General features: G+C 40.3%; 1 long non-coding RNA gene across 1 annotated transcript; it reads left to right on the top strand.

Moving 5' to 3' along the window:
* Positions 1 to 58,634: 58,634 nt before the first annotated feature.
* Positions 58,635 to 68,544, top strand: LOC137149349 (uncharacterized). The gene is made up of 3 exons (XR_010918754.1): positions 58,635 to 58,729; positions 62,344 to 62,434; positions 65,959 to 68,544. It is a non-coding gene; the product is annotated as an uncharacterized lncRNA (long non-coding RNA).
* Positions 68,545 to 72,089: the final 3,545 nt, after the last annotated feature.

Raw genomic sequence — 72,089 nt, 5'->3', positions numbered from 1 at the left:
GCCCTGGCCGCATAAGCGACAGCATGAGCTAGCCCCTCAAGTACCTACCCAGGGCTCTGGGTGGAGTTGTACAGCCTGCATCTTTCCTATTCTTGTCATTTGAGCCAGCTAGATCAGAGCTAGCTTTTGGGTATCTTTCCACCTGCAACAATCACACTTCTGATAGCAATGCAGACCTACCCTCTGTCCTTCTCTCCATCCCTCATTCTTAACACAGTCTCTTGATCTTTGTCCCCAGCTGTAGCCCTGCAGTGTTCAACATCTTCTCCCTGCTGTGACCATCAGTTTTTAAAAGTTAATGTCTGATTGTTGGGTTTTCATTATCTCCCCAGGGCGTTCTATATGTGGACAAGTCTTGATTATTCATTCTTACCAACACAGACCGACTTATATGACACCAATCCTCCCACCCCTTTTCCCTCTATTCAGAGGAGAGTGTAAGCGTTTCGGGCTCCGTGGGAGGCCACAGTGGCTTCCTACAGGGGAATAACTCGCTCTTGGCGAGAGATCAGTCTAGGCAATTCGCCCTCCGACAGGGCGAGTGAGCAAGGAGTCTATCGCTCCCACCCCTAGGCAGGTTGAGCAGAGGTGGATCGCTCAGGCCCTCAGGCAGGGCGAGCGAGCAAGGAGTCTATCGCTCCAACCCCTAGGCAGGGTGAGCAGGCGGATCGCTCAGGCCCTCAGGCAGGGCGAGCGAGCAAGGAGTCTATCGCTCCAATCCCTAGGCAGGGTGAGCAGAGGAGGCAACAGCTTTCGGCGGGGTCAGGAGAGCAATTCTCCTGGGGTGGCTAGGGCAAAGGGGAAGGGGAGGGGGACGCAGGCCCACCCGTCTCCACTGCGTCCCAGCCCAGGGCCCTAGCAGTGGCAGAAGCGGCTGCCACTGTGCCGGCGGGGCTCCCGCCGCAACACACCGGCAATACGGCGGACTCAGCCACAGGCCGTGGCTGTCCCTGGGCTATTTCCTCCCCCCTGACCCTAGTACCTGTTGCGTCCGTGTCCCAAGGGTAGTCCACCTGGGGTAGCGTTGTTAGTCCTTCCTCGTCGACCGGGGATAAGGCAGGAAACTCCTCTTCAGGGGGCAGCTCCTCCAGGTCGTTGTAGGAGGGGAGCGGGTCGGCCTCGGGCAGCTCCTCCAAGTCCTGCCCCGCTGCAGGGAGGGGCTCGGCGGCCGGCAGTTCCTCCAAATCCGGCCCAGCCTCCGGGGTTGTCCGCCACTCGGGCTGCTCTGGGGTCTCGGCCCAGTCTGGTGGTCCCAGAGCACGGCCCCGGGCTCGGGGTAACTCGGCCCAGTCGTCCTGGCCGGGTTGCCTTGTCCAGCTCCTCGAGGGCCCTATCCAATCCCCGGGCCCAGGTGGGGCCGGGGTTCGTCAGCGGCGGCTAGGCTCCGGCCTAGGCCTCTGTTGACGGGGCAGCACGTCTGCCTCTGCCGGCAGTCTGGGCCCTACTGAGCTCAGGGGCCAGGCTTTTGTATTTCCCCTTCCTGTTGGGGCTCCGCCCTGGGGCTGCCAATTGGCCTGGCCGGGTGGCCCTATCACGGCACGGGTTCCCTGTTGCCGGGCAGACTCTGGGGCAGGGTGGGAATTGGGCCAATCAGAGCTCTCGGGCCCTTCCCCAGGCTCTGGCTCCGTGGGAGGCCACAGTGGCTTCCTACAGAGAGATTAACAAAGGAGTCAAGAAATTGAGTCATACGTATTTTCATAAATTCTCACATTCTCCACATCACGGCAATATGCAACTCAGATTTTAAAATTTAAAAAGGCAATTAATTGATTTTATCTTTACATTTACATTTTTTATGGTTTATTATACCAATAATGACCTCTGAGTCTGGCATTTTCTGTCAGTGCATCATACACTAAGTTAAGAACCTCAGGCCATAAGAATCTAAGGGACTGTCCTTTTCCCCCTCTGACCTCCCATAATAACTACTTTTGTTTGGGATGCTGGAGTTGGATGTGTGTACAACCTTGAATTTCACAGGAACAGGACATTATGTTCTCATCACCTGACCAGCAGTTGTGGAATGCTCTTCCACCTAAAATTAAAATGACCATGGATCTTGTCTCTTTCCTAGTGATATGCAAGCCTGGTCTCCTTATAATAGCTTTCTCACAATCACATTTTTAAAGAGTTGCTTACTCTCACTTCCCTGAATATCAACTAATACAGTGTACTTAAATGAACATTTAAAATTTCCCTACAGCCAAATCTGAGGAGAGGGTGGAAGATGTTCTCATGGTATGATATGAGGAAAGGGAGGTTTATTAAAACTACCTTAACAGAAGTATTTCAAAAACTCAGAATTGTTACAAACTCGCTAAAGCAAAAAACACATTTTAAAATGTCAGAATCTGTGGTAATTTTTTGCAAACGTATCAATTGACAACCACCCTGGGAAGTTCAAAGTGCAAGAATCAAGGAGTGCAATTCTGTCCTCAAATATGTTAACTTGCACTGACTCCAGTATTTCTCTGAAAGTTTTGTCCATGCAGCCTTGATTTTTGAAAACATTATATGCAATATAGTTAGCCCATATTACCCCCATTCAGAATTTTTTTGCAACATCTGCTGAGTACCTCAGGTTATCCCTGTACTTAATTTAAGCAATCAGACTGCTGATATTGCTAATATTTTTGTTGCGTAATTATCAATTGGTTGGGGGGTTTTTTTGTTTGTTTTGAAAAAATAAAGGAGCAGCTAGACTAAGCTCTCTGCAGTTATCAGCGGCTGAGACATTCAAAACTTAAAACTGAGTCTTGTTGCAGGAAGACTGATATCCTTAACTATTTGTGTATTGCTGAAGTGTGTTCTATGCATTACTCAGTCTTTGTGACCCTGTTGCATGTTTTAGTTGATAAGTACAGGGGGAAGCATGCTAGAATGAATGACCTTACAGCTTCTCCTTTGTGAAGTGACTCTTGTCCTGCTATTATAGAATCTCATGCTAAGGAGCCAGAAGAAGTGTTCAGGGTGTAATGCTACAGTACCCTCTGAATTGGACAGAGAGAAATTAAGAGGGATCCTATTAATCAAGTTCCAAACCAACTCTTTCTCTCTTTTTGCTGGTCTGCTCTCTAGTCATCTTTTGGCTTATTTCTTGTATCCTCATCACGAATCAGTTATTCACACTTGAGTGGTAGTTCAAACACTTAAAGACTGCACTTATTCATATGTTCATGCTACAATCCCTGTAATATTAAGTAATGAGCACCTGTGTCAATTATATAGAGATAAGCACCTACAGATAGTACAAGCACTCACTTTATTCACCACTCAACTAAAGAACAGTCTTTGTTACTTTGTATGCTGCAAAGGTATTTTAAATACAAAGAGTACGCCTCTCTAATTAAAATATTAAAACTTAAAATGCAATGCCTAAAAGAATGACATGGCTGGCAAACTGAGCTATGATCTGAATGGATTGTTTCTAAGTTGGTTTCAACAAAAGCATTAGTTACAGAACAGTTTTTCAAATAATTGTGAAACACAAAAATTACTGGTACAAGAATTTAAATAGTTCATTTCTGGTGGAAGTATTTTGAAACCCCTTTCCTACACTATACTATTTAGTTTTGCCATAATGTCTTTATCTGACATTATCAGAAAGGAAAGATTAGATAAGGAGCAAAAGGAAACCAGTGGAAACTGATGTCTTCATACTACTGCTCTATGACTTTATGATGTATTAATTTTAGCACATGCAGGTGCAATCCATGGCATAATGACAACAGGAGCCAACAAACAGAGCTGAAAACATGGGAGTTGTATGTCTTTGTTTCGGGTTTTGTTTCTCTTCAGTTTGCAGGAGCTGGTACTGGGTGGTGTACTGTGATCAGCTGACCCTAATAAGGGGGCAAGGCTTTTTTAATTCGGGGGCCTATAACGGCAGCCACTCAATCAGTCAGCCACACAGGAGCCAACCAAGAGAGCTGAAAACAGGGGAGTTTGAGTGGGAGTTTGGGGAGGCAGCGTGTAGTGTTCTGTTATTGTTGTGGTTTGTTTTGTTTTTGTGTCTCTCACTGACAGGAAGTAGGAGGAAAGGCTATGACAAGGGACAGAGGAGCTAGACAGCAGTTCTGCAAAAAAGGACCTGGGGGTAACAGTGGATAAGAAGCTGGATATGAGTCAGCAGTGTGCCCTGGTTGCTAAGAAGGCTAATAGCATATTGGGCTGCATTAGTAGGAGCATTGCCAGCAGATCATGGGAAGTGATTATTCCCCTCTATTCGGCATCGGTGAGGCCGCATTTGGAGTATTGTGTCCAGTTTTGGGCCCCCCCACTACAAAAAGGATGTGGACAAGTTGGAGAGAGTCCAGCGGAGGGCAACAAAAATGATTAGGGGGCTGGAGCACAAGACTTATGAGGAGAGGCTGAGGGAACTAGGCTTGTTTAGTCTGCAGAAGAGAAGAATGAGGGGAGATTTGATAGCAGCCTTTAACTACCTGAAAGGATGGAGCTAGGCTGTTCTCAGTGGTGGCAGATGATAGAACAAGGAGCAACGGTCTCAAATTGCAGTGGGAGAGGTCTAGGTTGGACATTAGGAAAAAGTTTTTCACTAGGAGGGTGGTGAAGCACTGGAATGGGTTACCTAGGGAGGTGGAGGAATCTCCATCTTTAGAGGTTTTTAAGATGCAGCTTGACAAAACCCTCACTGGGATTATTTAGCTGAGGTTAGTCCTGCTTTGAGCAGGGGGTTGGACTAGATGACCTCCTGAGGTCCCTTCCAACTCTATGATTCTATGACAGATACAGAGGAGGCTATAGTAGTCACTGAAGCAGTGGAAGAGACTAGGAAGATGACTGGATGTGGAAGCTGTGGGATGTATATGATCCTGGAGAGGGTACCTCAAAAGAGCTTTGTTTGTATGAAGCCTGAGAGAGCTGATGGAAGAGAAGATCCGGGGCTTGGAGATGCAAGTGGAAACTCTGGTTGATTTTAGAAGGGGGTTTGAGCAGATGATGGAGCAAAGGAATGAGGAGGCTGAAGGGAGAAACCCAGACCTGCAGATCGAAGCAGGACCAACGAACTCTGAGGGGAGAATGCTAGGTGATGAAAGTGGCCAATGAAAGCATATGACTGTGAGAACCTGGCAGAGGAAAAGACGGGCTAGTGAAGGAGAAAGAGCTCAGAAACAGGTTTGCGCAGTTGGAAAATGAAGAAGGGGCAAAGCAGTTGGTTACTGAAGGTGGGAGGGCAAAAGAAGAAGAGAAGAGCAGCTAGTCCTATACAAAGAGTGGATGAGCTAATGGAGATGCCACCAAATAAGAGCCCCAGGAAGAGGAGAATAGTAGACAAGGAGACTTGCAAAGGAGAATAGTAGACAAGATGACTTGCAGCCAGAAAGAATAGGGGATAGGCTGGAGAATCGCACTGTCACCAGGAAAAGGCAGGTCTATGTGACTGGGCACTCCCTGCTGGAAAGAACAGACAGGTCTGTAACCAGAGCAGATCCAGAGAACAGAAGGGTGTGCTGTCTGCCAGGTGCTAAGATACAGGTTGGGGACCTGAGGCTGAAGAGGATCATAACAGAAGTGGGAAAGAATCCACTGATTGTCCTTCATGTGGGTACAAATGATATAGTTAGATTCTTGCTGGAACATATCCAAAGAGACTATGCCAGGCTGGGGAAGACTCTTAAAGAAATTGAGGCGATCTTCAGTGGGCTTCTTCCTGTCCCTAGAAGAGGACAAAGGCATGACAGGATTTTTATGATCAACAGATGGCCAGGCAGTGATGCTATAAGGAGGGCTTTGGGATATATGGTCACTGGGAGGCATTCATGGACAAAGGACTGTTCTCTTGGGATGGACTTCACCTGAGTAGAGCAGGAAATGCACTTCTAGGATGGAGGCTGGCACAACTGATTAAGAGAGCTTTTAACTAGGGAGTTGAGGGAGATGGTTGGGAGATGCACAGGTAATCTCTATGCCTGATTTTAGCATTGAGAGGGAGGAAAATGAAGTAAGAAAGGACACAGAAGTGGGGAGGATAATGGACATTAAGAGGAAGGGTAGTGTATATACCAGTATAATAGGCGATACTGGCAGTAGAATGACAGTGCTAAATCAGGTAAGGTATGTGAACAAAGCCATACAGCAAAAATTAAGATGTTTGTATACCAATGCGAGGAGCCTGGGTTACAAAATGGAGGAACTAGAGCTACTGGTAGTGGAAGTGAAACCAGATATTATAGGGATAACAGAAACATGGTGGAATAATAGTCACGACTGGTGTACAGGTATTGAAGGTTATGTGCTGTTAAGACAGAAATAAAAGCAAAGGTGGTAGAGTAACATTGTACATCAATGATGAGGTAGACTAAAGAAATTAGTGATGGAATTGATAAGACAGAGTCTATCTGGGTAAAAATCACATTGGGGAAGAAAACTACTAGAGTTTCCCCTGGGATAGTGCTTGGGATATGTTACAGACCACCGGGATCTGATTTGGACATGGATAGAAATCTCTTTATGGCTTTTAATGAAGAAGTAAATACTACCAGGAACTGTGTGATTATGGGAGACTAACTTCCCAGATATGGAGGACAAGTGCTAGTAGTAATAATAGAGCCCAGATTTTCCTGGATGTGATAGCTGATAGTTACTGAACCAAGAAGAGGGGATGCCATTTTACATTTGGTATTGGTGAGTAGTGAGGACCTCATAGGATAACTGGTTGTAGGGGACAACCTTGGTTCGAGCGACCATGAGCTAATTCAGTTCATACTAATTGGAAGGATAAACAAAAATATATCTGTGACTAGGGTCTTTGACTTCAAAAGAGCTAAATTTAAAAAAAAAATAAGGGAATTAGTTGGGGAAGTGGACTGGAATGAAGAACTCATGGATCTAAAAGGTGGAGGAGGCTTGGAATTACTTCAAGTCAAAGTTGCAGGAACTATCTGAAGCCTGCATCCCAAGCAAGGAGAAAAATTTCATAAGAAAGAGTTGTAGACCAAGCTGGATGAGTAAGCATTTCAGACAAGTGATTAAGTAAAAAGCCTACAAGGAATGGAAGATGGGAGAGATCAGCAAGGAAAGCTACCTCTTAGGGGTCAGAACATGTAGATATAAAGTGAGAGGCCAAAAACCAAGCAAAGTTGGACCTTGCAAAGGAAATTAAAACCAATAGTAAAAGGTTCTATAGCCATATAAATAGGAAAAAAACAAAGAAAGAAGAAATGGGACTGCTAAGCACTGAGGATGGGGTGGAGGTTAAGGATAATCTAGGCATGACGGAATATCTAAACAAATACTTTGCCTCTGTTTTTAATGAGGCTAATGATGAGCTTGGGAATAATGGTAGGGTGGCTAATTGGAATGAAGATGAGGTATAAATTACCACATCCGAGGTAGAAGCCAAACTTGAACAACTTAATGGGACTAAATGGGGCTGGGGGAGGGAAGAGATCATCTCCATCCAAGAATATTAAAGGAACTAGCACATGAAATGCAAGCCCATTAGCAAGGACTTTTAATGAATCTGTAAATTCAGGGACTGTACCATATGACTGGAGAATTGCTAACATAGTTCCTATTTTTAAGAAAGGGAAAAAAGTGATCCAGCTAACTACAGGTCTGTTAGTTTGACCTTAGTAGCATGCAGTGTCTTGCAACAAATTTTGAAAGAGATAGTAGTTAAGGACATGGAGTTTAAATAGTAATTGGGATCAAATACAATATGGCTTTACAAAAGGGAAATCATGCCAGACCAACCTGATCCCCTTTTTTGAGACGATAACAGATTTTTTTAGACAAGAGGAAAGCAGTGGATCTAATTTACTTAGATTTCAGTAACACATTTGATAAGGTTCCACATGGGGAATTATAGTTAAATTGAAAAAAAAAAGGCAATTAATAGTAAAATTGGAATGTGGATAAGGAACTGGTTAAAGTGGAGACTATAATGGGTCATACTGAAAGGTGAACTGTCAGTCTGGAGGGAGGTTACTAGTGGAGTTCCTCAGGGAATGGTCTCTGGACCAATCTTATTTAACCTTTTTATCACTGACCTTGACACAAGAAGTGGGAATGTGCTAATAAAGTTTGCGGATGACACAAAGTTGGGAGGTATTGCCAATACAGAGAAGGATCAGGATATCATACAGGAAGATCTGGACGACCTTGTAAACTGGAGTAATAGAAATAGAATGAAATTTAATAGTGGAAAGTGCAAGGTCAGGCATTTAGGGACTAAAGAGTTTTTTCTATAAGCTGGGGATGCATCAGTTGGATATGACAGGAGGAGAAGGACCTGGGCCTATTGGTTGATCATAAGATGACTAGAGCCGCCAATGTGATGTGTCCGTGAAAAAAGCTACCACGGTCCAAGGATACATCAGACAAGATATTTCCAATAGAGGTAGGGAAGTGTTAGCACTGTTATACAAGATTCTGGTGAGACCTCATCTGGAATATTGTATGCAGTTCTGGTCCCCCACATTTAAGAAAGATGAATTCAAACTGGAACAGATGCAGAGAAGGGCTACTAGAATCATCCATGGAATGGAAAACCTGCCCTATGAGAGGGGACTCCAAGAGCGTGGCTTGTTTAGCTTAACCAAAAAAGGGTTGAGGGGAGATATGATTTCTTTCTATAAATACATCAGAGGGATAAATACCAGGGACTGAGAGGAGTTATTTAAGTTCAGCACCAATGTGGACACAAGAACAAATGGATATAAACTGGTCATCAGGAAGTTTAGACTTGAAATTAGATGAAGGTTTCTAACTATCCCCTTCCAAGGGGAGCCGTTGGGGCAAGAAATCTATATGACTTCAAGACTGAGCTTGATAAATTTATGGGAGGGGATGGTATGATGGGATAGCCTAGTTTGGCAATTGACTTATCTATGACTACTGACGGTAGATATGACAATGGCCTGTGATGGGATGTTTGATGGGGTAGGTTCTGAGTTACTACAAATAATTCTTTCTTGCGTGTCTGGCTGGTGAGACTTGCCCACATGCTCAGGGTTTAACTGATCACTATATCTGCGGTCAGGAAGGAATTTTCCCCCAGGGCAGATTGGCAAAGACACTGGGTTTTTTTTGCCTGACTCTGTAGCATGGGGCACGGCTCACTTGCTGGTGGATTCTCTGTACCTTAAAGTCTTTAAATCATGATGTGATAACTTCAATAACTCAGTCATAGGTTAAGGGTCTATTACAGGAATGGGTGGGTGAGGTTCTGTGGCCTGCATTGTGCAGGAGGTCAGACTAGATTATCATATTGGCCCCTTCTTACCTTAGAGTCTATGAACAGACATGATTCTTTGAATTATTTTATCTGTTTATTGGTGGAGAAGACACAGAAGTAGCTCTTGTTCTGCTCCCATTGTTCCTGTTACATGGCTTCCTCCACAGAAAAATCAGATACATTGCTGTAAGTCTTTCCAGAATGACTTCCTGTTCCAGGGAACCTTCCCACATGGCAGAGGCAATAGCCTACAGTAAGTGTACACACAGTGCGCAGTGTGCAAGGGTGCCCCAAGAAATTTTTTCTATGGTATGCACCATCAATCCCTAGGAAGCCATCTCCAGCGCCTTGTTCACCAAGTCTTTGCCATGCTCAGTCCCTGCTTGGCAGCCCAACGCGCTCAGGTACAATGTCACTCTGCAACCATGAGATGGGACATGGGCTGCTGGAAGCAGGGCAAAGTCTGACAGGCCCCTGGGAGGGGAGCCCTAGTGTAGGAGCAGGCGCCATGGCAGCTGAGGGGAGCAGCAGTGCTGGCTTCCTTATTGTCCACTCAGGATTGGCCCCACATGCCCTTCCTGAGTGGTGCTACACCCCCCAGGCACCAGATGGAAATGCCACTCATTCAATTTTGGCTCTGTGACCCCTGTGTCATGACAGAGGCTCAGCAGGCCAAACTTAAGTGGGCAGTGGGGCGGCCAATGCTGCTCCCCCTTACTGCTGCCAATGGTATGCACTGTGTTTAATGTACGCATGGCTGCTGGAGCCACTTTGTGTGCGGCTGTGGACATGCACTCACACACGCTCATGCCAGTGCCACACAGTGCCCAATCAACTAGCATAGTAACTCTGAATAAAGTAGTGTGTGCTTATTATTCATTTCAGTTGTGGTGGAGCCTCACTCATGGACCAGGACCCTATTGTGCTAGGCAGTGTAAAAACACAGAGCAAATAGATGGTCTGTTAATGGTTTGATATAATCAAATGGTTAGGAAACAGCATTTTGGCACTGCAATGATTTTATTTACCAGTTAAAACTACATTAAATTGTTAGATAAGGAATTAGACTTATGGACTTTAAGCTCAGAAGGGACCATTATGATCACCTTGTCTGACTTCCTGCACATTATAGGTCACAGGACCTCACTCCTATAATAGACCTATAATCTCTGGCTGAATTAGTTTTGTAGTAGAAGTTGGAAATCATTCAAAGTTCAAGAATGATTTTCTTACATAAAATGATAGCCAGTTATTGCTGGTGGATCCGCAGGTGACTAATGAGACCAATCCGTGATCCACAGATCTTGTAATAGTTGGGGCAGACATTTCCCAGTGGAAGGGGAAGATCTGGATTGTTGAGTCAGTCTGTGTTGCATTCTTTCCTCCTTTCCCATTTCTCCGTTTCCTGTTGTCTTTGTTGGATCTTGAAATACTGGGATCCTTGCCACAAGGGCCTTTTCTATTTTTGTCGGTCGAGGGCTTGGGTTTCTCATAAGTTTGTCAATATTGCACTTCTATATATTGGCTTTGAGGTTGTCTTTGATTTATTTTTCTCACCCCTCGTCTGTTGTCCATGGATCACTTGAGAACATGACCTGCTTCTGGGGTTGATTGTCTGGCATTCGAAGAATATGACCAGCCCAACAGAGTTGGTGGTGGATGAGCATAGATTCAGTGCTGGAATAGTGTGCTGGATGTGGCTGAATTACTGAAGTCCTCAAATCATGATTTAAAGGCTTCAAGTTACAGAAAATCCACCATTTATACTAGTTTAAACTGTGCCCCATGCTGAAGAGCAAGGCGGACCTCTGTGCCCCCGTGTCTTTGCTTAGCTGACCTGTGGGAAATTTGTTCCTGATCCCAAATATGGTGATCAGTTAGACCCTGAGAATGTGAGCAAGATCTACCAGCCAGAAACCTGTGAAAGAATTTTCCGTAGTAACTCACAGTTATCCCCATCTAGTGTCCCATCACTGGCCATTGGAGATATTTGCTGCTTACAGTTACAGATTGGCTACATATCATTGTATGCAGACCTATCATATCATGCACTCCATAAAACTTACCAAGCTTAGTCTTGAAGCCACTTAAGTTTTTTGATCCCACTATATCTGGGAAGTTAGTCTCCCATGATCACACAATTCCCCGTAGTATTTATTTCATTACAAACATTAAAAAGATCTCTATTCATTCTCAAATCATCTCCTGAGGGTCTGTAGCATAGCCCAGCTCTATCCCAGAGGAATTTTTAGTAGTTTCTTTTCCCAAAGTGATTTTGATCAAAACAGTCTTATTATTCCATCACTTCTAATTTTTTATGGTCTATCTTATCGTCAATATACAAGGCTACTCCACCACCTATGCCTTTCTTTCTTTGTTTCTTAAACAGCACATAAGCTTCAATACCCATACTGCATTCATGACTACTATTCCACCATGTTTCTGTTTCCCTATAATATCTGGTTTCACTTCCTGCACCAGTAGTTCTAGTTCCACCATTTTGTTACCCAGACCTCTTAGTTGTTTCTGCTTGGCTTCACCCACATTCCTCACTCAATTGGGTATAATCACTATTGCCAGTGTTGCCTACCTGACTGTTTGCTTCATTGGTTTTGGTGCTGTCTTTCCTCATAATGTACATTTTTCCTACCCACTGCTCTTCCTTTCCCCATTGCTGTATCTCTTTCTTGATTTTCCTCCCTGTCAATATTAGAATCAGGTATGGAGATTACATGAGCATCTCCAAATTGCCTCCCAAGTTCCTAGTTAAAAGATCTTTTAATCAATTATGCCAACCTCCATCCCAGAAGTCTATTTCCCTCTCTACTCAGGTCGTGTCCATCCCATGAGAACAGTCCTTTGTCCATGCATGCCTCCTAGTGGTCAAACATCCCAAAGCCCTCCTTATAGCACCATTGCCTGAGCCATTTGTTGATCATCATAATGTTATCTTACCTTTGTTCTCCTCCTTTAGGGACAGGTAGAATTGCTGTCTCTTTTAAGCTTTCTCAAAACTTTGGAGTTACTCTTAAAAAGAAAATAATGGAAACCCTATTGTTTAAGTTCCCTATTAATACTACTACACACTGAAAAAGTAATGTTTTGTTTCTTCTCATCCTTTATTTGCAGCACTGCATGCCCCAAAAGAGCTCCTTAAAAAGCTGTGGATGGCTAACTTTGCTTTAATGTAATTATTTTTATTGTGCAAAAAGATGAAGTCTCCATAAATATAACTGGGGCTGAGAGCTACTGAAAAATGTAACCACTGATTTATATTTAATAGCTATGCAAAGTTTTTAACAGTGTGCATTATAGTTGATTTTAGCTTACATTATTAAATAATCCAATTTGCTGACTTCTCACTTTAATAGACATGTTTATAATAAATCTTCACAAAATTGCAATATAAAAAAGCAAATTAAATTAACATTTTAAAAAAGGAAGAACAAGGAAATAATAAACTTAAAGAAAAATGTTGATGACTAGGAACAAATATGCTCTGTATTCTTTCTTCCTTTTTTTTGATGTTTACATAAAAACATGTTCATTATCACTTTTGACTTCATTTATTCTTGCTAAAGTCACTACATTACAGTTAGATCATTGATTTCAATGGTATTTCGCCCATGAGTCTAAATGGGGATCTTTCAAGTGCCTTTTTGTTTGAGTCCTGTGTGTTTAATGAAGATGTATTCTCCTGTAACATTTTGGATTTCCAAAAGTAACAACTTTTTAGAAGGAGAAAACAGTGCTGTCATGTGAATTGCAGAACACACACTCCTTTCTTGTGTAAATAATTTAAAGATAGAGTTGGTCAGAGCCTAGTCAGAGGGAATTTTCAAAAATAAAAAATTATGGTTCTCCTAATGGAACAAAAAATTGCAATTTTAAAACTTCCTATGGAAAAGGAAGAGTTTGTTTGTTTTGAGAAATCAAAACATTCTGTTTTACCATTTTCTAAACAAAATTGATGAAATTCCCAGAGCTGCACAGAGTTCCAGCTATACACCTGTCAGACTACCAAGAACCCAGTGGCTTGGAAGCCCTAACAGCTCTGTTTCCTGCCAGCACTGCCAGACCCCCTACCACACAACAGGGAGACTGAAAGCCCAGTCTGGAGGCGGAGCTTCCAGAGTCCTGGCTCTGCAGCAGCCTGCAAGATTGGCAAGCTGGTGGGAAACCGGGCAGGTTTCCCTTGAAACATTTCGCAGAAACCATTTTGATTGTAATGAACTGGCAATTTTTGACAGAAAAACCTTTTGTGGAAACATTTACATCCTGTTACGTTTAAAGCATACACTTTTAAATGTGAAAGGTAAACAGTGGTTTAATAGTACACTTCCCCTCTTCTAACCCAGAAATATTAAACAAAACAGACTATCATCTACAATCTTTTTTTTCTCACAAACACTCATATTAGGGACCAAGCTACTATTGGCATGTCTCAAACTATAACCATAGTACGTACGGCCTGATCTAAGACTCTTTCTATTGACTTCAGTGGACTTTCTGTCAAGCCAACAGCGTTGGAGACTGCAGGATTAAAAATAGAACTAGAAAGACCAATGTTAAGATCACTTCACATTGCAGCAAGATGAAAATTGATATAATTGGGGGGAGCATATATTTAATTATACGATATGTCTTTCACAGCCTTTGCATAATTTAAAAGCAAAATATAATTTGAAGTTAATGTATTTAATGATTAAGGGAATATGAATGTGTTGGGCATAACACAAATGTACACTTTCTGCACTTACTGAAAACAAAACCTTTTCAAAATTCTAAAGCAGAAACTATACCATATAGCTATTATTATTAAGAAGCACAATAAGGATATATATATATTTCCACTGTAGAAACAACTCAGAATCAATATGTAGGTATTAAATACTCAAGGCAAATAGAGTCTGTAGCTGACTTGATTAGATAGAAGTGGTGTAATATCTCAAATGGACATAGTTTAAAAGATTCATGGTTAGAGCAAGGGGGAAAAAGTTGTATGAGCTCCCTTACTCTTAAAAGGACCCCATCAACTTGAAATCAAGTCAGTTGTTAAAAATGAGTTAAATTGCTGTAGTTTCTACACTTGATCCTGAGTCCCCTTGACAATTCTTCAATTCTTTTACAATTTTGTTTTTTCTACTTTTCTAAATGTTTCTCTCCCCAGTGGAGCTCTGTGAAAGACAACCAACAGGTCAAACTGCCTAATAAGGGATCACTCAAACACTAGGATCAACTACATGGCCTCTTATTGAAGTTGATGAAACCCTGTATGGTCACAACAGTCTCTACTAGTAAAGCAGGCTCGGAGCCTAATTGGCTTCTCACAGAGATGTAAAACGCACAAAATAACCAAACTGAAAAGACAAATATTTTTCTTTGATTTCTTTCAGTTATTAGAGTAAACGTGGGTGTTACTTTTAACCATAGCAGATAAAATAATGTCAGACAAGTGCATCCTTCAAAGGGATGGCATCATTTTAAAGTTTTTTCATCCCATATATGCCTCCTTTCTCTGTGGCATGTGCCAAGAACAAAAGAGATTTTTTTAAAATGCCCAGCTTTGGAGGCACATCCAGACTAAAGAGAGTTTTGAAATGTGTGCTTACTACAGAATTTTACTTAAAAATGTTAAAGCAAATGAGAATTAAAGTGGCAGAAATTATGGTGCATAAAATTAAAAGTGTAGGTGTTATGTCTTCGCTCTCTACACATCATTAAGAATCTGAGGAAATCATATGGACACAACTGGATTCCAAATAACGGGGTTTACTAACCAAACACAACATATAGGGCCTAACTATCTATATACACTGCTGCTCTGTTAGGATCTGGTGGCTTCTACAATGGAAGATAGGGAAGCCCAGGAGAGGGCTGTCAAACTGATTAATGGGACATTACCCAATTCCTATAATCTACAGCAAGTGGAAGGTTATTGAGTTTGAACCAATTTTGATGAATCGAATGGAGAGGATGAAAACAAACTGGAGAGGGCAGAGAGCTGGTCTGAATCTCTTTTAAGTGTCATACAGACCTGGTACAGGTAACGTGAATGTCATCTTATGTGAAAAGTGTAGCAATACCTCAAGTGATTTATCTCAAGCCTGGTTTTATTTACAAAAGCAAGCAGCTAAAGCCCCATTACATAAAGCTGCTATGAGTGACAGGAGAGGATAAAAATATGTCCAGCTCTCTCCAATAAGTTCTGCTAAACTCTTTTTTGCATAGAAAAGAAAGTCTCATGGGGACTTTTAATGGGTCTTCCATGAATCACTAGACAATGAGGAAAACAGTGGCTGTGTAAGAGATTGGTGTAGACCTGGGGTGTCAGACTTAGAGGGAGGTCACACTGCTTCGCTATGGGCAGGCAAAGAGTCAGTAGCCCTGGCTCTTCAGACAGGGCAGCAGGCACAACAAGAAGTCTATAGCAGGCAAAATAAACTGTCTGTAGGCCCAGGCCATCAGGCCAGGCGGGGCAGGCAAGAAGAGCAATGGGCTACAGCCTATTGAGGTTTAGCAGGCCCAGGGGTAGTCACCCCAGAGTTGGGGTGGCCAGGGAGGAGGGGATGCAGGCCCACCCAACTTCACTGAATCCCAACCCAGGGCCCTTACAGCGGCAGGGCATCCTGCTGCTGGATCAGCGGACCTCCAGCCAAAATGTGCTGAATATTGCCTGGGTTTGAACAGAGCTGGACCATGGTCAGCTGTCCTTGGGCTTCTTCCTCCCCTTGTGCCCGTGTACCTGTGGCCCAGGACATAGTCTACTTCCTCGGGGTAAATTGCCAGGGCCAGTCCCAGTAGGCCCTCATGGACACTAGCGTCTGGCAGCTCTTCCAAGTTGTTGGCAGCAGGCCGCTCTTCCCAGTCATGGGGGCCTGGTAGCTCTGGCAGGACCTCTAGGCTCCAGTCAATGGGTAGCTCGGGTAGCCGTTTAACAGGGTCGGGGTTAAGTCCCATCCTTCGGGGAGAGACATCTTTCTCCTCCAGGAGCTTCCCCTGAATGAGCTACAGAGCCTGGCATTTATACTTCCTGTCCTGCACCTGTGATTCTGGTTTGCAAGTGGGGTGGTACCCAGGCCTGCCCATCACGTGGCATGCGTCAGCCCCTCAGTGTCAGTCTTGGAAGGAGACCACACCACTTTGCTACAGACTACTTCTAGAGAAAATGACAATGTAACCTTATTCTCAGCCTTAAGGAAAGTTCAAATGGGTGTTTCTACATTACATTGGAGGCTTTAAAGTACTTACGTCTAAAGTGGATTCCATTCTGATCCACACAGGCAAAAATATTAATAGAGCAGAACATCAAATTAGTGAAATAAAGGCAGATCCAATTCTGTGAAGTCAATGATAATCTTTTCAGTAACTTTAGTGGGAATTGAATCAGGCCCATAAAAGATTAAGTGTGTCAAGGAATGAAATGCAGCATTGAAGGAAAGTAACTGATTATCTATTAGCTAAGACAAAGAAAGTGGAAAATTGTAGTTGTTCCAACATCAGGATAACAAAAAAAGGCAGCAAATTAGTGAATTTAATTAAAATGCATATACTATGTCCTATACACTAAACCATATGATCTGGATATCCCTGAGCCATTAGAGTAAAATACTATGTTTACAAGACTAATACTTTATTCTAACATACAGCAGAAATATAGATATACTGTTATCTCTGTGAAAGAAAATATTTCTCTAATCAGAACTAAGGATGAATTCTTTCAGGATGTGTAGCGAGTGGTCCAAATTCTAAGATGAATGTATACGATATTATCTTGCCCCAGCTAAATTTACCTTCATTGATGAGGTCATATTACATATCTTCATTCTTCTCTAGAGATGAAAGAATGCATGCACTCATTTTCTGAACAGCTTTGGGATGCAGATCAATCTACTTCTCTAAGGAACTTCATTAATAATCAAAAGTATAGGTGGATCCTTGAAGGATTAGGACCAACTGGTGATTTTGGGCTAGGATTAGGATTGAGGTCAGTTGATGGCCTTGATATAGGTTTGGTTTGAGGTATATTGGTTGGTCCCAGCCATGGGTTAGAGTTGGGGCTGATTCATAGCCTCAGATTGGGGTAAGGATTTGGTCTGTTTGGTAGGCTGGACTATGGTTAAAGTCTTCTGCTACATTAGGGTTAGGGTATGTTCATGACCCCAGACAAGGGTTAATGCTGGAACCCATTGGAGGCCCAAAGATATAGTTACATTTGTGTTGATAGGAGGACCATATATATGGTTAGATTTAAGGATGGATTGTTCAAGGACTTCATTAAGTTTTGGGTTACTTGGTGGCCCATGTCCAGGTTATGGTTTGGACACCTACGTGGTTGCATTGTAGTATTATGTTTGTTCCAGCTGGTGCCCTGCAGTTAATTTTAGTCATTTGGGCCATTCCAAGCTTGGTTTGGGGTTTGGACAATGGCCCCCAGGCCAGGATAAATGTTGTGAATGTCAGGAGGGCCTAAAGTAGGCTATTGTTGGGATGGGCAGGTCTCCTTGGGCTAAGGTTAGAAATGGAGCCAGGTAGGGGCCCTTAGCTAGCATTAGGGTTGAGGTAACCAGGGTGCCATGGGATATAGATATGGTTGGGTCCAACAGGGGGTCCACTTCTAGAACTATGGATGTGACAAGCAGGGTTCTCTCATATACAATTAAAGTTCTGTACTGCAGGATGCTCCAGGCTAAGAAAAGGGTAGGGTTACAGATTGGGTTGTTGGAGCTCTTTGAGCTAGAGTTAGAGGTGGGGCCTATAGAGGTTCCTGTATTAGGTTTATGATTGGGCCCAACAGTGGGCCATGTCTAGGGTTAGGGCTGGCATACTGTTAGGTAGGGGCTCTGCAGTGGACCCCAGGCTAAGGTTAGGGTTAGGACTAGAAGGAGCCAAGGGATAGAGTGGGGGTGGCCAGGAATTCACGGACAAATGTTAGAGTGGGCCAGGCAGGAGCCCCCAGATGTGGGTGAAGGCTGGGGCAAACAGAGCTCCCCATGTTAGGAATAGGGTTAGGGATGTATCCAGAGAGCTCCCCAGAGTAGGTTAGAGATGAGAGTGGTAGGGCTTTCCAGTCTAGGATTGGCTCAAAGAGGATAAGGCTTCCCTGGCTAGAAGCAGGGCTACAGAGTGTAGGACTTCCTGAGTTAGGGTAGGAATAACAGAGATAATGCTCCCCATGCTAGTGTTAGGGCATAAGTCAGATAGGGCTCTCCAAGGTAGAGTTAGGATTCCCCAGGTAGGACTCCATGGGTTTAATTTAAGAATAGTGAGAATAGGGCTTGCTGGGTCAGTGTAAGTGTTGGGGCCAGTAGGTCTCCCAGAGGTAAAGTTAGGGAAGCACCCCAGCTAGGGTTAGGACAACATAGGATAGGGCACTAAAGCTAGGATTAGGTTCTGGGGCTGAAAGGTCTCCCCTGGTTAGGGATAAGGCAACAGAGGATAGTGTTCCTTCAGCTAAGGTTAGGGCAAGGTCTGGTTGGGCTTTCCAAGCTAGGATCGGGGCTCAAATGGGTAAGGGTTCCTGAGTTTGGGTTGGCGAAAGAAAGGATAGAGCTCCTCAAGCTAGGGTTTGGTCTGAAGCAAGTAGGGCTTCCCAGGCAGGAAGAGCTCCTTACAATGAGGTTATATTTGAGGCAAGTAGGGATCCTTAGCTAGGTGTAGAGCTGGTGTCAGTAGGACTCCATGGAATAGAGTTGTGCCTAGGTCCAAAAGTATTCTCCAGGCTGGGGTTGGGACAACATAGGGTAGGACTTCTTGGGTCATGGCAGGGGCCATGAGGCTAGGGTTAGGATTGAGACAATTAGGATTACTTCAACTAAGATTAGGGCTATTGAGGATAGAGCTCACCAGGCTAGAGTAGGGCTGGAGCTCATACAAATCCCTGGGCTAGGGTTAGGGCTCTAAAGGGAAGGACTTCCTGGGCAAGAGTTGAAATTAGGTCAGTAGATCTCCATGACGGCAGTAGGTCTCCCCATGTTCTGGTTAGGGCTATAGCAAGTAATGCTTTCCAGGCCAGAGTTGGGGCTCATAAGTGGTCTAGGGTAAGTGCTTGGGCTGTTTGGGGATTCCAGGCTAGGATGCAGGATCCTTGAACTAGGGTTAGGTGTACAGAGAGCAGGACACTCATAGTTAGGGTTAGAGCTACAGCAGGAGGGCTTCCTGGGCTAGCTGGTGTCAACAGGAATCCATGGAGGCAGGTAATGGTTATAGAGCATAGTGCTCCCTGATCTAGGATTTGGGCTGGGGTCTTCTGTGTTAGTTTCTATGGAATCAGTGGGGCAAGAAATTCAAAGGTGTTAACATGACCTTGTCACTGTACAACATTAAGCATAGTGCAAGTACAAAGACTTCCATCTGCTTAGGCCTAGAGCAACAGCCACCCTTAGAAATCTTAACTTTTTATTACAGATACAAAAAAGGACAAGAAGTAAAAATTTTGAAATGTAAAGTTTTAAGTAAGGCTTTCAATTTAACAAAATCCCATATTTCCTTGCCTTTTAGCTATAGAGAACTTTTATAAGGAACTGCCCCATTTGACAGTCTTTTAGGTGGCATTAAAGATGTTAATAACTGAATTGTCCTTTGGGGGAAAAAGAGAAGAATGTAGTTGAAATGGACCAGAGCTGCTGTTACTAAAATCCAGTGGCACATGAGACTCTTTTCATGAAAAGCCAACATTTATTAGTCAAGAATACAGTTGGAAATTCAGTATTTAAAGGTCCTTAGGTTAGTATGGAAAAGCAAAGCCTAACTGGGCCCTGGCCTACGCTTACCTGGCAATTCGGCGACAGAGTAGCTTGCGTAACTCCCGTCGACTGCTGTGCTTCCCTTCTGCACAGCGTCTTCACTGCACTGCGCCAATGGGAACCATACCCTGAGAGCCCATCTTAACAATATCACCTGCCCTTCTTTTTCCAAAGCCTCCTGAATTTTATGTCTCACCATCACTCTGCCCTGGCAGAAAGGAGTCTGTCATATTACAGTATGATCACAGCTTGTTTTTGTCTCAAGTTACAATCAAACTGGCATTTGCATGTGAGCAGGCAAACAGAACAAGTTAATGACTAGTCTTCTATCGTATCTCCAAACCAAATTAATTTTTATGTGGATATTTCTTGGCAGGTCATTCATACCATCCCAGATATGCCCATGTAACACCAACACCCTCTCTCTTATTCCCCCTGGCCCAGAGAAGAAGTTAACGTCTTCACAGCTAATGGGTAGCAGTACAGTGTCATGCATATTTTTCATGGAAATATAAACATTTTCCATTTTCTCTACAGTGGGCCCCCAGATCCTCTGGGAATGTGGAAGTCTTGGCATATGCCCCAGGACCACAGACCTTGGAAGCTCAGGGTCTTCAGGCCCAGTACAGTCCACATGGCAAGTCTGCTCTGGAGCCATGGGCCCCAGAAACCCAGGCTCCCTATCAACCTGTCAGGGAATCAGGCACATTTCCAATGGAAATATCTTGAGGTTGACAAATAAGCATTTTCCAAATAAACCCTGTTATAATTCTGAAAAATCCTGACCAGCTCTCATCTGTCCTTCACTATTATTGTGGGAGACCCAGCCTCTCCTTTACTCCTCTGCACCATGAAGACCTACTTTGATACAAAAGCATCTGGCACAAGAAGGCTTAACTACACACTGAGCAGGTGCAATGTACCTTCAGCTGATTGAAAGTATGATGCTGCTGCCTACAAAACCACTTGGACTACTGTGTGCATATAATACCATTCATATTATTGGAATATGCTATGCACTGCTCAGCATATGAGGGGATAAGAGTAGTGTACTTTAGGAAGGAGTGTGATGCTGCTTTACAGGCCTGCTGTAAGCAACATCATCTCGGTGCTGCTCTGTAAATAAGGGAGGCCTTGTGTTTCCACATCCTTGGGTTGGAGGCCAGATGATTTAAAGCAACCACAACATTATGGAATGTGTTCATTTGAAAATTCAGATAAGAGGCAAAAAAAAAAAAAATCCTAGTTAGTGATTTTGCTAGCTTAGTGCCAGTTGCATGCATTATAAATCTGAGTCTTCACTAAAATGATTATTTCCCAGTGACAGCTTCCCTTGTTATTTTTGTGAATCGTACACAGTAAAAGACTGTAGATCAAAAAATTGCTTATTACAGGTTTCCAGCACAGGAAGTTCAGCTGCCAAACACTACAGTGAAAGTGCAAAAGGACCCAGTGGGTTCAGTTCTCAAACAGTGAAACCTCAAAATCAAGACACAAAATACTCCAAACTAAACTGAAAATATGAAGTGCACACAAACAGATAATATTAAAGCGAAGTCTCCCATGGAATGGAATAGCACATTATCAACATACCTGTTCTCCTATCTGGATGGAGTACATTAGGTGCTGTCAGCTATGTGTACTTCCATTATGAATGGACTGGCTGAGCCTCCAGGTTGAGTTACCAATCAGCTGAATCACATGTTAGCAATGGGATTGGAGAGGCTGGTGTCAGGACTGGATTCAGGGTAGGTGCCTCCTGGGATCAGTCCGTGAGCATTCCAAAGAGTCTTTCACACAGTTTCCTCATTGACCATTCAGACCGGAGATACTCTGCAGCCACCTTCTCCTCCTGCTTCAGTATCTTTTCTGCTGCAGCTTGGCTTTGCCACTGTAATTCATAGAGACTGTCTGACCTGCTGGCAAACCTTTTAGCAAATCCTACAGCAGGTAATCCCAGCTCCTTTTCCTATTGCTGTGAAGATTCATCAGCCTGTGGCTCACAATTAGCAGCCTCTTTGGGGTAAGTGCTCTTCCTCCTGTAGGTTTGATGACCATACTGTGCTGTGATACAGTATGTTATTTTTGTGTTCTTAGGAGGAAAGTTTCTTCCCTTTCACTTTGTGCATTTTAGCAAAGCAGAAATTGCAACTTTTCTCTCCCTTTGCATTCCAGCCCATCATTGCACTTCTGTGCTTACCGTGAACCAGGGTCCTTCTTCCCAGCAAAAAAATGGCAAGTGATTTCTTCTTATTTTACCAAATTCTTTCTCTTTTAGAAGGCAAGCTTGGCATTTTTGCCCAGCCTTGGAAGTCCTTGGAGGGTATGGGAGAAAAGGACATGGAAGCATAACGTTAGTGGTAGTCTTAAAATTAGTCCAGGCTATGGTAGCATTGGCTGATGTGACTGGAAACAGAAATGCGTGTTTCAGGCCTCTGGCAGAAACCCATCACTTTATGTCATGGAAATATTTCCTCATATGTTGACTGATGGGCAGATTAATGACTGGCAGGTACTAATGAGTAACAGAGGTTGGCTTAGGAAGGTTGCTGTGCCTAGACAGTTTGGAATTTCTGTTGAATGAAAAATTTTGCTGCATCATTTTCAAGACCAGACCAAATTTCACACTTACATAAACAAAATGCTTAGCTAGAATGCAGCAGCATAGAACCACTATGGATGGTCCTTTGCAGCACCAGACCGGTAACATCAAGAGACAATGGTAGTTCTCTGGGCTTTATAGTATTGTAAGAGTAATATTTTAAAAGTTTGGTAGCCTTGATAAAACGTTACAATGCTAGTTTCAGTATGAAAAGTACCACACAGATTGCCTCCCTTTAGTAATCACTCAGCTCAGTAACTGCTCCTTTTCTTCTTGTTTTTTTCTTTCAACCACCCCTATTGCACCTTTCTGCTGCCTCTTACATTGGAGTCATCTGGTTGTTCTCAAGTGAGGCTCATCTTGTAATCAGGGCTGATCTAGTCTAAGACTCTCCATCCCACAGGCAAGTCACTCTCTTACAGCTATCATCATATCGAAACTCTTCACTTAACATATACCACAACAGTAACAGAGGTTTGGCATAACAGGTAAGCCTGCCCCACCCCATCCTCTGCCCCCCAATGCTTATTTTGTAATAAGTTCCATAGTAATAATAGAGAATGTCAGTGTGCATTAGAGATGGTTGAAAAAAATCCAGTAAAACCTTTTTCTCCCATTGGAATTTGCCAATTCATAGAAATTGAAACACTTCATAGACACATTCTATTCTGACAAATTTCTTCCAACAGAACCCTGCCTGACTCCTCAACAGCCCGCCTGGCAGACTGCTGGGGAGTCCAATGTTTCCTGGTTCATTGGCAGCCTGACTGGTGAGCCTGAGAACCCCTGTTTCCAGAATTGTGGTTCCTCAGCAGCCTAGATATCTAGAGCTTCAAGTTGCCCTTGCTCTTGGGTAGCCCATGATTTGGACTTCCGCAAAGTCTGCAGCCCTAGGGTATCCTGTTAGCTAATCTTTTTTCAGCTCCCAGCCAATACAGTTACTCCTAGAGTTCAAGCTGTGTCACAACGCTGAATGTTCAGGTTTCAAACCCTGTTGATGATGTATGATGTACCATAGTCTCAGTTGTATTGAATAAAATGTGTTTTTTCCTTTACAAAAACACCTAGGAAACTACATTAAAAATCTACATTATTGCAAAGAACATTATTGCAAAGGTTGCAAAGTCAAACATTTGAAAGTTAGGAAATATGAGAATTTAGATTGCCCACATAACCTTAATTCTGTCTCCTTGTAGATGTGCATTATGATACATTAAATTACATAATCACCTTTTCCCTCCCTCTCCCCCAAATTTAATATTTATATAGGACTCTGAACAACTGTCATTTAGATAATAATTTTTATTAGCTACTGACTTGGACAAAAACTGAATTAGAGAGATTGATAGATTATATATAATATAAAATGTGGAATTTTCAAAGGAACCGGAAGGAGTAAGGCTGGCTGGAAAACAACAATTCCATTTCATGAAATATTTTGAGGTTTTGAGATTTATTTTCATGCTGTATTGGAGCAAACCTGAGACTTTTCAAAAAAAAAATTGAGAGAAAAAGAGAGAACATCCGGAGTACATTTTGTGAAACATTTTAATTTCAACAAAATGACATTTTTCAACAGAAAAAAGTTCAGTCATATTTTTGACTAGTTCTGTAAAGAAGGTAAGTACCCAAATCCCTTCTGAAATTTCCGATCTAAGAATGTTACATTAAGTGTGGGCTTTCAAAAGTGCTGATGACCAACACTCAAATCCCATTATAGATAAAAAGTGAACACCAAATAGTAAACAAAATATGTTTTGGACATGAATACATACTACACAGAGAACAGATCTGAGGCACAAAGATTATTACAGAGATACCAGCCAAAACCTGAACCATTTATATGAATCCTGAACCCTCACACTGAACTCAGATATAAACAATTCTTGTTAGGATTCTGATTCTGCAAAACATACTCCATACGGGTGAAGTTTTGTAAAGCCACACCCATTTTTGTCACTGCCACTGGTGCTGGGTGCAAGATATGCAAGCTACATAACATAGCTTGCGTATTTCCTATCTATGTACTTACATTGACGTACTGTGGCATCTTCATGGCACTGCATTAACGGGAGATGTCCTCCCATCGACAAAGCCTTACTCCTTTTGTGGAGGTGGATTATCAGCCTCGACTGGAGAAGCCATCTGGAATTGATTAAAGTGGGTCCATACGACTTGCTCAATCAATCCCACTGCATCAATCACCGCGGAGCCCTCAGTGTAGACATACCCTCAGTTTAGAGTAGAACTTAGCCAAACCTAGAAGTGTTCATTCAAGCACCTTTGAGATCAGAATTGGTATAATTTTTTAATATGTCTGAGATATAACATTAAATCATAGGGAACTATGTTACTTGAGGGGGAGGTTGTAGAAACGGTGTTTTCTGATTGTGGATCTGTACTTTCAGCCCCCACACACATCTTCAAACTTCAGGTATCTGGGTCAAATGAACCATTCTGAAATCACCCCTCGTTTTGGTTTTGAAAAAACAAATGGTGATTGAGAAGGTTTTGCAAAATCACCTACACTTTTGCCTGTCTCAGCTATCTGATTGAAACATTTATTATTTAATTCATTATCTGGCTATATAGTCCTGTAATTGATATACTTAGCTAAACTGAATCTGTATTTGGGAATGGTATTAACTTTAATAGCATTACTGAATAGAGGTTCTTTTTTCCCTTCATCTATACAGTGTTATTATTTTATTACTACATGCGTACATAGAGTCCCCCAAAATGATCAGGTCATCAATGTGCTAAATAACACATAGAGTCAGACACTGCCATAGAGTTTTCAGTTTAAATATACATAACAAATGAAAGGCAGAAGATAAGGAGAAATCTTATTCTCTCCGTATGGGGAACTGAGGTTCAGAGAGATTAAATTATTTGCTCAAAATCACACAGGAAAGCCAGGAACTGAACCCTGATTTTCTAAATCCATCTAGCTCCTTCACCCATGTGAAACTTAACTATTTCAATCCCAATCCATGTGTATTTTTGTCATATTATTGTAAACAAGGAAAATGTTTGAAGAATATATCTCTAGTGTTGTAAGGCAGATGTTTATGTGAATAATTGTGTCTTGACATATTTCCAATATTATGTAAATACCACAGAGGAAAGAACAGATGGGTATAGGATTTACAACAGACAGAAAGCACAACTTGCAACTTGTAATTTGTATCAAAACAATTAAACATTTTGAATAGATGGTTTGAATTAATTTTCACTGTAAAACATTTAGTACAGTAGGTGCAGCTAACAATAGCATCACAGTGATTTATGAGCCTCACGTGGAAAAGTAATGTTCGTCTTGTACAAAGTAATTTAGATTGCAGTACTACATGTGCATGTAAGAATAACAGTAGACTCACTCAGGAAAACCAAGTAAAAATGATCTATTAATTCCTTGAGACAGCCAATGGTGGACATTGCATCATTTAATTAAACTTAATCCAAATAAAATGGAAATCATCTTAATTGGTTCTAAGAACTTGCTGAGCGAGGTTTATACCCTAGCAATTTCATTTGATTATTTTCTTTTAAACCAGTCTCTGTTTGTACCAAGGCTGAGTTATAGTTTCATCTATTTATCTATAGAGTTGTACCTCTTTTCCGTATCGAGAATTTATTTCTACCATTCTAAGAGCTAAATCCCCAATCCCTGGAATAACTAGAGAAAACCAGAAATGCAGAACACCCAATGTAGTTCTGTTTTTCAGAGATGAGTCTGTGCAAGAGCTCTTACTGGAAGCCTCCTTGTCCTTTGTTTGGTGTGGAGCTGACTGAGCTCTGCATTAAGGCTCCTGGAGGAAGAATTCAGAGGGAGGGGAAGACCAGAAAAGGAGGGGGGAGAGTTTGTCCCCCTCTCTATAATTTTACCCCAGACAAAGGGGCAAAACACAGAGACTGTAGAAGGCCAGAGTATGCATTAACAGCTACAGAGATATAGGGATGCTCTAGGTCAGGGCTCTGCTGCCAAGCTGAGGAAGGGAATTCTGACACACCTCAAGCTTCTTGAATAGTTCCCAGCTCACAGACCATTTATTAAGCCTTTGCTCTGGGAAAAGGATTTGGCTTCTATTAAATAGTCTAATTCCTTTGTTTAGCAAAAGGGACTTGAAACAGGGATACAATTTTCTGTTTTCTCAAGGCTTGATTTTTGTAATTCTGTCTCAATGACATATTGTCTTGATGACAATATGTCCAAGATGCAGGTCATGCAGAATGCATCTGTTCCCATTCTTAGAGATCATCAGATGTTCAAAAAAGCACTCCTGGTTTTACAGTCTTTACACTGGGTACATGTAAAATTCCAAATCAATTTCAAGGTTTTATTGCCTACTTTTAAGACACTCAGCAGTGGTTGTGGCCCAGTATATCTGTCAGATCTTTTAAATCCATATGTTCCTAGTTGTTCTTGAGGTCAGAACTAGTAGCGTTATTCAGTCTGTCCGAGACATAAACTTAAGCTATTGGGTGCTATATCTTTTAGAAACTAAGCTTTGTGATTGTGGAACTGCACTTCCAATTTGTTGTTTGAACTGCTCAATTTGTCTCCGTATTTAAAGCTATAGAAATCTATATTTGATGCTGCTTTTGGCTGAAAAAAATGATGATATTGTTAGTGTAGAACACCCTGTGACCTTTGGATGCAGATGATTTATAAAACGTGTTTTGCTGTTTGTCCCCTGGCTATTTGGGCATGAAGGACACGGGCTGGAAAAGGGTCCCAGTGATTAACCTCACTGAAATTTTTCAGAAGCATATGTATTGCTTCCAAAATCTAATGCCACCGAGTTTTACAAAGGTTAACAGTACACATTATGTCCCATCTCCCCTGCCTTTTAAGATAACTCACCACTTAAAGTGAAAATTGTTTTGCTTGTGAGGATAGATAGAAAGCCTTGTCTTGATAGGCTGTACATTGCTGTGGAAATGTAAATGCACATACGAAGCTTTCAGACAGATTTAGATTTGCTTGAAGGCCATTCCTGAAATCTGCCCATATTTCTTGATATGTACATTGCAGAAGTTCTTTTCCACTATTAGAGTGTCTCGGGGATATAAAATCAGTTTGTTAGATGTTTTAAAGTATAGAACATTAGCCTGCAGCATACGTAAACATTGTAGAGTTATGGCCATAGTTGCAATAAAACTAAACATCAAAACAAAACTTATATAAAAGTTAATAAGCTTAGCCCAAAAGATAGTTTCTAGCATTTGGTGAAATTACATTACCAGAAGTAATCTTCACTATAAAGCTATTTTTCGGTGGAAAAGTAAGGAGGATAGAGAATTTCCCAAACACAGGATTTTCTAATCACTCCACAATGGAATACTGGAGTATTGGAATATCTTATATATTTGGCTAGTAACAGGATTGCAGTAAAAATTTTACAGTAAAATTATGTTACTATAGAACATTAACATGGTATCAGAACCTTACTTTGGGTGAATGAGCACTATGAGAGGGATATAGATTCATTACAGGAAATAGGTCAGCCCTTAGGTTGAATGACTGGTATCCACCCCAGACACTCAAAGAAGAGCTGGTTCACTGGGTTTCATCAGAAAATGCCGATGCATTGAAACCAAAATGATTTGTGAAAACAGTTCCTTTTCAGGGTTCCACCAAAACAAAAGCAGGTGTCCTGCCAGATCATCTGGCTGGCTGCTTCCAGGGTCTGCCAATGTCTGCAGCTCTGGGGCAGCCCAGCTATGCTGACTACATCAGTCAGGGGCATCAGGGCTCACTGCATCAGAGGAAGGAGCTTTGGAACCCTGGCTCTGGCAGGGGCTTTCATGCTTTAGGCTCCTGGTGCTGCAGCAGGGACCTTGGAAGACCTGAAAGCCCCACCCCAAGGCAGGGTTCCCAGGTTTCTGGTCTCCTGACTCCACTGGAGTCTGGCAGCCCTTTCTATGCCAGGGGAGTTCCCTTAATCCCAGAGACTCCCCTGACATCCCAGGCAACCCTGTACTACACAGGACTCCCTGGGCTATCCCTTACTCACTGAGCCTATCCTCAATAGGTCTACTGATGGACCTATCCTCCATGTATGTGTCTAATTCTTTTTTGAACCAAGATATACTTTTGGCCTTCACAACATCCCTGGCAATGAGATCCACAGGTTGACAGTGTGTTGTGTGAATAAATACTTCCTTATGTTTGTTTTAAACCTGCTATCTATTAATTTGTGTTGTGTGAAGGAGTACATGACACTTCCTTATTCACTTTCTCCACACCATTCATGATTTTATAGACCTCTATCATACCCCCCCTTAGTCATCTCTTTTCAAATCTGAGCAATCCCAGTCCTTTTAATCTCTCCTCATATTGAAGCTGTTCCACACTCATGATTATTTTTGTTTTCCTTCTCTGTATGTTTTCCAGTTTTAATATATCTTTTTTTGAGATGGGATGACCAGACCTGCAGGCTGTATTCAAGGTGTGGGCGTACCATGCATTTATATAGTAGCGTTATGATATTTTCTGTATTATTATTTGTCCCTCGTCTAATGGTTCCTAATGTTCTGTTAGCTTTTTTGCCTGCTGCTGCACATTGAGCAGATATTGTCAGAGAACTATTCACCGTAAATGCAAGATCTCTTTCTTGAGTGTTAACAGCTACTTTCCACTTATCAACATTGAATTTCATTTGCTATTTTGCTGCCTAGTCACCTAGTCTATAACTGTTTGAGGTCAGCTTTGGATTTAACTATCTTGAGTAATTTTGTATCATCTGCAAACTTTTCCACCTCACTGTTTACTCCTTTTTCCTGATAGTTTATGAATATGTTGTACAGCACTGGTTCCAATACAGATCCTTGGGGGACCCTACTATTTACACTCCTCTATTTACCTCTCTTCACTATGAAAACTGATGATTTCCTCCTACTCTTTGTTTCTTGTCTTTTAACTAGTTACTGGTCTATAAGAGCATCTTCCCTCTTATCCCTGTTGCTGGCTTTGCTTAAGAGCCTTTGACGTGGGATCTTGTCAACAGCTTTCTGAAAATCCAAGTGCACTATCTCAACTTCATCACCCTTGTCCATGTGCTTGTTGATGCCCTCAAAGCATTATAATAGGTTAGTGAGGTATAACTTCCCATTACAGAAGCTGTGTTGCCTCTTCCCCAACATATCATGTTCATCTATGTGTCTGATAAGTCTATTCTTTACTATAGTTTCAACCAGTTTGCCTGGTATTGAAATTAGGCTTACTGACCTTTAATTGCCAGGATCATCTCTGGAGTCTTTGTTTAAAAATCAGCATTACATTAGCCATCCTCCAGTCATGTGGTACAGAGCTTGATTTAAGTGATTGTTTGAGTTTCTTCAGAACTTTTGGGTGAATACCATCTGGAGCTGGTGACTTATTACCATTTAATTTATCAATTTGTTGCAAAATCTCCTTTACTGACACTTCAATCAGTGACAGTTTCTCAGATTTGTCACCTAAAAAGAATGACTCAGATGTGGGATTCTCCCTCACTTCCTCTGCAGTGAAGACGGATGCAAAGAATTAATTTAGCTTCTCCACAATGGTCTTGTCTTCTTTCAGTGGTCCTTTAGCACCTTAGCTGTCCTGTGGCTCCACTGGCTTTCTGCTTCTAATGTTTTGGTTTTATTCTGTTAATTTCTATGTCTTTTTCTAGTTGGTCCTCAAACTCTTCTTTGGCCTGCCTAAGTATATTTTTACACTTGATTTGCCAGAGTTTATGTTCCTTTCTATTTTCCTCAGCAGGATTTGATTTCCAATTTTTAAAGGATGCCTTTTTGCCTCTAACCATTTCTTTTACTCTGTTGTTTAGCCATCGTGGCATTTTTTGGCCCTCTTCCTGTTTTTGTTTTTAATGTGTGGGTATGCATTTAGTCTGAGCCTCTATTAGGGTGATTTAAAATAGTTTCCATGCAGCTTGCAGGCATTTCACTCCTATGACTCATCCTTTTAATTTCCATTTAACTAGCTTCCTCATTTTTTGTATAGCTTCCCTTTTTGAGTTAAATGCTACTGTGGTGGGGTTTTTTGGTATCCCCCCCAAAGATGTTAAATTTTATTACATCATGGTCACTATTACTGAGTGGTTCAGCTACATCGACCTTTTGGACTAGATCCTATGTGCCATTTAGGATTGAGCCAAGAATTGCCTTTTCCCTTGTGGGTTCCAGGACTAGCTGCTCTAAGAAGCAATTATTAATGAGTTTTCTGTTTTGTAACCCCTCTAATCATTGAGCATTTCATAATCACTGTCACCTCCTTGGCCAGGTGATTGGTAGTATATTCCTACTGCTGTACTCTTATTATTCAAGCTTGGAACGTCTATCCATAGAGATTCTATGGTACAGTTTAATTCATTAAACCTTTTATTTTTATGCTTTCTTTCACATATAGTGTCACTCCCCTACCAGTGCAACGTACTTTGTCATTCCTATATATTTTGTGCCTTGATATTACCATGTCCCATTGATTATCATCATCCCATCAAGTGTCTGTGATGACTATTATATTAATATCTTCATTTAATACTAGGCACTCAAGTTCACCCATTTTTGTATTTGGGCGTATAGCATTTGTATACAAGCACTTAGAAAAATTTGTCAATATTTAGTTGTCTGCCATTATGTGATGTAATTGAATAGGACACTTTTTCATTTGACTTTTTTTCATTTCCTACCTGTACTTTATCAACTTGCATCCTTTCTCTTTACTAGAATATAGAGCATCCCCTTTAATAAATCCTCCCATAAGGGATGCCTCTGTCCAAACTGTGTGCTCCTGCTGGCTTTCCCCCAACCTTTAGTTTAAAAACTCTTCTATGACCTTTTTAATTTTGCATGCAGCAGTCAGGTTCTGTTTTGGTTTAGGTGGAGCCCATCCTTCCTGTACAGAGTCCTCCTTTACCAAAAGTTTCCCAAGTTCCTAATAAACCTAAATACCACCTCCCATCACCATCATTTCATCCACACATTGAGACCCTGCAGTTCTGCCTCTCCAAATGGCCCTGTGCATGAAACTGGAAGCATTTCAGAGAATGCTACCATGGAGGTCCTAGACTTGAATCTCTTACCTAGAGATCTAAACTTGGCCTCCATGATCTCTCTCCTACCTTTCCCTATGTCATTATTACCTACATGGTGTCCTCCCCTGGTGGGATATCCTCAGTACGAGATGATACCATGACATCATCTAGAAGGAGGATCCCAACTATGGGATCATTTACTTCTGCTACAGCCTGATGTTCTCCTTCCCCAAGACTTTCATCCTCCTCAACAGCATAGAGGCTATCAGACTGGGGGTTAGACAGCTTTGCTTTGTCCCAGAAAGTCTCCTCTATGCACTTTTCTGTCTCCCTTAGCTCCTCCAGTTCAGTCACTCTAGTTTCAAGATCCTATATTCAGTGTCTGAGGGCCATAGGTTGCTTGCACCAAATTCACACACATGCCACCTGCCCACAGAGCAGGTAATCATTCAGTACAATAAACTGCATTGTGCCTACTCTGCTGCTGGACTTCTGCCTGCATTCTTTTCACTCTGGCAGGCTGGGTTGTTTTTTTCCCCAGATAGGAATTATTGGCCTAAATTTAGAGTATGTTTGTTAGGTGTATCTGCCCCTCACAACTCCCTCACAAAACTCTATGTGTTAGCTCCTCTGATAGCTTAGAAGCTGACTTTTTAAACCCCTGTTCTCCATGAGTTAGCCCCACCGCCTTGTCAAAGGTTACTAAAGGGATTAGGGATCAAAAGCTAGACAGCTAAAGCCTCATTAATAAGATCTCAGCCTAGCCTTGCAGGCCACTTGGCTAAGCACACAGCCCCAAAACAGACCACACTATAAACTTCAATCAAGCAGTCACACAACAAATTAACTAACAGACATCTAATTCACCTCATGGGTCACATAGTCACTCCTTCTTCATCTGGAGAACTTCCTTGCAAAACTCTCCTATTTGCTAGTCCTGTTCACTAGCTCCCCCATGTCAACACAAAGCACTCTATCTCCTCTCATACTTGGCCTCCCCCTACAATTATGTATGTGCCTGGGGTGTAGGGATTTTGCAGGTGGTGTAAACTGAGCTAGCATTACAAAACTTGTGGATTGCCCTTATAGCAGAAGAATGCCCCTAACTGGGCAGATGGACAGCTGCTATGTACATCCTGAGAAGTGCAAAAGCAGCTAAGCACGATTGCCCAGAATCTAGCTCTTTATATATCAATACACCATGCACTCATATAGGTCATGGAAATTGCTTGGAAAAATACTAGGGAATAGGGACAGCTATTGCAGAAATGGAACACAACAATATCATGGATAAAATCCTTGCCCTATTGAAGTGAATAGCAAAATCACCATTGGTTTCAGTGGGTTTGGGAGTTCACCTTATGTGCTTAAAACTTCTGACTGAACTAAGTATTTTTGGTTTCATGTTTTGTTTCATGCTGTGTCAGTGCTGCTCTTTTAAGGCTGATTGGGTTTTGGGGAGAGGATAGGTGGAGCAATTGCAGAAGAAATTGATATACCTGACTCAGCCAAACAGAAATGAAAGCCTGCAGGACAAAGCAGGCCTGGCACCAAGGAGAGAGGGAGACTTGGCTGGAATCCTGGAGGAAAATGACAAATGGGCTATGGAAATGTCTGAAAGAATGGGTTGTTATAAGGACCAGTTGAGGTGTAGTAAAAGTTATTTAGGTGGAAATCCTTGAAATCAATTGAAGTCAGGGCTATGACAATAGAAAATAATTGATTTTCTCTTGAAGGCCAAATCCTGCAAGCTACTGAGCACCTGAACTGCCATTGAAGTTAGTTAACATTAATATTGTATATAAATTGGACAGACTTCAGTGGAAGTTGAGTGCACCTTTCAGGATACAGACCTTCCTCTGTAATTAAGAAGACACCAGATGAGATCTAATGTAAAGCAGATGATGTGATTTTATTTGTTAACTTAAATATTGTCTGGATGCTGAGCTAGCTGACAAATTGGAGTGTGGGAGACAGAAATATGATTAGTAACAATGGCACTGATTAAGCAAATCACTCATATACAAGGAAGCACTTAAGCACATTGGCTTTAATGGGACTTAAGCATGTACTTAACTTCAAACCTGGGTTTAAATGCTTTGCTGAATGGGGCCAATAGGACAGTGTGAGACTAGCTTAGAAAACATATGAAGGCCAAGCAAAGAGCGAGATTCTGTCACTCTAATTTTGTTTTCAGTTACTCTGGAGTAACTTCATTGATTTAGTCACTGAAATGAACTGAGTTACTTCAGATTTCCACTGGTGTAATAGAGGGAATAAATGTTGTGGATTTCTATTACAAAACAATCCTTGCCTGCATATCAATACATATTAGCTAAATGGAACCATTAGGTCTATTTAAGTTAAACCTAAAGCTCTTTTACTTTTATTTGCAAATTAAAAGAAAACTTCTTTGCAATCACTGATTTTCTGTGGGGATCTTTTTTTTCCAATAAATCTGTATTATCTTCATGGAACTGCAGTGGGCCATATGTCATGAATGTATTTAACCCTGTACAATTTAAAAACAAGATATAAGCCTCCTAAAGCATTTTGTTTGTTTGTGTTTGTGTGTAAATAAACAACTTAACCAAGTGATTTAATACTTTTAAAAGAGAAACACTTTCCATTGCATTTGAGCTCTGCACCTCCATAACTTCAAAATGTAGTATTTTACTGAATCCATACCCAATGGTAACTCTTTTGGAATTACTCTCTGAATGGGATTTTTGATGAATGGACATTTTAGTGCCTTTGCAACCTAATTTATCACTGAAATTGGAGGATTTAGAAGTTTCCAAATATCTAGACAGTAATGAATTCTCTCTGGTTACTTTAGTTTCTAAGTTGAGAGGTACATTTAGTATTTGACTTACTGACAATTAGGTTGAATCAAAAGGACTGATCAGACATATAATTTTTAGCAATTTTATTGGTTGATTCAAAATAATGCTCATCTCTTGAACTCTGTGAAGCATAACTTCTTCCTCTGGGAGACTAAAGACTTTGTAGAACATAAAATTTCTAGAAACCCTTCTTTCTTCTGACATCCTATAGTTTTCTTATATCTTTGTCCTGGAGTTCAAAAAGCTAATGTTTTGATTATTATTTCTCTCTACCATTTCTCAATCTCAATCATAGCAAAACTATTCTATGGAGATTAGAATAACCTAAAGGTTCTTGAGCAACTTCATCTATGTTACACAATGGAGATAAATTTGCCTGCTCTGACATTAATTGGAAATTGGATTTGACAAGCCAATTGTACAAGCAACTAGAAGCTGTGTGGGGTGTTATAATCCAAAAAAATTGTTTATATTAAGATGAGAAACTTAAATGTCTCTGACAGATATTCTTCATCTAAACACACTGATGCACTCTTTGCCAGTGGACCACTGGTATCAGCCATCTCATCATACACTGGGCAGGTCTCAGAACTCAAGACATTTCTCTCATTTTAAATCCCAGTTTCTTCTGAGTGAGAATATTTTCCTGCTAACCAAGGAAATACTGAAAAAAATTATCAATGTTTGGTGAGAAAGCATCCAATTTCATTCCTCCATATGGTCTCCTACAGCTTTCTTACGGAGTCTAGGAGGATAATTCTAAGTGCATTGATCAGCATAACAATTTTACAGGAGACCTTTCCTTTCCATTATTCAGGGATTGATCTCCAGATATGTTTCATATTCTTTCTTGGATCACAGACCAGTTTCCTTTAATAATAGTTCACTAATTCAGTGGCTTTTCTCCATGTGTCTGTGTCTCTCTCTGTCTCCCTCTCTCAAAATATGATTATGGAAAGTCTCAGTCTGTTCCCCATGCAAATTCCTTGCGAGGATAAAGCATATATTTGATCAATAATTTGGGTGAATGAATTCAAGTGTTGATAGTTATTAAGGAGTTTACTTTATTCATGGATATCAGATTTGTGCCACTTTTTTATTCTTTTCTCCTTGAATTCATTCAAGAGTTAGGATTTTCATTTTAGCTTCCCTGAGATCTCCATGCTGCAGATTTTTAGGGGGAGGGGAGCAGGCAGGGGACGCAACAGAGTGGAGGAAAAGTTGTTGTTCTTCATTGCTGTGGTTTCTGCACAGAAATCTGGCTGTTGCTTTCTCCCAGGTCTCCTATATTTTTGCTATGAAGCAGCCACAGGGACCCACCAATGGCAGTACAGCTCCAAAAAGAGATCCAATGCCAGCAGGAGGAGAACAAGTGGAGTTAGAATCTCTTGCCGCAGGGCTGCCTCTTTCTGAGTGATTGAGAGAATTTTTCCCCTCTGCCTTTGTTTTAGTTATGATTATTGCAAACAATGTTCTCCGGTTCTCTGTTTTTCCTAACACTCTGATAGTTTTGGGAGGAGAAAAAATCACTGAAGTGATCATAGACCAGATCTATTAGCTCTCTTGCTTGTGTGTGGAGAAGTTGTGAATTTTAACAGAATTATTTTCTAGCAAGTTCACACTTGCAACAGCAAGCCCAGTGAAAAAATAAAATGAGATCTAATGAAATATAGTACAATTTGCATGTGACCTGCTAGCTAACTCTAATATTAATTCCCCTTTTCAGAAATTGCAGCATTTCTCCTGGGCCATGTTCACAGCTTGATTTCTGAGTCTTGCAAAACTTTATCTTTGTGTGGACTCAAGAACCAAAGTAAGAGCCGGATTGTACCTTCAATAGACATATGGAAAGAGGACTTTCTATATGCCGATCTGTCCCAAAAACACTGGAAAGGCAATCATCCTCCTCCATATATAGGCCTCTAGAAGTTGGTCTGTGGGAGAGGGCTGGCAGTGGCTAGGCAGAAGGTGGGATGCATTTTGGGACAAATTTGGGAATCTGTCTGTGTTTAAATTTCATTTTTGTTTTGTGAAATGCCTGTTGTAGTTCAACTTCTGTTTTGAATGTAACCTTTCTTATGGTCTGGAACATTCAGTTTGGTAGCAGGAACTTATTTCCACACTAGGAGTCATCTCTACAAAGCTGTGACCTTCAAGAGCTGTCAATATTGGATGGCTCTCTTCTTCTTCAGTGGAACAATGGGTTGCTACTGGCAAGGCCATTGACTGTAAATAATTCTCTGCCCAGAAGCCAGTGCAGTGGGGTTAGAGCCTGAAATTATCAGTGGAAGAGCAGGGGCAAAACTGGTATCAGAGGAGTTTTTAAGGAAAGCGCTCTCCAAGCGAAGGAAACCTCTTCACCACCAGAACCAGAAGAGTGGAGAGAGCAGAGGCATGAGGGACTTGGCTTTCCCCTCAGGACTCTGGCGAAGCCAGAACTGACAAAGAGGAGGTGAGATCAGACTGAGAAGGTTGTGTTCAGGAGGTGGTTATTTTCTATAGATTTGTAACTCTTGTGTGGGTTTTAAGATTAACGTCTGTGCATGTATAAGAAATACTTTTGCTCAGCCTCCACATTGTCCCTGGAGGGTATAACTAGAAAACCAGAGCTCTCACAGGTGAACTCTGGGGAGGAAATGTGTCTAAGCAACTGGAGGCTCAGCACAGCTAAGACACTGCTTATGGGGGTTAGGCAGCTGCATATGGGGGTCCATCTGCTGAAGAAGAGGGTCAGGCATGGGTTCTGCAACTAGGCATGTGCCTGAGAGACCCAGAGCTAGGAACAGTGAGCTTAGAAGCATGTGGTATCTAGTGGTTGGATCCACTCACAGTAGACCAGTTTCCACCCAGAGAGTGGGACTGAACAAGGCTGTGACATATATCATTCTGTATGGAGCCCTGCAGAGATTTCTCAGAAATATAATACAGGCTGAGGTTGTATTACATTTCTGTCCCCACACTGTCCCAGAGGTGCAGACAGCCCTTCCTTATCTCAGATTCAGCATGATCCACAAAATTTGTGAATTGGCCACATGGCTTATTCAACAGGGCACCCCCCCCCCCACCCCCACCCACACACTCACATCCACTGGTGACAGAATAATAGGGAGAGAGAAATAGATGATAAGAACCTTTCAAAGATTCCTTCCCACTCATCCACCTCTTACACTTTTTCCAACAGGAATGGTTGATTAGGCCCTGATTCACTGGCATCAAAAGAAAAAATGAAAACAGAGAAAATACCTTTTCCACAGTATTTTGTTGTGAAGCTTGTTCCTGAGTCCCTTAGTCAGGCAAAACTCCTACTGACTTAGCAGATCTATCAGGATCAAGTACTCAGGGACAGATTCTGATACACAAAGATCTGCATGGATGGTCTCCTGGGCCCCCAGAGATCCAGCTGCAGGATCTGACCCATAGTTAGAAAAGAAATCATACTGGTCTGAAAAATAAAAGTATCCAGCACACCCTACAACAGAGAGGCTATAGTTTATCAGCAAAATAAATAGGAAACCCAGATTAAATCTGAAAATAGAAGAAGGAAGGAGAAGATGAGTCCCCACCACCTCTTTTGTTCAGTTCAAATGATTATCTCCTTAGAACTATGGTGGGTGAAGAGAGCTGGGAGAACTTGTGGATACGTCATATTTGTTTTGTGAGTTAATGGTTGCTGGTGGTTTATTGATGAATACTTTTCAGGGCTGTTGTGTACAACAAGGTGTCGCCAGTGGTGTTTGTTCTCAGCTTGAATGTGGTACTTCCTATACTTTCCAAATTTCCTTTCTAATTATTCCACTTAGTCTTCTCCTAAAATTCCCTATGTGCTGTGAGACTGTTCCTCTCCTGTTTGGTGCCAAGTTGAATCAGAGTCACATACATGTTTCTGAGGCACAATTCAGTCTTTTATAGTTCTTCCTATTGTGTGATTTTTCTGAGGTTCACTGAATTTTCCCCTCCACTGTAATTTGTATTACTTTGTACTTTATGGCCTCAAAAAAAAATGCCTTATTCTTTGATAATGGTTTTAAACATTATTTACAATAAACTACTGTGATACTTTGGGCTGTCACTAGAGAATACTGCAAAATTTGCTACCATTCAATTTCATTGACTGTGCCCTCATTCTTTTATTAATAGAAACCATAAATAGAATCTGGTCTACTTTCTCCATAGCATTTTCTATTTTGCATACCTTTATCACGTTTCATTTTATTACTCTTCCCTATAAGTAAGATAAATCCATTATTTTCAGTCTTTCCTCATACATTTTGTCTCACCATGTCTCTAAACAGTATTGTTGTCCAACTCTCTACCCCCTCCATTTCTACTATAAATAATCTTGGATGAAGTGACAAGTAATGAAGAGAGTATTCCAGTGAAGACGGTCCTTGACCTATATAATGGCATTATAATATTTCTAGCTGAGATGGTAAAAAATCAAACACTTTATAAAACAGAATATTGTAAACCAAAAATATCTTTGAAATCAAATAGTCTTCCTCTTAATTTGAATCAGATCCAAATTTTCATTTTAATTAGTTTGTAAAAAGTAAAGTTCAAAATTTTGGGTTTTTGGTTCTCCTATCCCCATCTCCACTTTTTTCCTCTTTCCTTTTGGGCCACTGAATACAATGGAATTAAGGATGTCTGTGGGTGTTGTGTTATTCCGGGGAGAGGAATGGGGCTGTGGCTGCATGAGGGTTCCTCTTTTTCCTTTTGCTACTCTGTGACTTTTCCAAAGTTTCCTTAATAGTCTGATGTGAGGAACTGTGTCAAAATCTTTTTGAAGGTCAAAACACATTATATCAGCCAGTTCTCATTTATTTACTATTCGGTTACCAAACTCAGAGAGTTCTAGTAGTAAAGAGACACCATTCCTTTTTGTGTGTGTGTGTGTTTTCACAAAAAGTATTGAATTTGTGCCAAGTTTTAGGTTGGGAAGTGGTAGGGTTTTTTTGCTTTTTTTTTTTTATACATAAATTGGTTCCAAAATGTTAGTTTTATGTATGACCCTGTGGGCATTAAAAGGCTGAACCTGAAGGGGAGTAGAAAACAACCCAGCTGGTCTTTGGTCTATGTTCTGTTATTATATGTGGTCTTTCTGGAACCTTTAGCATCCCTGTTGAGTCATGAAAATATCCCTCAGCTGCTTTTCAGCCAGTAGTCTATTTGAAAGTCAGGTACATCATAACCTCCAACAACTGTTTCAGTCACAATGTTATTTTAGGTTGAATGTATTGCTTATAAATTAATTGCACATCCCTTTTGAGCATCTCTTCGCTTTCACTGAATTTCTCAGCCTGTATTTTTCTGTTTGCCAGTAGCATATCTTGGGAAGCAATTTTACTGTTCTTAGAACTGTACTGTTCTAAGCACTTGTCCACTGTTGTCTTGACAGATACTCTGAGTGATCATGTATACTAATTGCCATTTCTTTTAAATAAAAAGATCATGGACAGGTATTGCAAAGGTAAAAAGAAACAAATACATACTGTAAATAACGTCACCCTCTGTATAAGATAGTTGTACTATAAAAAAAGTTGCCCTATAGTCAGGTGAACTGTTGCAAAAAAGTTTTAAATGGACATAGGAACAAATTTTAAAGGTATTTAGGCACTTAATACCAAGGTGAATAATATCCAAATTAAAAAAATATCCAATTCAAATCAATGGCAGTTAGGAGCCTAGATACTTTTGAAAAGCCCATTCAAAATACCTTGAAAAATCTGGCCCAAAAAGACTAGGAGTGAAATCCTGGCCCTCATGAAGTCAGTGGATGTTTTGCCATTGATTTCTTGCAGCCAAGATTTCACCCTTGAAAACTGAATGAGTTTAAAGTAGAGATTGCTGCAGGTTTAGAAAACTAGAGTTGTTCCTAACTTTTTGAGGTTTTAAAAATAAAAATAACTATTTTAAAACAGTCCACCCAGAGAGAGAACACCATAGAATCATAGAAGATTAGAGCTGGTCCTAATTAGGCCAGGACCAACCCCAAGTAAATTATCCCAGCCAGGACTTTGTCAAGCCAGGCCTTAAAAACCTCTAAGGATGGAGATTCCACCATCTCCCTAAGTAACCCATTCCAGTGCTTCACCACCCTCCTGGTGAAAAACATTTTCCTAATGTCCAACCTGGACCTCTCCCTCTGCAACTTGAGACCATAGCTCCTTGTTCTGCCATCTACTACCAATGAGAACAGCCTAGTTCTATCCTCCCTGGAATCCCCTTTCAGGTAGTTGAAGGCTGCTATCAAATCCCTCCTCATTCTTCTCTTCTGCAGACTAAATAAGCCCAATTCCCTCATCCTCTCCTCATAAGTCATGTGCCCCCGCTCCCTAATAATTTTTGTTGCACTCTGCTGGCTCTCTCCAGTTTGCCCACATCTTTTCTGTAGTGGGGGCCCAAAACTGGACAAAATATTCCAGATGTGGCGTCACCAGTGCCAAATAGACGGAAATAATCACTTCCCTTGATCTGCTGGCGATGCTCTTACTAATGTAGCCCAAAATGTCATTAGCCTTCTTGGCAACAAGGGCACACTGTTGAATCACATCCAGCTTCTTGTTCATTGTAACCCCCACGTCCTTTTCTGCAGAACTGCTTCTTAGCAAGTCAGTCCCCAGTGTGTAGCTGTGCCTGGGATTCTTCCATCCTAAGTGCAGGACTCTGCACTTGTCCTTGTTGAACCTCACAAGATTTCTTTTGGCCCTGTCCGCCAATTTGTCTAGATCACTCTGTAGCCTATCCCTAATCTCCAGCATATTTACCACTCCTCCCAGGTTAGAGTTATCTGTGAACTTGCTGAGGGTGCAATCCACCCCATCATCCAGATCATTAATGAAGATGTTGAACAAAACCAGGCCCAGGACTGACCTCTGGAGCACTCCTCTTGATACTGGCTGCCAACTAGACAGCCATTGGAGCCTTTGATCGCTATCCAGTAAGCCCGATGATCTAGCCAGCTTTACATCCACCTTGTAGTCCATTTATCCAATCCATACTTCTGCTGATAAGAATTCGGTGGGAGTCCATAACAAAAGCTTTGCTAAAGTCAAGGTATATCATGCTCACCACTTTCCCCACATCCACAGAGCCAGTCATCTCACCATAGAATGCAATCAGGCAACGGCAAGTCACGCCTGACCAACCTATGTGTTTACCTTGATTCATTGTATTACACCATGCACCCGTGCCAATGTGTAAAGTACACACAATCCACCTTACTGCAAAGAAACTTTGAATAGCTACAGACACCTTCAGATTAAATTAAGAGAAGTTTGTGAAAGTAATGCTAGCTCAGCTGCTTTTTGGGCCCTGCTAATCCTACAGCAAGGCTTCCCTCAGTTTCTATTGAAAAAGAGTCAGTTTCTAGTCCTTTCCCTTTTGAAGATAACCTTGGAAATGTAAACTGATTATTGCTATGGGAAGTTTGTCTCTGATTTTTCCTGAAACTCCATGTTTTATGGTCTCAAACCCACCCCCAGGTCTTTGTGGCTAATGAAACCCACAGCCAATTTGGATTTTTGGAGCTTAGACTATGCTGCTACTTTCGGGCTTGAGCCAGAGCACTGTGAAATTAATGTAAAGGTTTCCAAAGGACTTTGAATCAGGACCCCCAAAGATCAGCCTGTGTGGCTGGAACAGACGTAGCATGGTCCAGTAGACTAAGCATGGCTGTGGAGGAAACAGCATTCTGTGTGCTAATGTGATTATGACTTCCTCTGCTCATAACAAGGGGTGGGAGATGTTCAGGCAATATTCTCTATAACTGTACACTCCCCTTCTTCCTACAACTCAGATTAACTCTTTGTTGAAGCACAGAATCTTTTGTCTTTTCAGGTCTTTTTCAAAAAGCCTTACACAGAGTTAAATCTCAGTGCTATTGTATATAAAACCTTGATAAAATGGATGGTAATGGTTCCCAGGCAATATCAAAGAGAGAGCACCATATATGGTCTTAGTAAAACGAAAATTTAAATGCATTTTAAATAGTATAAAATATTGTAAATGTTTGGAATACCTTGAATCACTTTTAAACAAACAAACGAACAAAAAAAAAATGATTAGACAGTACATCTATTTGGTGTTCCTTATACAGACTTTCCCCCCTTTGTTTCTGAGACAAATATTCAGACATGAGGTTTCAACATAACATTTTACATACTTTAGCATACACATCAAAACTCAGTCTTTTCCGATCCCCTTTGAGGTAACTTCTCGGTCTTCATCGTGTGTCCATAGTATGCAGTGTGGACCCTTCAGAGCTTGAGAAATGGCAGCATCGCAGTCCTTTCAGAACCCTGTCCTCAAACAAATGGCCTAGGGATCTTCCACAGCTAGCAGCAATCCAACCCCTGGCATTAGCAGATGACTGATCTCAATTGCTGGTGAAATAGAAGGCTGTAGCCTGTATCCAAAGTGTTAGAGGGACTTGGATCAGCATATAAAATTCAATTCCCTGGATCGCTGTGAGGTTGTTACTCTAGAAGGCACCATCTTCACCCCATAAGCCCAGCTAAGTTGGGTAAGAATTCACAAACCCTCACCTCACTAAGTGCTGCCCCATTCTCTCTCTTTAATTGATCCTAGAATCCCAGTTCAGTACAATTAGCTGATAGCTAAATGTAAGTTCTGCAAGTTCTATAGCCTTTAGGGGAACACATGCTTTTCTGCTAGTCTCCTCCTAGGTCCACAAAACACACCACAGTAGACCAAATATTATCCTAATAAAGAGCATCCCTAGTAAATAAAGCTGGAATAGCATTGACCTGTACCTAAAGTGGTTCAGGGACTGGGACCCAGCCCTCACAGCAGGCACATCTCTTGGTTATATGTCAATCAGCCACTGAATCCATGGAGCTGTCTTTAAGACACTATTTGTAACCCAATCCCACCTCCTACAGACAGATTTTGATTGGCTCAGCTCTCAGAGGGTGACTACGATGTCATCTGCCAGGTGGGTTACTCACAATGAGAACTTCCTATACAACTTCAGAGATGGCTACTGAGCATGTCTAGTAACTGCCACACCCTGTTCTGGAAGTTTCTGGGTCCTTCTTGATTAATTGCCTTGCTCTGTGCATGAGTGCAGAGACACAGAATATCTAATTAAGATAAATGTTTCCTCCTCCACTGCTTCTCTCGCCTCCCCTGGAAAAACAAAGTCAAATGTTGCAGTATAAAGTGTGCCAGTTACACGTGGACTTGACCATGTCATGTGTGCCCCAATCCAGAAAATCACTTAAACATCAGCTTAGTTTAAAGCACAAATAGTCCCATTGACTGCAGTTTGACAGCTCACGTCATTAATGTTAAACATATGCTTAAGTGCTTTGCTTGAACAAGGACTTGATCTTTCTGTCTCAATTTACTAAATAGGGAAGATAATATCTAGTCCACAATGTTGTTGTGATTATTAATTAGTTATTCTTTGTAGAGCACTTTCTCTGTGCTTTTTATTGAGACAGTCAGGAAGGACTTTTGGAGGTGGGAGCAAGAGGGACAAATATATTACAGTAGGGAGTCAAATGGATAGAACATGAGAAGAGACCAGTAGGAAAGATGCAATAAAATATAGGAGAGAACAAGCAGCTGGGAAACTGAGGATGGAGTTTTACAGTGAAGGAGAAACAACTTGTCAAAGAAAAGTGAGGGGGGGAGAGAGAGAGAGAGAGGAATGAAAAAGAAAGCACTATACAAAAATAGGAGAAATTTTATAGATATGGACTGATGGGCTCTAAAATTGGAAGTGGGGGGAAAGAAACAGAAGAAATGAATGAATACAATAAGCAACAAAACACCAAGAGAAATGTCAGACTGGATAATTTTGTTTAATTTATTTATGCTTCTTTATTGTATCATATTACCCTGGATATGTTCTATATTTTTTAAGTTTGGGGCCAAGAAATGGAATTTGAAGTACACATATTATATTAAAGTTGCTGGTTCTTTGGATCCAAAATTAAATAACTTAAAGGGAAAAATGCAGAAAATAACCTAAAATTCACCAGAGTGCTCTCAGACCCCTCTGGTGGACGGAGACCTAGCAGCTGCCAGACACTTGGCTCTAGATTCACAAAGAGGTTGTAGGCTCAGCCCTGCAAAGCCTAACTTTAGGCTCCTAGGTACCCAATGGAATTTCCAGCCCTGAGTTAGGCACCCAGGTGCCTTATAAAACCCATGGGGAGAGTCAGGCTGCTAAGAATGGGATTCACAAAAGCCAGCATGCCATGCTACCTACACTAACCAATAGGAAATGGTAAGGAGAAAGGTGTGGCCTTAGGCCAAACCTTTAAAGGGACTTAGATGCCTGAGCATGACCAGGAGGGAGGATCCTATTGCTGCTTTAGATTCAAAGCCATGAACCTACTCCTGGAGTTGATACCTAAGCAATCTCAGCCCTTTATTTCTCATCCAGCAGAGGGGAAAAATTGAAGTGGAGCTTCCACATCCTGGATCAGCTCCCAAACCACTGGGCTGAAGTTTATAAGGGAGAGTCTTATTGCTCTTCCTCTATTTTGTGCGGGGTAGGAGTGCTCTGAAAACACTTATCGGATTGGGCCCATAGGTGAGATAGGCAGGGCTATACTTATCTTCTCCTGGTTTGAAGCTCCCACTGGGTCTTTGGCATGAGATTGGTACCCAGGTGTCTACACAGAGGAATTATGCCCAGCAGCAGAAATTTAGGCTCCTAGAAGACTTTTGCAGTGAACATATAGGTGCTGGGAGATTTTTAGGTGCCTCCAGATTTAGGCAGCATCTGAGTAGGGATTTTGAGGATCTCTGGGGTGCCTACAGAATGGACTTTGGTGCTTAAAGAGGAGTTGGGCACCTAAATCCTTTGGTAGATGTGGGCCCAAATCCTCTCCCCATCTGTTTTAGAAATTATGAATTTCCAAATATGGGATTAAACATTGGCAAATGTATTGAAACTACAAATGGTATTATTAATTATGATGGAATTTAACTACTGAGGCCTATATTATAAATTCATATACAGTAAAACCTCAGAGTTACAAACTCCTCAGGAATGGAGGTTCTTTGTAATTCTAAATGAAATGTTATGGTTGTTCTTTCAAAAGTTACAACTGAACATTGATTTAATACAGCTTTGAAACTTTATTATGCAGAAGGAAAATGATGCTTTTAACCATCTTAATTTCAATTAAACAAGCACAAAAACAGATTCCTTATCTTGTCAAATATATTGTTTTAAACTTTCCTTTTTTTTTTTTTTTAGTAGTTTACGTTTAACACTGTACTGTATTGTGTTTGCTTTCCTTTCTTTCTTTCTTTCTTTTTTTTTTTTGGTCTCTGCTGCTGCCTGCTTGCATGAGGTGTGTGGATGACTGGTCAGTTTGTAACTCTGGTGTTCATAACTGTGAGGTTCTACTGTATTGACATTTTGGAGTATTTGTTATTACTGTTTATCTGAGGCCCTAATTTATGGATTTATCACATAATAGTTGGCACTCTGATAACTGTGGAGACAAAATTGCATAGTGGTGTCCGCAGCGCCACATGCACCGCACCGCACCCCACCCCCCCCAACGCGGATAAAGAAGCAGCCTAGGGAGGGTTGACTCAGCAGCAAGAACCGCACAACCCACACATACCTGTCACCTTATAAGGGGATGAAGCGACCTCACCTGCCGGTACGTGGTCAGCAACTGCCCAGGAAAAGTGTAAGCACCTGGCTGGCTAAAAGCCAAGGCATGACCTTAAAAGGTCATGCAGCAAATAGCAACCAATGGGGCTTAGCCTCTGCTAACTGCGGGAAACTATAAAAGTTTAAACTCAGATAGCAGAGGGCAGAGAGGAATTGGATTCACCTGGCACCCCGCGAATCTCCTGGTCGTGTCAGTTCAGTGGTTTGACACATCTTCCCCAGTCCGCTTTGCTGTGAACTGATCACTCGGAGCGGCTCTCTCCCGTCTGCAGGATTTAAAGCAACAGCAATTGAATTTTGCCAACATGGTATATTTTTACATGGTGTTTGTGAGTATTAAGTAACTGTTCTCTGTTGTGTTTGTGCTGTAACTCCTTCGGGGAACTCCAAACCGGGCAACCTAGTGTCACATGCTGGCAGCCATGCGTTGATCCGGAGAGATCACAAACGTAGAAGCCTTGGGTGGTGCATTTTGTCCTTTCGCACACATAGTTCCCCTACCTTTTGCTATCATTGTTTATTATAGAATAAAAAGTTTAGAGATTAAGCAAACCTCTAGAATCATCACTGCCTCCCCGACCCCCTGTATCCTAAACCCAAACCTATCTGAGAAATTTACTCTCAGTTTCCACAATAACAAGAGTGCTAAATGATGAATCTATGTCAGTCCTTACCAGGTAAAATTTGTTCCAGAATAACATCACAAAATATATATGCTAACTTGGAACAAGTAAAATTATAGCTATGTTGTGTTTTGTCAAGAGCTAAATTATTAATCCATTTATCTTTTTAAAAAATGTGACTATAAATCACATAACTTATAAAAGTGTGATTCTAAGTGTTTTGTTTTGTTTTTTCAAATGTAGAGATTTACCTTAGTTACATTTAGTATGGAGTGGAGAATTAAAAATCAATGCATGTCTTCTAGTGGTGGAAATAATGATAATTATATCCTGCCCTTATATAACTTCTTTCTGTGACGAAAGTGTGTTTCATAAAAGTATATAGTTTCACAGGTAAGTATACAATTATTGTATTGTATTTAGCCATACATCTCTTATCCAACTTGCATGTTTCTGTATGCATGTATGTATACTACACTAAATTTAGCACAAGTGAAAAAGAATTCCTGAACCAATTCTGAGTTGGGTTCCACTGATGTAAATCTGGAGTAATTTTGCTGAAGCTGATGGAGTTGTTTCAGGTTTATCCTGGTGCAATTGAGCGTAGAATCTGTTTCACCAACCTACCAACTGAAATTGCAAGGTGCTTATAGGCAGTAGAATGTAGTTACCTGAATTGAATTTTAGACACAATGAGGTAATGGTGCAAAAAGTGTAATGGGATATTTAATTATCACAGGTAGTTGCAACTTCAGCTCTTGGTTAAAATTCTGCCTCCTCTGAAATCAATGAGAGTTTTGCCATTTACTTCAAAGGGACCAGAATTTCAACCTTTCTTTTTGCCAAAAGATGACACTTCCGACAGCACAATGCTTCTAACACAATGCTGACACACACCAGGACAACACTGACTCAAGAGGAAGTTGTCACTAACTGATTCATCAGCACCATTTATTACAGCACCTTTGGTTCTGCTCAGAGGAACAGTGTTTGAGCATATTCCATGAAAGAGAGAATTGTTTTCTCCTACTTGGCAGTTCATTTCAAAGTCTTTACACCTCCAATTCCTTTGTTGTGCAATAATAATTCAAAATCACCTCATGTTTTAAAATCCTTTGAGAGGAAACAGCTGTGAAGATACCAGTCTGGCCTTTTGTGAAGTTCAAACAATTCCAGCAGTATGCTTTAAATCCTGTGAAAACTTTTTAATCAAAAAGAGTGCTTGGGTAGGACAAGATAGGATTAGAGTAAGATCCCACAGAAACTGCTGAAACACACATCCTGTAAAGGCAACAGAACAAGGATCTGGAATTTAAAGAGCAAAAAGCAATAAAACAGGAGTCTTGTGAAAAATTCAGCTAGAAGAGTTCAAATTGCCCTACCAAAATAGCTGCTGTTGATTGTAATTACATGGAATTGAAAATACCACTATTGAATACTTTCTGTTACTACTGAGGAACTTTCTCAGATGATCAAAATGCTAAAACAACTTTTTGTTTCAGCTCAGAAAATAATGGGCGATATACTATTAAGGTAATATTTATAACTGAACTAAAACCAAAGTTTTTGCCATCTTGCACTATGTGTATGATTTTGGTGACTGAAAGAACCATTTCCATGACTGAGCAAACCACTACAATTTTGTAACCTGTGCCTGAATGGCAGCAAATTACACTTAGTTGATGCTTACCAGTTATAGGCAATCTTGTTTAATGATCTGAAAAATAACTTTTATTTTTTAAAAAAAATCATGTTTCAAGAGGTGTGACGTTACAATGATTTAGCTTTCAGAATGAAATCTTAATTTTAAATACCTTTTTAGATACAATCAGCAACTCATTCATTTGCACTCTAATGAACATCAAATCACAATTTAGGGGTTTAATAATGTGAAATGAGAATTGGGCCCCTATATCTGCACACACACAAGAACCTCTGAGCATGGATCTTCCTTCCCACCTCTGGCCCTTCTAGGCAGAAAGAGGGCTCAGACAAGTTCATGGTACTGCTCCCATTATGTCCAAGGGACTGTGGAGGGCAATTGTGGGAATCTGGGATCCACATGATGGGAGTGGTGAAGCACATTTTCCCTCTATTACACCCCAGTGACATTGGGTGTAATAGATGGATATGGGTAATACAAGCCTATTACCCACTTCATATAGCCCCCCTCTGCCAGGGCAATCCCCCTTTAAACAGATCTGCTGGGTTATCTGCAGCTACAAGAAAGTCCCTGTAGCACAGCTCTAATTAGAAAGACATGTTGTCCACTGGATCCACTGAGATTTGGGGTTAAAGGGCTGCAGATATGTGGCTGTCAACCTTCCTATGGGCTTTCTTCCCTCGAGTTTTCTCCCAGATGTACTATAGAAGGCACCGAGCCAGTCTGAAATACTTCACATCTTAAATTGGGTTGTGTGCTCTCTGGACCAGACACAGTGTCGTCTTATATATGTCAACACGGTGCCTAAGACAGTATGGCCCTGTTTTTGCTTGAGGCCCTGATCATTGCCATAACACAAATAATAAATAATAAAACACTAGTTTTGTCTGGTTTTTTTGTAACTGCCTTTTAGGACCGCAATTAGGTAAATGGCTACATTCTTTAAGACAATTTACTGCTTTAACAAACCAAGTGGAGTCCATGCAAAATAAACCTAAAATACTCTGCTAGGAAATGACAAAGCATGCAGAATTCCCTAGGTTTTACCTAGTCTAAGCCACAGAAAAATGTTAGCCCCCGAGTTGTCCAAGGTTGGTACACTTATTTCATCTTACCTTATTTATTTCATTTTTTAAAATTGATTATAAATATTTATTTTATTTCACTGAGAAGACTAAAACTATATAAGGAGCTGTATGTCTTACATAAGCCACTGCCTCACATAATTCTTTATGAAATTTTCAAGGTTCCTGCTACTTAACACAATTATAAAAGTACGCCACATGCTTTGTGCACATGGCAAGTAATTTGGAAAAGCTGGCAATGTGCTTCTTGCAAAACTGTGCAGAAAATGCTTCTTTGGGACCAGCTTATCACTGGAAAAGAAATAATTTAATTACAAAACAATAATAGTGTGGTGTGTTTTGGACTAGTTTAGGGAAAACTGACACAGGCTCATGTGATGGAACTCAATTATTAATCAAAAAAACAGAAAGGCCTGATACTGCAAGCTGCTCCTTTCAGGTAGACTCCACTGATTTTAATGAGGCTCAGCCTGGCCACAAATAATTCCTCCCATGAGGAGCAGTTTGCAGGGTCAGAGCTTAAATAGCCAATGTAGGATAGTCACAAACTGGTATTAACAGTCACATGAGCCCTAAACCCTAAAGCAGTAAGCACCTTAGATATGTCTGAGATAGATCACATTCTCTGTTTTTAATGAATTGATTTTCTCTTTTTGTTTTCTGCAAAGAGTAGGAGTAGTGGGAGGAGATGAGGGAGTTAAGTGAGGGAAGAAATTAGGGGTTAATTTCTCTACTACCTTTGTTTCTGTGTTGGTGTAGCTGAGAGTAACCAGCTCCCAGATTCTCTCACGGCAGGTTAGAGTAACATGGAAGCTGTGGTCATATCCCTCGTTGATCCTGATTCCCAACATGCCCCATGATACATAGGGCTCTTAGGAACCAGTATAGTCTGACCTGCTACCCATTGACCTAGTAACAGTTCTAGAACTCAAAGCTCAACTCTGGTAGAGGACTCCAGTCCTGGGATGTGATTGGCAAAACTCTGGGATCCTGATTGGTGTAAATAGATATGGGAGGTAGGCAAGGAAGTGGGCTATCTCACCTCTTTGTCTGCCAGAAATTCTCCCATGCTCAACAGGGAAGCAAGTTCAGATTCCATCCTCTTTGCTGTACCAAGGCAACACAGATGGGGAAGAGAATCTGGTACAAAACCAAACCCTGGGATAGAGGAAATATTAATCAGTTGTTGCTACATCAGAGATTTGCTTTGTATTTCAAAGATCATGTCAACGCTCTGCAACCAGAATTCCCCAATTATTTCAGCCCATGGGTCTGCCTGGGGAGAAATTGCAGGATTGGACTGTAAATGGGTGAGTAGCAGAATCTCACGTTACTTAGATAAGCCTCTTTATGCAGCTTATGCATCCTTCCATCAGTAAATTATAAAATATATAATTAGCATCATGAAACCTAATATACTCATAGTCATGACTATCTTGCAGGGATACACCAAAAATAGGAAAAGTAAAACCAGATACATTTTTTTTTTCTTTTAAAAATAAAAATTAATTCAGCATTTATTTTTTAAATGTATTTTTTCTTCTTTTATATGCAGTTTTTTTAAGCAAAGGAGGTTAGGAAAAGATAAAAGTGGAAGTCAGGGAAAGTCAGTGTTTCAGTAATCCTTCTTCTATGGCTCAGTTCTTTTTCTCACTCTTTTCCCTTTGTTCTGCAGCTGACAAGTCTGAGACATTTGCTTTTAAAAAGTGACTAAACTTTCCATATTGCCTGCATCTCTCAGCTGCATCGAAGTGCAGATCTCCTTACAGGCTTTGTCCAAGTTTCCCCTCCCTCTTTAAAACTGTGCCAGTGCCCATAAATGTTTGAACAATGCCTGAAAGAAATTGTGAATGTTTAATGTATCACAAAGAGGATGGAAAATATTTTTGGTGTCCCCTGTAAGTGACTGTCCAATGCAAATAGGCCAGGAAGGACCCCTATCTGTGCGGACATTAAATCAATGGGCATGGGGAAGTAACTCAGGGAAGCAAGCAGCTTTCCTGAAACTGCAATGCGAGGCTGATTCTTGTAAGGTCTCTGGGTTGGGGCTCGGAGTCAAGGGTGGGACCGGGCCCCCCACACCTCCTATCAGCCATTCACTGGAGGGGCAAGAGCCCCAGCGAAGATTCAAGGGCCTGTGAGAACCAGAGACAGACCCAGGAGCCAGTAGGAAACAGCCATCTTAGAAAGGCTGTATTACCCTAAAGGGTGAAGCAGTTCCCTGACCTACTGCTAGAAGGAAGCGCTGGACCCACCGAGGTAAAGGAAGAGCTTTGCCACACTGCCTTCCTACACATGGGTGGAACAACTATTGATTTCAAATGAGATTTTTAATTTTATGAGGTAGGATTTGAAATGAAACAATCAAAGATGGCACAAAACAGCCTTGAAAAAATGTTGGCATTGCTGAACAAGTTTGTGTGTGAAAGCCAAAACTGGATATCCTGCTCCTCACTGTTCCTTCTAAAGAGCTGGCATGACATAGGCAGTCTGGCCCAGGAGTAGGAGCACTGGATAACAGTAAATTGGACTCTAAGGCAGGCTGGAGGTCAGACTTACAGTCAGGTGTCAGAAGGCAGGTAGAGTTAGGAGATCCAAGTCCAAAACAAGCGAGAAGGCAGACCAAGAATCAGGTGTCAGAAGGCAGCCCAGGCCAGGATACCAGGAGGCAGGAGGAGCTGGTAGTGCAGGGGAGACAGTGCTAATTAGGGGAACAACTAGTTGCATCAACAGCTTCCTGTGTTCTATTTGGTTCCTTGCTTCTATTTACACCAGTCAGGACCCCAGAGTTTTGCCAATCACATCCCAGGACTGGGACAGAGTTGAGCTTTGAGTTAGCAACTGTTACTAGGTCAATGGGTAGCATGTCAGACTATACTGGTACCTAAGAGACTTATTGTCTGGAATTCATGACCGTTGACCCAGGTAGGAGGTCTGCTGACCATGCTACAGGGTGTTAAAAAAAGCAACAACAATCTTTAGAAGTGCCACTATCCTATTTCTGGGAATCTCAGTTAAAAGACAGAAACACTAAGGGCCTTCCAGTTTTCTAAAATACACTGATGCAACTGCATGCAAAAAAAAATTGTAGACACAAGCAGGAAAGTAGTATGCAGGGCTGCTCCTTTGTTACCAGATTTGCCCATCACCTTGGTGTGCACTCATTCATTAGGGTTACATTCTGGCGTCTCTGTAATTTTATCAGTGTGCTGCTTGTGTTACTTGTGTTTCTATATGGAGCTCTATTTCTCCCTTCTGTAAACACCTGCCTCCCAATGGAGCTACCCTGCAGGTCTTAGTTAAACAGGGCTGGGTTCCTCCAGCCCCAGAATTAGTCGAACACACATGCACATCTGAACAGGTAGAGTCAGTCAGCACTTCCAAGTTGACACCTTCATGTGTTACAGACACAGCATAGGAACAGAGCATCTGAGCAGGCAGGGCTGATCAGCACTTCCAAGCTGTTATATGCCCCAGAGTCAGCATCCTTCAACCAATCTTATATCATACTTGTCCAAGTAGTAACTCTTTTGATGAGCAGACCACACTGGACTTTTGGGCTTAGATAAGAGGAGTATTGCTGCAGAGCAAATAGGGAAACCGAGAACAAGGAAGAGTAAACAAAGTTCGGAGAGAGTCTGGCAACCAGCTTGACCATAAAAGTTATTTTATTGCCAGGTATATAAAACTTATGATAATAGCCATACAGGAGAGACAAACAAACCAAACAGTTACAACGGTTACATTGTTACAAAGTTTCAATTGGCGTATTGGGGAAATCTAACCCAAGTTTGATTACAAAAGTCAAATTTAGAAAGTTATACCTGGAGTAAGAGAGAGAGAGATCAAATTAGATCTGACGGGGAAAAGTGAGATTAACCAGGGAGAGTGTGTGCGTGTGTGCGTGTGTGAGTTGGTGTAGATTGAACCAGTCAAAGGTTCCCAAGCAGACAGACTGTTCAGCTTAGGGTCCGGAGTGACTGAGACAGGCAGAGCCCCCAACACAATCAGTGAAGGTATTGCAGTCAGGAAAAGGTGAAGTCCCAGTGGAACTTGTTCAGCTTTGGATCCAAGCACCAGAACAGAAACTTGAGCTTGGATAGGGTTTTCTGTAGGGAAACAACAATGGTTCAAGGGAGAACACTAGATTTGTTTATGCGTAAACAATGGTTCAAGGGAGTATACCAGCGTTGTTTTGTTTAGGTTGGACAATAGGATCTGATCATTCCTGGCTATGGGTGATGTTACTTCAAGGGAGCTCACAATGTAATCAGGCAGAGTCAGTATTTTGGATACCAATAAAGGACTCATTACTAGAATTGGTTTGAGATATGCTGAGCTGGGTGTGTTCAAGCATTGGTCAATTAGCATCTGGAGCAGAGATTCCCCATCATGCAGTGCTCCCCCGCTTTTCTGGCCCCAGAGTTCAGTGCAGTCCCTGCCTTGGAACCTCTGTTCTCTGCTCTGAATGCTAATGAAGGTGCCTCCTTGTGACCCTGTCCCATCTTTGATGCAAATGAGGGTAGGGGGGTTGCCTTAGTTCTGTCACACTTGTCCAGAAGGGTTTAGGTGGGTCTCCCACTGCCTTTTCATTGTTTTTTGTAAGTCTTTCTTCTGATCAATTCTGGTTCAGGCAGAGGTGGGTGCGGAGGATGTCCTTCATGAGTCAGACAGGCTGGGTATTGCTCCAGGGTTCCCCAGGAACACAAAGCTGACAGGTAACATCCTGCAGTGTTTCCCTGAAGGTTTGAGGCAGAATGAAATGATTTCTCATTCCAGGCATGCCCTGAAAGAGAAAGCACTGAACAGATTATGCCTGATTTAAAAAAATATTTAATTAATCATCTCTGAACTTCCCACACCTACCCCAGCAAAACTGTTAAAACAGAAACAAACAAACATGATTCACAGTGAAGGTAATTAACCTCTGGAAAAACTTACAAAGGACTGTGGTAGATTCTCCATCACTGGCAAGTTTTGAATCAAGATTGGATTTTTTTTTAATAAAAAATATACATACTCTAGTTTAAAAGGAATTCTTTTGGGGGAAGTTCTATGACCTCTGTTATATAGGAGGTCAGACTGAATGATCACAATTATCCCATCTGGCCTTGGAATCTATGAAAACAACTGCTCTGCAAAATATGATCAACATCCCTGTTACAGTATTTGAATAAAATAAATATTATGCCATTGTACGCTTTGACCCTGCTCCTATTAAAGGTTCCCATGTCATGATGTCATTAACAAAGTCATTATAATATTTGTCTTGACACATGAAAATACCTTGATTTTTTTTTAAAGTGGTGTTCTTTATATTATTCACCGCTCACTGAGTCATAGTTGTTTGTTCTCATTGAGACAGGTTTATTCATCTATTAATGGTAACAAGGTATATCAATGGGACAATAAGCACCTTATAATAAGTAAACAGTCACAGTGGCAAACCAGCAAGACAGCTCATTATTATACCATTACTCTCACACTGTCCATTCATGAGAAAATCTCTAAATTTAGTTCATCAATTAAAGACAGTACTTGGAGTTAGCAGAAGCATCTCTGTACAAACAAATAACTGGATGAAACTGCAATGTGATTTACCAACAAGTGTCCTAAGTTTGACTTGACTTGTATACAAACTGTAGAATGCATGTTAAAAAACAATCCAACTGTTATGGCCATATGTTTACAAACCCCCTACAGAACTGAGGCAGAAAAGAAAGGAGAGCCTTCCCTGCTTGCAGGCAACCAGGCAGACCACACTCCAGCACAGCTTCTACTGAGGAGAGTTTATAATTGTCAGCTGTGGGAAGCAATGAGTTTTCAGAAGCATTTGAATGAAGAAGGAAGATGCCTTGTGCAAGTGGAAAGAGAAGCCAAGTGAATTGGGCAGCAAGGAATAAGCCTCATAGGCACATATGATGATGAGTGCCACATAGCCATCTAAATAGGGCCTTATTTCCTACTGTGTTACTTCATTGAAATCAGAATAACGCCATTGACTTCAGGGGAAAAAAAACCCCTGAGTTTATATATGTGGTGTTACACTGGCATAACAATAGAGTAACACAAGGGTGAATCAGGCCAACAGTTGAAGGAAGGAAGGTGGAGTAAAAAGGTAACTAGGATGTATTGTCTTCCATCAGTGGGTCAACAATCATCTCCACACACATTGTAGCAGAAAAAAATAGCACTGGGTGAATGATTTAATTGTAACTACATTTATTTCCGCAAGGAAATATATCCTTACTGTGAAACAGAAATGCTACAGAACCTGCAAGATAAAACCCAAGGTGGTTAAGCCATCCTATTATTCAGAATCCCTCCCCCGCCTTCTTTGTAGAGACTGGTGCAATATTTTAACGTTTTCTTCTCCTAACTCATTGTGCATATGGCTTTTCCTTTATTAATCAACACCATCTCCACTGCTCAAAAAAGTAATAAAGTTACTTATTACAACAATAGTAAAATATTCTCATCCAAAGTGATGTAATCCCACTTCACAATATTTCACTCATTCCTAGCAGGCAATTTCTTAAAAGTAACAGACGAAACAAAATTCAATCTATATAATTCAGTTTCCGCATGGCTTGCTTTGTTTCAGAAATTGTAGACCGAGTTGGTACTCTTTCATTTTTCTTATTATAGAGCTGACAGTAAATTATACACAATGTTATAGCAGTTTTTCCACAGAGATAACTTATTATACAATTCATGGTTTAACATTCTTGGACAATGGTTCCTTAACATATCAAGTGTTAGTGCATATTCAGATATGATCAGCAATTGATGACCTACTAGTTTTGGGGCCAGGTTAAAAATCAAGGCTGGTTACAGCTTCATTAAATTGACATTAATTTAATTGTAATAATATTACAATCAATAATAACACGAAGAAAAACTATTTGGTCCTGGCATGGACAAGCCCTTAGAAGGAATAGGGTACTTAAGATATTGTTTATACAATGGAAGCAAGTGAGTTATTCAAATAAGAAAGTAAAAGCTTGAGAACATGTTTTTTATTTGCACAGAGAAGATGATTGTCCATTTTACCAGTCTATGCTGTGGAATGGTTGTTTTTCTGAATTGGGGGGAGGGGAGGGATCATGATACAGATTATCAGATTTTATAGAATATTCAGTCCAAAGTATTTTCAAGTGATCTAAGTCCACAAATAAAACATTGATTCCAGTAGCTCAGTAGGCTAATGGGTTGTGCAGACCCAAAGGCCCAGTCAGAGTTAGACATTTAAATACCTTTCATGTGCTGGGCCAAATAATCTTCATTTTGACTCTAGCATACAATGAAGGATGGTCTTGGGATCCTGGAGATCTAGATTTCAGAACTTGTTTTCCTCATATATTCACCTCAAAAGAGTATTGTGTGTGGCTTTATTCACTAATGTTTGTAAAGTGCTTTACAATCTTCTAATGAAAGGCAGTTTGGAAGTACAAAATATAATTCCTAGAACCTATATATTATAGTGTTGAGTGTTAAAAACAGTTATGATAAATACATTGGCTCCACACCTCAGACAGGCTGTGAAGGTAAAACTGTAAAAACCTGTTGACTCAAGGGGGAATTACATGCTAGCTATAGTGTATTTGTTTGTTGCTCATTGGTTTGTGGAAAGTGATTTGCTTGATGTGACTGAAGAATGACTTGTGCAGTGATGCAGCTACTTGAATCTCTGTGAGATGTGGCCCAGGCTGCCAGACTACACAAAATAGCCTGGATTCAAATACAGCCCGAGTTTGCTCATCTTCTTTGATTAGTTGGTTGTTTGCTTTTTCTTGCTGCTCCCCCTAGCCATCTTCTCATTTCTCCCCGGAAAGTTGTATGCAGCTCACAGTATGGAGCATCTAGGGCTAGTTCTGCTGAGTTAGGGACTATGCTGCTGCAGCAGAGCTGTCTGAGCAAAAACAGAAACCCTGAGCTAATAAGCTACTTTCTGAGTATGCAGTCCTGTGTATATAAGCTGCCTCAGTGGCCAACTTTATTAGAGACTTTGCAGGAGTACGGAGGAAGAGATTACCTAGCTGTTCCCTATAGTTAAAATAGCAGATATGTATGGTAATTGTGAGATGATTGAGACACATTGGCTTTTTAATGGCTTAATATGAGTACAAATGAGGGAATCTTTTGAATATATAAAATCTAATGATGATAAAACACCAAGTGTAAATCCTTTGGGGGAGGGAGCCGAGACTTTCACTGGAGCTCTGTGAAATGTGCTTTTTTATCATTACTGAAGTGTTTCATTCTGAAAGGTCCGAGTAATTAAGAAAACTCTGGCTAGTTCAGTGTGGCGTGTCAGCCACTGTCTGTTCACTCAGGTGAGGGAATTGAATTCTAGCATGTTCTTGATAAACATTCCCTGGGTCACTTTCAAAGGGAAGACCTATGCTACATGAACTTCCTTTGGCTTTTCCATCAGTAGCCAATCCAAAGATTTGCCCCAGAGAGTTCTGTTAATATCTTTTCTCTCCATTAGAGGTGTGAGGTCACCAGTATATTAGAAGGTTAAAGACAAAGGGAGTAAAAATAGATCAGAGTGACTTTCTGGCCATCCCAAGGCTCATACCTGTTCATACTTGAGCCTTCTCCTAACTCATCATAAGGAAAAACAAAATGCTTCTTTGTTGTGCAATGCATAAACAATGAAACGTATGCTAAAGAAAACATGTATAGACATTTTGGAGCAAAGCTGACCCAGTGGCAGCATTTTCAGCCATCATATGCAAAGCAGTGAAATTTTAACCATTAGCTTTGTCTGTAACTGAGCCAAGACATAGTACAGTACCTACTGGTACTGAATGATATCCTCTGTTGAAGTACCTATGAATTAGAAATGTGAAGTCTGTTATTCTAAAATATTTTTACACATACTGTATAACATACAGTAGCATTTGAATGTGTTAAGCTATGTTTAGTGCAGAATAATACAAGGGACACTGAGCATAGGTAGGCCCACCACTTAGCAGTTCTCTTTTTCCTTTAGACTTTGCAAAGTGTCATTAAAGTTTATTCTTCAAAAAATAATTGAATGCTCTTTTTATGTTAAATAAAACCTACAACACTACAAGTGAACAACCCCATAATAATAAGTGGATGTTTATTGGGTATTCAGTGACTTTGGTAGAAGTTAATGACCTCCCTCCATCTCTCTAGCATGCACATCATCAAATTATATACATATGAATCACAGTGGTTACTGGCCTGGCAGGCGGAACTACCTTCTCCAGCTCATAGCTGTGCCACAATAGCAGGTTAGTATGGGCAAAATTTGCCCTGGTGATACCCATGCTGCAGGTGAATCTGCAGGGCTGATCACTTGTCACTTTTTGCATTCACTAGCAAAAAAGAACAGGTGTGTGTGTGTGTGTGTGTGTGTGTGTGTGTGTGTGTGAGAGAGAGAGAGAGAGAGAGAGAGAGAGAGAAGGGAGAGAGAGAGAGAGAGAGAATGTAAGTTCCTAGTAAGGAAACAGCTTTGAAGCTTTTAAGACATTATAAGCAACGGGGGGGAAATAATTTAAAATTTATGAAAAAATAATATTCAGTCAAAGGTGTGGGAACTCATTTTTGCCAAAATTTAAATCCACTCTGATATCATAAACTCTGTCACTAGAATGGAACATTTTGATTGAGTTTCATATAGTAAACCTGGACTCTGCTGCCCATTTCTGGACCTTCCTTCCTTTCTTCCTGATTCTCTTTCTACATCCTTCATACCCCTGTTTTCCACCCTTTCTATCTTCTTTGCCTTCCAACTGAACGCACAGGTTTGCCTGTTCATGATCCAAGCAATGTCTATTTAGAACATAGTGACTCCTTTTATCCTCCTGTTTCTGAAGGTTTCCTACCTTAGGATGAAGAACATGGAAGGGTGCCTGACATCACTTCTACTCCTAGCCTAGCCTCTTTGATGTCCACATACCCCAAAAGACCTTGTGAGGCCCGTAGCAGGACCATCCCTGGTTTTGGCTTAGTTTTTTCCAGAATCAGAGACCCAAATCATCTCAATTTTGTCTGTTACTATCAGTGACCAACTCCTCAAAACGAATGATAAGACAGAAGAATTGCGACATGCCATCTTTTATACTGTGGTATTTTGTGTATGGATACATGGCATTGCAATGTTGGAAGACAAAGCAATTGACTGCAGCTAGTTTCCCTTGCTACTCTTTTCCCAAAACCCCATATGTAGCTAATGCTCACCAGAGGAACACAGCTTCAGGAGCAGGATGGACAGGTTAATCAAGGCCCAGGACCATCATAGTCAGATTGGCACCCCTGCCCTCAAATAACATCCTGATTTTATTTACATCTTATGTAAAGTACAAATGTACTGAGCACATTAACACACTTTTGCATATTTATATCAAACTATTGTGTCATGAACAAATTGGTCACCTCAACAATTGCCTGATGCATCCATTCTCTGTGTCCTATATATTTGCCCATTCATGATCTAAACAATGTCTGTTGAAAATGCAGTGACTCCTTTTATCCAGGTCATGTGACCCCTATAGCCAACACAACTACAGCATAGGGTTATAGGCCCATTCAGCCTACAACTACAGGTTGAAGAAATAAGGGTTTCCTTTTTTTTTGCCATGTGTCCAGCCATCATCCTCCATCCATTATCTTTGTCATTTTTGGAGATGTAGGGAGGAAGGGCTTTCTTCAGCTGGAGCCCCTCATCAGTTGCCTTTATGTCATGATTCAAGTTCAATTGTTGGCTGGTTTATCTTTGAAAATGTTGAGGGCACTTTCACTCATAACTGATTGTCTTTATCTGCTACCCTTTCTTTTCTATATTGTTCACTTTAACTGGGACTTGGTTCTTTTCATAGTGTGGAGCAGCTTGCTAGAGCAATGATTAGATGCCCACAAGTGACTTATAAATGAGATCAATAGATACATTAATTTAAAAAAAAAATCACAACATCATTCTCTATTAATTGAAAATGGCTTGTACTTAAAGGCTGTATCAGAAAACGTATTTCTTTATCACACTGTCCTTGTGCAGTTTCTTGAAAGAATATTATGACAGTATGTAATAGTTTTTACAAAATATATCAGTTTTCCTCCTCAATCTGCTTCCTTCCTCATTATATCCCCTTTCTTGTAAACTCCCTGTTGTTAAAAAGGAATAGGAAAGAAAGAAAGAAAGAAAGTTTTCAGACACAAACAGATCTGGGAGAAAAGCTGTTTTACAGGTCAGTAGAGTTAAACAGAGACTGACTGTGTTGTACAGAAAATGTTAAGGACATCATTTTTCAGAAATAACCACATTTAACTTAAGTGAATTGTACAATAATGTTCACTACCTGAAATGTATTTGGTCTCATTCTTTTTCTTTCTACTTTCATCCCAGCAGTAAATCAGGCTTCCCAAGTGTAGCAGATTTTTGTCATCTAAAATTCTCCTAATGGCTTAAAGCAGGGATGGCCAAATTTACTAACCCCCTGAGGCCTCCTTTCCTGCTGGATAGAATCTTCTAGCCCCAGAAGCTCCAAGCTCCCACCCAGTCTGGTAGGTGGAAAATTTGGGGACACAGGGGACTCGGCAAGCTGTACTATAACTGTAAAAGAGCTCACAAGCTACACTTTGGCCCACCCCTAGCTTAGAGCCTTCTATCTCATGGTTAAGAAAATAACCCAAAACATCCTGAAAGAATTGATCCAAAAAGCACCTGAAACAAGAGCATGGAAATTACAGTAGGTATAATAAGCTATATATAAAAATAGGCACTCAAAATAGTCTGCATTATTTTACCATCTGTAAGCAAGTTGTGGATATGCACTTTTTTGTAAAAATGGAATGTGAAGAAAATTACTCATACCACAACTTCATTCAAAGTATCTGTCAATTACCTTTTTTAAGGATTTGTTTTCACTATGAATGTCAATTATTTTGTCTACAGAACTTCATCGTGGCTATTGGTCTTTGGCGGGGAGTAATGTTGTGATAATTTGCCCTACAAATTTACCCTAATTGTGAGTTCAATTGTAAGAAGTAAGTAAAAGTTCATAAAATGTCACAATAACCTATAACAATAAATGTTGATGGGAAAAGGTGCAAAAGGGAGACCAAAAACATCCAGGTTAGTGCAAACAAAAAAGGTCTACTGATATAATTCAAGTACTGCATTAAGATCATGCCTGGTAAACAAGAGAAATGTGGGACCGTGGACCAAAACCGATGTGTCAGAAATAAGTCCTAATTGGCAAATAAAATAATAAGAGAATGGGCTACTCTGTCCATCACTCCAGTTGGTGGTCCTCAAGAAGAAGCTTTGGAGGGAAAATCTGGCTACCACAATGCTGACTGACTGAAAGGAGGAGAAGGTGTAAGATTTGTCATCATGGCTGCCATCCTCATTTATCTCCTGGGACTCCAGACTTTCTTCATCTTAATCTTGAGAGATATCCTGACCAGACCAGGCCACAAGAGATGGACTCAGATGACACTGCCACATCCACTGCCCCTGGCTAAATCCAAAACAGCACTTGGGATGTGAGAGTTCATCTCCCCTGCCCCTCCCCCCTACACCCCAATGAATCCTTTCCTTCCCTACCTTATTTCTTCTCTTTCTTATCGCTCTCCTTTATCCTTCGGTCTAATAAGACAAGACTGTATATTTTGCAACACTGCTTTAAGCCTGTGACCAGAAGGGCAGCTAGATGCAATGCCCTAAACAGTCTGATGCTGGTACAAGTTTTCCAGGTCTCAGAGTAGCTGATAAGTCAGTGTGCTGGGCCTATGTTTTTCCAGCAGTGATGCTGCAAGTGAACGTCAACACCATATACCAAAGCTGCATTTTCTCTCTTTGGTGTACTTTTCTTTTCCCCATTTGTGTATGTTTGCCTTGTTTTAGCTTCTAGGGAAGAAGACTGGATTTTAACGACAGCCAGGACAGGCCAGGACAGCCCATCTCAACTAACTTCTCTTTTTCCAAGAAAGCACAGGTATTACCGTCTTTAACACCATCTTAAAAGACTATCAGACAAGGGCAGTTTTCTGCTCCAGCTAAAGGGAAAGGGAACATGGGATGTTAAAATGAAAGCCTAACTTAATACTTCATATTTCAAATGCTTTGGTAATAAAGATGCTGAGCTCTCTATATACCAAACCTTGTTTAATACTGTTTAATACTGGGCAGTTTTGGGGTCATACAGTCCATCTAAATTAATGCAACAGTACTTACAATTATTATCAGATGTTTATTGGGTTGCAGCTAGAAGTAGTTTGTTTAGATTTGTAAAAACACTGCTATACTTTTGATACTGTGGTCACGTGAAGCCCAGTCTTGTGAACACCTACACATGTTTAACGTCGATGGTGAGTAGTTCCGTTGACTTCAATGCAACTCCACATATGCTTTAATATAAGCAGCTGCATGAGAGTTTGAAGGATCAGAGCCTTATTTTGGAGCCTAAATAAAGTTTTAGAAACCTAACTGTAGGCATCTATTTTTGAAAATCCTGATTCTGAAGTGCAGTAAATTGTACAATGAAAGTAATAGGTCTGACAGAATAATATCTCACAACTGCTGATGTGTTATTCAGCAAATGTTGTGGGTTTTCACTGAGTAATTTATTTGATGTGGACATTTTTCTTGATGATTTTACTAGTCATACAAAGATTGTGAATATTACATTAAGGAAGTGTTAGTTCAAAGGGGATGGAGTTAGTACCACTCAGAAGTATAACAGGACATGTGTGAGTAATTCCACAGGTGGTACTTCTGGAGACATCTTCCCATAATCCCTGACCTCCCCTGAATGTTTCTCCATAGAACAGTGGCAATCTGGTCCTGACCACTCTCTGTGGAACACAGTTGTTCCTCAAGCTATCGTGGAGCTTGATTTGGGTGGTCCCAATTTGTAGTGATCAAGTTAAATGAATCTAAAATTACTTACTAAAATCCATATCGTGCTGGGGCTAAACTGGTTGCTACTCAGTCAAGCTGTCTGTTGGGGGAATTCAATTGTGTATGCATCTATTTAGATCCCAGTTTATTGGATTATTTTTTATTTTTTTCAAATATTTGGTGTTGGGAATCATACATTCAAAGCCATTTAGCTACAGGCAAAGAATGACTCGACTTGTGTGGGAGACAATTAAAGCTAATTAAAACCTGACTGTCTTTCCATGGCACTAAAATTCCTGGAAGAGCTTGCTCTGTCCATGCTAGATGAAGATTTCTTTCTAAGAATGTGTCTGATCCAGAAAAATCAGTGTTTAATAGTTCAAGATGTCATTATTGTTAGAAGAGTGAGATACCCAAACAGATTCATTAATACAATTCTACCAATGGCTAGAGATGTATCTGAACTAAAGTATCCTCCAGGTATGAGGAAGTTCATATTTTCATTGCTGGCCTCATAATGTGCCAAATCAAAACCCTCAACTGGTGTATCCTCTATTAGAGGAAGTAGCGAGGGTCATCTGTAATATTGACCCAGCAAAATCCTGCTTAATTTGTAAGATGTGAAAGTATCACAGCACCAGATGGTATTGCTACAGGTAATGTGGAAAACTATTTGTCAGAAACTGTATGGAGAAAATAAGGTTTTTCTTCATGTAGGTGACTGTCCTCCAAAAAGTCACACGAAGACTACAACTCCTGGTCGCCATTATTTTTTGTCCTAAGTGTTAGAAACATTTTTTCCAAATTAAGAAATGTGGGAATAATCTTAACAAAGTTTAGCATATCTAGTGAAAGAGTCTGTTAAACTCACTTTCATTCAGAAGCTGAACAGTGTGATTGTTTGTTATCTCACATAGACTAACACAGGTGCCATTCAGAATATACTGAATCCATTTCACACTAGAACAGAGTTTTATATTGGTGACAATGGTGGATCCCATGCCATTGTTCAGAAGAAACTTTGCGTGCCACAGGATGGTTTTCATGGAAGAAAAATTAACTTTGATGTGACTTTTCCCCATTTCTTTTAAAATTGTCATCTACTCAACCTTTAATAATGGCATATGATAAAGATAATGCACTGGCTTTCATAACTCAAACATCGTTGACCAGGCTATCATAGTATTTTCAGAGACAGTAGAAAGGGAACCTTTAACCCAGCATTTGGGCCTTGTATAATTAGAAAACAAGTCCTTTATTTGATTCAATATTTCCTTCTTTGTTGTCACAGAAATTAAGAGAAAAATGGTTATTAATGGTCATTTGTGAAGGTAAACATGTTTAACCCCTAGTGATATCATAGTAGAATGACAGCTGATTTTTACTGAGCACAATAATAAGCTAAAACTATACCCTGCTGAAGATATTATTAAATATTAATTTGATATTGCCTCCACATAATTATCATATTTACCATTTGTTCATGTATTTTGTTATCTAATGTCACTTCTATTAAAGGTGAATTAAGAATTAAAGATCCTCTACTTTGTGTTTCACATGATGCAGTTACAGTGTGGAAAATGATCATATAGATGAACAAGATTTAAATGTACAATTATAATTGTAATTATAATTATTTTGTCTGATTTACATGTGATCATTTTCTTGAGAATAGATAAAAGGTGTAATACAGTTAGTCCTAAAATTATAACATTGTCCTCTTTGACTAAAATGCTGGTATTAGCAACACAGCAAGGAAGATCTACATAGATAATGATTTTGGAATAAATTAGACTGAATAAAATTACATCACGAAAGGTGCCTTTAAGAAATTTCAGAATCAACCCAAGCTATTGTATGTGTGTCAGTACATATATCTTTAATAATAATAATAATTAAAAAAAGATTTGTGACTATTTTAGTCAATAAAAAAATCAAATCAAGTTCATGATTATGTGATATATAAAGTAATATTGGTCCTAATCCTGTACACATTTATTATGTGATAATGATGATTAATCCTATTTAAATCAATAGAATTACTCATACACTTAAAGTGAAGCAGAAGTGTAAGTGTATGCAGGATCAAGGTCATTATTTATAAATCAGGGGTATTTGGACAACTGCTGGATATTCACAAATGATTTTTAAAAATACCCAAATGTTTCATGAATTTTAGCACAAAATCTGAAAACGTATTCCAAAATTTCTGTCATTATTAGTTTGAGCCATCAAATTAGGGAAAAGAAACAGTTACAACTAACCTAAGTGGTTATCCACCCACTATTAATAATTAGTGTGGATTAGCAAATAGTCAAAGAGAACAATTCATGAACAATGTATAATTCGAAATTGTTCATCTTAAGTATTTGGTTAAGACTCATAAATAACAAATACATTAAAGGAAAATCAACATCCATTTGAGAATGGGTCAATAATGTAAAAACAAAAAGCAGTCTACATTTGTAATGAATTGTTTGGCCATGTGTCTGTATGATTCAATTAAAAACTCAGCAGCAAACTCAGGGTCAGAAATATCAGGTATATGCCCATACATTACATCTTGTTCTCCAGAATCTCTGATTTCTTTTCTTTTTTTCTTTTTTTTCTTTTTTTAAGGTTTCTGTCTGTTACAGTTGTAAAGGAAATGTCAAAAATGTGAAATGAGTGTAAAGGTGTCGGAGTCTGCAGACAGCCTTGAACAATACCTTTGAGAAGTGTGAGCTTCACGATTCATTTTGGTGAGGTGTTAACTCAGATGCCCACTGATAATGTAACTGTCAATATTAGTTCTTTCATTCTTCATGTGAGAGGAGGAGGATCACAGAGCTGCACAATTTACTGAGTGTGATGTCTTATTTGGTGCCACAAGGAAGTGGTGCTGTTTGGAAGATACTACCATATTTGTTCTTTTCCCAATCGAGAAGGAGCCAAGCCCAAGGAACCTGGCCATATTCAAGCTCCACTGAGGTGAAGCCCAAGCTAAGGGAATCATGTGAAGCCAACTGGTACACACAATCATATTTTGAATATTTTCACATTCTACTGTGAGCAACATCTTATATTCAGGACTCACATAGACAGTGCTTATTTGAGAACCAATATCTCTTCCCATCGCCACCACCAGTCTGACCCTGAGTACACTCACTTCACAGCCAAGGAGATATATTCTTAGTGCCTCACCTGGATTTGCCTTTCAAGGCTGGCTTTGGAGTAGTAAGAGAGAGGAAAGGAGTTGCCTTACTATGTGGACCATTCTTTGGGGGTCTGATCCAGACGCTATTGAAGTCAATTTTAAGACTCCCATTGAATTCAATGGGATTTGGCAGGCCCCGAAAGAGAACTTTAAGCAAGATTCCATTTTCGAATGTAAGCGAAGGACCCCAAGAGGGTTTTCTAAAAAGTGTTACGGTTGATTCTAGTGATCTGGCCAACATTACAATGCAGCAGGATCAATGGCGATGATCAGATGGGATAAATTGCCACAGCTTTATTAATTTGGTTGCCCGTATACTGATTTACACCAACTAAATATTTGGCCCCTAATGTTCAGATTTGTGTGAGAACATGGCTGTTTTGTCTGTTTACATGGTCAGCACAGTATCAAGAGTAAGATTCATTATTTGGTAATACAATTTGGAATACTATATGTAACTACATTATTTTCCACAGTGCATCAACACAGAGTTTACTAGAACATAGCAGCAAACTAAATTTTTAAGAAATCCTTCCTAAATCAAAGTAAGTGATGTGTACAATTGGTTGATAATGAAAATGGAAAAATAAATTATCCACTTTGTGGAAGAAATATGTTAATTATTCAGAGAATGTTGTTTGACTGTATGCAGATCTGGTAGAAATAATGAAAATATTTATTGATAAAATGTGTTAGATAAATTATTGCCCATTCCTAATTCAACCTGCTTTGAGTCTAATAAGCCATAAAATGTATTTCCACAGTTTATGCTGGCAACAAATTGTGATTTGTTTTAAGTGCTTTCGTATTGCAATAAGTTTTAAAAAGAGGCTGCTGAATAGAGATATGAGACAAAGGTGCCAGTCTTGACTTGAAGTTGTAGCTTTATTATGAGGTTTGTAAAGTGTAGCTTCCATTTACTTTATTTTATTTAGTGCTCTTTCAGGTTACTTGTGATGATCATAGGAACAATCATGTTGTTCATAATCTTTGGTTTTGTGCCTTTCTCTGGAGAAATTAAGATTTGTTCTGTAGATGTGTTTTTGTGGACATTTGTCTGTTGTCTCTTCTGCTAGACCTTTGCATATAGTAAAGGTGCCATGCATATTGACATTTCGTTAGGTAATGGAGAGACCATCTGACTAGGTATTATGCTGTCTTGTTTCATTGCTTTGGTTAGATTCTTTAGCTATAGTTACTGAAGGATAAAGCAAAACAGAGCAGCACTACACTTAACCTATATTTAGTTATTACACTTGTCAGCTGTCCTATTTAATTTTTGAATAAGCAGGCCTACATCCCAAGGGTTGGCTTCCGTACAAAGATTTGGTATTCTGTTGTAGGGGTGCCTTCTGTTGGGTATCTATCATACTAGAAAGGGGGAAATGAGTCCAAAATTCTCAGAGACATATTTAACAGGTATCCAGGAAATATTGTCCACATTGGAAAAGTTCCCTGTGGTATGAAGGATGTACGTTACTGTGTCAACATCACGTAACATTCCTGTAGTGTTTATATGGAAGAGAACATCAGCAAATATAAAACCAAGGTTAGAAGTATTCAATCACTTTGAACTCAGCCGAGTGGTGCGTGTTCCACAGAACTGTGCCTTGGCCTCCACTACTGCTTGGCAAATATTTTTCTCATAATATAGCAATAAACAGAAAATACCACCATTCAGAAGGGCAAAATATTTTCATGTTGAAAGACAAAGTGTATCCAGTTTGTGCATGAAAGGATTTGATACCAATATTATCAATTTAATGTACAACAATTGAAGATGAGGCAGGTTGCTGCTAAGGATTCCTTTCATAATGCAGCAAGTGGTAGTCTGATGATAGAAGTCTCCTAACATGTACAAAAATAGATTAAATTTACTGTGTCTGTAACTGAAAGCTGAAGAGTTCCTTAAAGTTGACTGCAAATATAACCTCTCACTCCATGTGTTCCCCATACTCAGAACATGTTGATTCTGTTTTCCAGTTGTAAGTAATAATAAAAAATAATAATATAATTAATGATTAATGATTGTCCAGTCATTTTTCATCAGTAGGTCTCAAAGAGCTTTACAAAGGATGTCAGCATCATTATCCCTATTTTACAGATGAGGAAACTGAAAGACAAAGGTATGAAGTGACTTACCCAAAATTACAAAATAGAGTGATGGTAAACCAGAAATAGAATCCATATCTTCATTAATAAACACTTGTTTTTAATGAAGGTTTTTGCTTTATGTGTTTCACCTCCACTTGGGCCACATTATCCTTTTGCAAGCTGACCCCCAATCTTTTGGAAAGGACTGGGTACAATTTGACGATAAGCATGGAAAGTATTCCATAACTATAGGTCAGTGCTGTCTTTGGAGAAGACAGAAGAGACAGCCATGTTATTCCAACTGAAATTGGTTATGGCATAATATCAGTACTTGTCTTAGAAATGTATAAATGTATTTTTATTTTCATATTGTAAATCATTTTCTTCTGTCTGAGAACACTGTTTTTAAAATTTACCATAATATTTTTAAGTGCATTCCCCAAAGGCAAAAATGAATTGTAGATACAACTAAGATATTTTCTATTAGTAATACTGAAAAAATTATACCACAAGCAAACTAAGGCAGAAAATTCACTAGGGTATATGGTTTGAATGGTAAAACATTTAATTAAAGATATGATCAATTGAATACCACCTTTCTCTGGGAACTCTGACCCTTCAGAATCGACCTGCCTTCTATTGATAGTTCAGTGCTGAATAGACACTGCTTGTCACTGGCTAGTTGAGCTTTAAAAACAAACCAAAAAAAACCCCAATCCCCCCCATACATACACAGTATACCATCTCAGTTGGAATCCTTCCAATCAAAATCTCTGCAGATTGTAGTACGGTGAGATGAACACATTTTCCCACTACTTCACAGAATCTGAAATGATTGCAGTTAGTGCAAGTGATGTTTGATGTCTTTTGGCTGCAGCTTTTTAGAGTATTTTAAAATCAAAACTGGTGCCAACTGAGTGATTCACAAAAGAAACATTCTTTTTAAGGTAAAGTGCAAGCTACTGTGCATTGCCTACTGGCTAATCCTTAAATGATTTTTTAACTTCTTTTAAGTTAGAAATAAATGGCAGTCACTCATCTGCTTTTGTAGCCCAAGTTTCACATTCAGGGCAAAAGGATGTATCGTAGCCCACATTAGGTCTAAGCAGCCTATGGTTTTAAATTGAGTTAGGATTTTTGGCATGAGTGGTAGGCCCAAAGCATATAAAAAAATGAGATCATGAGAAACAGAAGTTATTTGTGTTAAACTTCTAATGACCTTTAAAATTACCACTATCTTATTGAAGGTGTGGATTGAGGAAATAGAAGCACAGAACATGTAGTTAATTGAACACCAGGTACAATAAAGGTTTTCTTAGTATAATGAGACATGTAGTTTGGTAGTCAAAGAGAAATACAAACAAACAAGATAAGAAAATGTTGAAGAAAGAGGTCTAGTAATTAATACTGTCTTGACCAGTGCAGAGGACAATGTTCAACCCTTGCTCCTTCATCTGTCCATAACTAAATTCCGATAACTGACAATGACATTGCCTGTTTGTAATAGTATATATAAAAGCAAAGTTTTCCAGGGATTATTTGTTAGATCCTTTCCTTATCCCACTGGAGAACACCATGATAGGAAGGTATCTCCCAGGCCCGAGTCAGTTTTGAATATTTTGGCCAGTATGTATAACTGAATTGTATTCAGGTATATAATATAGGTGTATAAGTTTATGTTTGTGCATTGGGCTTAATTACCACCAAGTGACCTTTGAATTAATAAAGGAATCCTTCTGTGGAAACAGAGTCAAGGTAAACCTTAATAAACTTATCAGGAACATAATTTCCAACAGGATGAGATACCATTTGGGGAATGTGTCACAAATGGCAGCATCGCAAAGCCACCAAGTATGCAAAAGTTCCCAATTGTAAATATTTTAATAGTCCCTTATTCTAGGCTCCATGCTCATAGTACAGTCTCTCTCTAAAAGATTTAGGGCCAGAATTTGATCCTCTTTTCCCCCCTGAAAAATAGCTTACTCCACAAGTCAGTGGGGCTTTAGTAAGGTGGTCCACAATGAAAAAGAATCAGAATCTGGCCCATAGTAAATGCGTTATGTTGTCTCCTACTGACTCAGGCCAAGCTTATGGTAGCTCATGTTTACCCCTTTTCTTTAAAATAAACACCCTCTCACTGCACATTTGTATGCAATTTAAACTATGTTAAGTGAACCAAAGTGCACAATGCCCCCACACCTGCTCCATTGCAAACCTGGTCAGATCATAATTATGTAGAATGGAATAATGGGATGTGGTAAATTCCACCTCTTGAAACTGATTAGATTGACTCTGAATTATAGTATGGGAATTATTCCAAAAATGGGGGGAGGGAATATTGGCCCAAAGTCTGCTGTTTATCACACTATTGTAAGTCCAGTCATAATAGTTCCATTGCAGTCAACAGTTACTCTGGATTTACAATGATTTAACAAACAGAATTTGGCTGCTGGCTATTAAATGAGCATACATTGAAATTCAGATACACGTCTGTAATAATTCAGGTATAATTGCCTCTGAACAGTTCATTTGGATGAGGTTTCATTACTGCCAGACAAATCCGATATGTGAATTTGCAATCTTCTAAATATATGAGCCTTCCATTTTTGGAATGCTCAACTCAGAACTACAAATAAAAGTGGAATAGCGAACATTCATACAAATGCACCTGAATTCATTTGAATGTGCAGACTTATCAGACCTTTCTGTATTTCTTCTGGGTCTAAAAGAAAATACTGCAAATATTTATCTGTTTGTGTTGTGCTACATCCAATGGGGTTGTTCCAGGAACAACTATCATAGTTCTACCTAAAACCCCTAGGAACCATATAATTAAGGCCCCCATTTTCAATTTTAATATTACCATGTGGGAAAGGGAATTAAGTATACTTCAGTTCTATAACATGGGAAAACATTGTTTAGTCATGTGTTAGTGGAGAAGACCAAACAACATTACTAAACAGTCAGAGCAATCATACAATTTGCATGATGCTAATTACTGTAAAATTTCCAGTATAGTTAGGGTTTAACTGAAACCATGTTCAGCAGAACCATCCTTGAAAGTTTCTGCAAGAAATGTTTGTAAATGGTCATTCATTTAAGCAGATGTAAATAGCAACTTCAAATGCCCATACAGAAAGCTCAGGGGCCCTAATATTTCATTTACAGTCACAAGTGAAAACCACCTAGAAGCAAAATATACACATACATATACAAACACACACATAATGAATTAACTTAGCCTCTTTACTTGGCATGAGTTAGCAGCATGCCTAGAAGCTCATCAAGTATGGTCTGTTTTGGACCCAAGGACATTTTAATATAGTTGGAAAATGTATTGAAAACCAGCTATGTGGACACAGCCATACTTACTTTCCTTCTTTCAATTTAACAATTGGAGATGCTAAGCAAACTGCCAAGAATATGTGCTGGTGAGGCGCTCTTCTAAGGGTGGCACAAT

Source organism: Emydura macquarii, unplaced genomic scaffold (assembly GCF_026122565.2).
Source record: "Emydura macquarii macquarii isolate MOO-44397 ecotype Brisbane River unplaced genomic scaffold, CSIRO-AGI_Emac_v2 contig_75, whole genome shotgun sequence".
Classification (NCBI taxonomy): Eukaryota; Metazoa; Chordata; order Testudines; family Chelidae; genus Emydura; species Emydura macquarii.
The sequence above is the reverse complement of the archived record's forward strand: the minus strand, read 5'-3'. Positions and strand labels throughout refer to the sequence as shown.